This window comes from Hypanus sabinus, chromosome 17 (assembly GCF_030144855.1).
Source record: "Hypanus sabinus isolate sHypSab1 chromosome 17, sHypSab1.hap1, whole genome shotgun sequence".
NCBI lineage: Eukaryota > Metazoa > Chordata > Chondrichthyes > Myliobatiformes > Dasyatidae > Hypanus > Hypanus sabinus.
Window position 1 is genome coordinate 43,958,134 of NC_082722.1, and position 72,089 is coordinate 44,030,222.

The 72,089-nt window shown below is 40.3% G+C and overlaps 1 protein-coding gene and 1 non-coding gene across 2 annotated transcripts; both read right to left on the bottom strand.

The window, feature by feature from the left end:
• Positions 1-19,843: 19,843 nt before the first annotated feature.
• Positions 19,844-19,917, bottom strand: trnar-ccu (transfer RNA arginine (anticodon CCU)). The gene has a single exon. It is a non-coding gene; the product is annotated as a tRNA-Arg (tRNA).
• A 21,781-nt stretch (positions 19,918-41,698) lies between these two features.
• Positions 41,699-51,644, bottom strand: LOC132406863 (cytochrome b-c1 complex subunit Rieske, mitochondrial). Its single transcript, XM_059992940.1, has 2 exons — positions 51,358-51,644; positions 41,699-42,488 (listed from the first exon to the last, which is right to left on the bottom strand). Exons 1-2 carry the CDS (start codon positions 51,566-51,568, stop codon positions 41,878-41,880), a joined length of 822 nt encoding a protein of 273 aa, XP_059848923.1. The 5' UTR covers positions 51,569-51,644; the 3' UTR covers positions 41,699-41,877.
• Positions 51,645-72,089: the final 20,445 nt, after the last annotated feature.

Below are 72,089 nucleotides of genomic sequence, written 5' to 3' on the forward strand. Positions count from 1 at the left end.
ACTACAGGCTTGAGAGCTCAGGCAAGTAAAGAACACCACTAATCACTTGCTGTGAGCAAGACCCCCTCTTGTACGTCTAATAAACACAGTTCAAGTTCAACAATTCCCAGACCAGTGTATGTGAAAGGTGGAGAGGTACTTGGGCGCTCCTCGAGCAAGTCTGGCATCATTTGCCTTTACATTCATTCTGCAGCTTGTAGTGACATATTCGTGTAAAGTGCTACTTCTGTATCTCTTACCCCAATCAGCCATATACCAGGAGCTCTAATGGCTCCTTCTGTGAATGAGCGTCCTTGATGTTCATGTTAGTGGCTAACGAGTAACATCGAGACACGGTGCTTGCCAGGCAGTACAATGGGGTCCTGAGCTACTCAAATTCGTGTGCTTTGATCTTCCTCCATCTCGGAGCAGACAGTCCTGCCTGTGGGTCAATTTGGAGAATAATACAGGGAATAATCAAACTAAGAGCTCACTGGCTCAGGACTCGAATCCAGGACTTACTGATGAGCGCTGATTCAGATTAACCTTAAACAGAACATAAAGCACAGGAAACCTTTGAAGGTCAAAATCCAAAACTGATCTTTTAAGAACGAGAAGCGATAAAAAAGAAAACCGTGTTCACGTAACGAGTGACGTGGAAAACAGTGACAGCTTAATGATAAAAGTAGTTATTGAACCACTCCGGTAAACTCAAATGAATGACGTTCATGTGCATCGAGACCTGCCGCTACCCGACGCCCCTCGCTGCTCTGAAAGGTTCATGACATGAGCGGGTTGAAGAGGCTATTTATTGTTGACAAAACTCTGTGGTGTGGGAATAACTTGATACTGATAGACACCTTGAATGTAAATGTGGCATTTGTAGCTTCTCAACTGAGCGGGAATAGCTTCTCCACCCGGGTCATAGTCTTTGATGTCTTTTATATGGCGTTCTCGTGGGAATTCTCTCAAAACATCGGTGTTCTACGTGATCTTGTGAAGCTTCAGGTTAGACTCAGAAATAAAAAGCTTGTGTTCTCTTCAGCAGGCTACTTGCTTCTACCTTAAACGGCAGAGAAATGAGCCCATCATCCACACCATCACGTTCAGCAAAGTGTCTGCTATCTGGCCAATATTGTTTTTCCCATTTCATTGCAGCCCTTCTGAGATATTAGGTGGTCACTGAAGGTGAAGGACTGCTGCTAAATACATGAACATTTATCCTGTAGTCAACCATATCCTTCTCGAGGTCATTGTCTCCATACCAAAAAAAAACATCAGAAATCATGATGATCTTTCCTCACAGTGAAACAATGACACATGGGCTGAATATCAGCAGTAACTGCCACGTGCATTTTCCTACAACAGATCAGAACCTCTCAAAGGCAATTATTCAAGTGTGGTCCAGAGAACAGGATTTTATTCTGGACAAACCAGAAGACTGAGTTCAGGATTAATGGTCAGTTATTTAAGAGTGTGGGTGAACAAAGGGACCTTGGGGTTCAAATCCATACATCCCTCACAGGTTGATAGGGTGTTTAAGAAGGCCTATGGGATGCTATGCTTCATTAACAGGGGGATTGTGTTCAAGAGTAGAGAGGTCATGTTGCAACTCTACAAATTTCTGGTGAGACCACACTTAGAGTATTGTGTTCAGTTCTGGTCACCTCATTATAGGAAGGATGTGGAAGCTATGGAGAGGGTGCAGAGGAGATTTACCAGGGTGTTGCCTGGATTGGAGAACAAGTCATATGAAGCAAGGTTAGCAGAGCTGGGACTTTTCTCTTTGGAGTGTAGAAGGTTGAGAGGGAGCTTGATAGAGGTCTACAAGATTCTGAGAGGCATAGATAGGGTGGATAGTCAGTACCTGTTGCCCAGGGCACCAACAGCAAACGCCAGAGGGCATATGTACAAAATTAAGGGAGGGAAGTTTAGGGGAGACATCAGGGGTAAGATTTTTACACAGAGGGTTGTGACTGCCTGGAATGACTTGCCAGCGATGGTGGTGGAGGCTAAAACATTAGGGGTATTTAAGAGCCCCTTGGACAGGCACATGGATGAAAGAAAAATGAAGGGTTATGGGGTAGTGTGGGTTTAGTTTTTTTTTTAAGGATTATATGGGTCAGCACAACATGGAGGGCTGAAGGGCCTGTACTGTGCTGTAGTGTTCTATGGTTCTATGGTTCTATATTGAATTCTACACAGTTGAAAGCCACCTGTTACAAGGGGGCGTTGGGAGCTGACCCAAGTGCAGGACACAGACACAGAGGTAGTATAAACTGAACAGTGTTTATTGATAGTTACTAGGAAGGCCAGGGAGCAAGGACAAAAATGTCAACATGGATGTAAATGTTTGACAACAAATCGGTAAAACCTGGACTTGGACTTGGACTCGGAACTTGGTTCTTGACTCAGACTCGGAACTTAACTGGGACTCAACCTGAACTCGAAACCTGATTCAGAGCCTAGAATTGGAACAGGAAGCCTGGAACTGGAACACGGAGCCGGGAACTGGAACACGGCTTGAAGCCTGGAACTGGAATACGGCTTGGAGCCTGGACTTGGACATGGACCACAAGCCTGGACTTGGACATGGACCACAAGCCTGGACTTGGACATGGACCACAAACCTGGACTTGGACATGGACCACAAGCCTGGACTTGGACATGGACCACAAACCTGGACTTGGACATGGACCACAAGCCTGGACTTGAAGGACTTGAACAATGAAGAGACAGACTACCCAACTCAGAGTAGCGGCAAACGGCCAGACCTACTCAGCTGGAAGGTCTAGGACTAGGACTCGACCAAGGAACATTGGATGACAGGCTCTCAACTTGACCCAGAAATTGCGAATGGCAGGCTCCCAACTCGACCCAGTCTCAGCCGGCCATGAAAAAGACAGAATTTGTATCTTACTTAGAGTAACGGCAAAACGGCTAGCAACTGAGCTGGACATGAAAACGACTGAATTCACTGAAGCAACTAGAGTCCATGATTCTCAGCGACTCCAAGACAAGCATAGCCACCTTGCTGAGATTACTGGCTTCCGGTGACTGGTTATTGGTGTCGAACTTCTGATGACGGTCCAGCCCTGAGTAGCTGTAACCCACTGCCAGTTCAAAATGAAGATCAGATGCCTTAATCAAGGCACCAAATGGAACACAGGGAAAAGGAAATAATATGATATAGTTGGGATCACAGAGACATGGCTCCAGGGTGACAAAGGATGGGATCTCAACATCCAGGGATATTCAATATTCAGGAGGGATAGACAGGAAAGAAAAGAAGGTGGGGTAGCATTGCTGGTTAGAGAGGAGATTAACACAATAGAAAGAAAGGACATTAGCCTGGAGGATGTGGAATCAATATGGGTAGAGCTGCATAACACTAAGGGGCAGAAAACGCTGGTGGGAGTCGTGTACAGGCCACCTAACAGTAGTAGTGAGGTTGGGGATGGCATTAAACAGGAAATTAGAAATGGGTGCAATAAAGGAACAGTAGTTATAATGGGTGACTTCAATCTACATATGGATTGGGTGAACCAAATTGGTAAGGGTGCTGAGGAAGAGGATTTCTTGGAACGTATGCAGGATGGTTTTCTGAACCAACATGTTGAGGAACCAACTAGAGAGCAGGCCATTCTAGATTGGGTATTGAGCAATGAGAAAGGGTTAGTTAGCAATCTTGGCATGTGAGGCCCCTTGGGTAAGAGTGACCATAATATGGTGGAATTCTTCATTAAGATGGAGAATGACATAGTTAATTCAGAAACAAAGGTTCTGAACTTAAAGAAGGGTAACTTTGAAGGTATGAGACATGAATTAGCTAAGATAGACTGGCAAATGATACTTAAAGGGTTGACGGTGGATATGCAATGGCAAGCATTTAAAGATCACATGGATGAACTACAACAATTGTTCATCCCAGTTTGGCAAAAGAATAAACCAGGGAAGGTAGTGCACCCATGGCTGACAAGGGAAATTTGGGATAGTATCAAGTCCAAAGAAGAAACATATAAATTAGCAAAAAAAATGTGGCGCGCCTGAGGACTGGGAGAAATTCAGAGACCAGCAGAGGAGGACAAAGGGCTTAATTAGGAAAGGGAAAAAAGATCATGAGAGAAAGCTGGTAGGGAACATAAAAACTGACTGTAAAAGCTTTTATAGATATGTGAAAAGGAAAAGATTGGTCAAGACAAATGTAGGTCCCTTACAGTCAGAAACAGGTGATTTGATCATAGGGAACAAAGACATGGCAGACCAATTGAATAACTACTTTGGTTCTGTCTTCACTAAGGAGGACATAAATAATCTTCCAGAAATAGTAAGGGACCGAGGGTCCAGTGAGATGGAGGAACTGAGGGAAATACATGTTAACAGGGAAGTGGTGTTAGGTAAATTTAAGGGATTAAAGGCAGATAAATCCCCAGGGCCAGATGGTCTGCATCCCTGAGTGCTTAAGGAAGTAGCCCAAGAAATAATGGCTGCATTAGTGATAATTTTTCAAAACTCCTTAGATTCTGGATTAGTTCCTGAGGATTGGAGGGGGCTAATGTAACCCCACGTTTTAAAAAAGGAGGGAGAGAAAAACCGGGGAATTATAGACCAGTGAGTCTGACATCGGTGGTGGGGAAAATGCTAGAGCTGGTTATCAAAGGTGTGATAACAGCACATTTGGAAAGAGGTGAAATCATCGGACAAAGTCAGCATGGATTTGTGAAAGGAAAATCATGTCTGATGAATCTTATAGAATTTTTTGAAGATGTAACTAGTAGAGTGGATAGGGGAGAGCCAGTGGATGTGGTGTATTTAGATTTTCAAAAGGCTTTTGACAAAGTCCCACACAGGAGATTAGTGTGCAGACTTAAAGCACATGGTATTGGGGGTATGGTATTGATGTGGATAGAGAATTGGTTGGCAGACAGGAAGCAAAGAGTGGGAGTAAATGGGACCTTTTCAGAATGGCAGGCGGTGACTAGTGGGGTACTGCAAGGCTCAGTACTGGGACCCCAGTGGTTTACAATATATATTAATGATTTAGATGAGGGAATTAAATGCAGCATCTCCAAGTTTGCGGATGACACGGCACTGGGTTAGCTGTGAGGAGGATGCTAAGAGGATGCAGGGTGACTTGGATAGGTTAGGTGAGTGGGCAAATTCATGGCAGATGCAATTTAATGTGGATAAATGTGAGATTAGCCACTTTGGTTGCAAGAACAGGAAAACAGCTTATTATCTGAACGGCGGCCGATCAGAGAAAGGGGAGGTGTAACGAGACCTGAGTGTCATTGTACACCAGTCATTGAAGGTGGGCATGCAGGTACAGCAGGCGGTGAAAAAGGCAAATGGTATGTTGGCATTCATAGCAAAAGGATTTGAGTACAGGAGCAGGGAGGTTCTACTGCAGTTGTACAAGGCCTTGGTGAGACCGCACCTAGAATATTGTGTGCAGTTTTGGTCCCCTAATCTGAGGAAAGACATTCTTGCCATAGAGGGAGTACAAAGAAGGTTCACCAGATTGATTCCTGGGATGGCAAGACTTTCATATGAAAAAAGACTGGATCGACTAGGCTTATACTCACTGGAATTTAGAATATTGAGGGGGGGTCTTATTGAAACATATAAAATTCTAAAGGGATTGGACAGGCTAGATGCAGGAAGATTGTTTTCAATGTTGGGGAAGTCCAGAATGAGGGGTCACAGTTTAAGGATAAAGGGGAAGCCTTTTAGGACCGAGATGAGGAAAAACTTCTTCACACAGAGAGTGGTGAATCTGTGGAATTCTCTGCCACAGGAAACAGTTGAGGCCGGTTCATTATCTATATTTAAGAGGAAGTTAGATATGGCCCTTGTGGCTAAAGGGATCAGGGGGTGTGGAGAGAAAGCAGGTACAAGGTTCTGAGTTGGATGATCAGCCATGGTCATACTGAATGGCGGTGCAGGCTTGAAGGGCCGAATGGCCTACTGCTGCACCTATTTTCTATGTTTCTATGTTTCTATAACTGGAATGAGGAGTCCACAGACCACACCTTGACACTGCCCTGATTTGGTCTATCTTTCTGGGAAGTTAGACTCCAAATGTGCTCCAAATACCAACTTTCTTTTATCTTAATCAGTGGAGGGACTTTCACTGCACGGCCATTGTCAAAGACCTGCATGAAAGCAACAAACTGCTCTTTGATCTTCAGCTTTTGATCAAGCATGCATCGTAGAGAAGAGAAAAGAGTCAAGATTTGTTGTCTATTATTGAACAGAAATGGTCTGGAAGACTTAAAGGGTAGAGTTGCCATCCAGCTGGTGGACTCATTTTGGAAGACCTCTTTATCCATAATCTTAAGAAAGAGTTCATCTCTGAAAGAGAGTGCAAGCTATGTTCTTGCAACACACACAAAATGCTGGTGGAACGCGGCAGCTCAGACAGCATCTATAGGGAGAAGCGCTGTCGACGTTTTGGGCTGAAACCCTTCGCCTTCCTCAGTTCTTCTGAAGACTGTGAGCCCAAGGCAGTCTTCATCAGTTCTGCTGATAGTGACGCTTTGTGAGAGATCATGTTGTGGCTGTGAACTGGAGTTTACTTTTATTTAATGTTAACTTAGTTTGTGATCTGACACTGGGCTCCCAATGTTCGTGCACTTTAGAGGAATTTTCTCACTCCAAGGTGAGCTGCGGCTGGGAAGACTCAAGCTGGGATCATTTCTTTTTAGCGTCTCGCCAAACTTTGTCTGTTTTAATGGCAATCTCCCTCTCTGCAAATTTAGCATGTGCTCATGCAGCCTCTGCCTTCACTCTGGCCTGTGCTGCCATAACAGCAACCGATGATCCGAACCACGGTGAGCACTGTTACGAGCCGCTTGTTCTTGTGAACTTTGAATTTCCTGTGGTGCTGTGCGTTTTGAGTGTCTCTCATCCATAATGCTTGTTACTCACTGCCGTTGACTGTTCGCAATCTGCTTGGCCAGCTGCATTACCATCTTCTTACTGTACTGCTCATCTTGTATGTGAATTAGGAAGTACATAATTCAGCAGTAAGCGAAACTCCACTCAATTGAGCTTGGGAGTGAAGATGTAGCGTCCAACCTCCACGCGCTTCTTTGCACAGCACTCACTTATACTGCGCAACTAAATAAGAGCAAAACTGAGAGAGACACAGGAAAACACCATTAGTACTTAAAGCAGCAAACTTATGAATGTTAAACCACACATTCATAAGAAATTAGAAATAAATGCATTACATGAGTAAATTAAGTTTTAAAGCATGCAAGAAGATTCATATTGTGTAAGCATTCCTTAAATTACCAAGGATAGTCAGACAGGATACTGATAATCAGGATTAAACTTTTACATAATATTAACACAAAATATTGCTCAGATAGCATTCTCCTTTATGAACTAAAACAACACTTACAGAGCAAACACGAGGAAATCTGCAGATGCTGGAAATTCAAACAACACACACAAAATGCTGGTGGAACACAGCAGGCCAGGCAGCATCTATAGGGAGAAGCGCTGTCGACGTTTCGGGCTGAGACCGGATGATTTTGATGGAAATGAAAGAAAGATGGCACGGGATCGTGTATATGTGCTTCAGTCTGACTGAAAAACTCTATTAAAAACAAAAATATGGCCTTTCCTATTGGGTCCAAATAAAAATCAGCAGGGCTATTAGTTAACAAACAGAAGATTGAACAATGGCTGGGGGAAACCTTCAACTGAAGCAGAGAGAGGTTAAAATGTTAATAAATTCCCTAGTCAGCTGATCTATGCAGGATCTAAGGACACTGTCTGAAACACCATCTGGGCCAACTGTTTTCCAGAAGACTGATCTTATGTCCACAATGGTGACTGTGGGTTCATTTAGATGGGTGGTGACAGTTCAATCACCTTCTGTTCAAAATATGCATGTTATGCGTTAACTTAATCAGGAAGGGAAACACTGTTGCTGGTGTTAGTGCCTGAATTGGTCTTGTAGATCATTACAGCATATAGGCTCTACCAGCGCTGATAGCTGGTCTGAGACTGGTATTGTCTCATAGCATCCTTGATAGCTTTACAGAAGTCATATCGTGATTTCTTGTGAAGGTCATATTTGCCTTAGTTGAATGGCACAGTCCTAGACCTCAGTGGGGAGTGGATCACCCATTTTATCCATGCTTTCCAGTTTGGGTACAACCAGATTATCCCTCAGGTGCACAGTCTACAATGCTCTTTCTGATAAAAAGCCATGATGGTGTGACATACTCATTTAGGCTGAGAACTAAGACTCTGTGTATGGATCAGTCTCCTGACTGAAAGCAGTTGTGCAGAAGCTCATCCGTTACATCAGGAGAGCACTGTACAACTTTCCGTGCTGGATCCTCATGTTTTAAGTTGTTTGTAAGCAGGGAGAAGGAGCACAGCTTGATGGTCTGATTTACCAAAGTATGGGCAGGAGGATGGTTCAGAAGGCATCTTCGATTGTTGTTTACCAATGGCCAAGGGTGCTTGTGTCCCTGATGGGACATGAGATGAGCCGGTAGTATTTTGTAACACAGTCTTGAGGTCAGCCTCGTTGAAGTCACTGGCAAGGATGAAGAGTGCCTCATGGTACCCCGTTTCATGGCTGTTGACCAAGGAGTATAGTTAATTAAGTGCAGGCTTCATACCTGCCTGGGGTGGGATGTAGACGTCAGGAACTCTCATGGCAGGTAGCATGGGTGACACTCCCCCTTTAGATATTCCTGGCTGGATTAGTGGAAACTCGCCAGCATCGTCACACCTGAGCACCTCAATGTGGTGATTAGGAAGCAGACCCTTCCACAACTAACTTTGCTCAATGATGCCGTAGGGTCCAAACACTGAATGATATGGCACCAGTTGAATGGCAGTCAGATCAAGCTGATGTAAGCCAGAGTTCCATGATAGGTAGCACACGGCAGACCCCTGGTTCTATTTCGTAGCTCAGTTTCACTCTCAGTCATCAGCTTTGTTTCCAGTGGCCTGGAAAGTGCACTGGGGAGGCAGTCTTGAACATGTACTGTTTCTGTCCCAACTGCATTCCAGCCCTCTTATCATGCTTCTGAGGTAAATGGCTGCAAATGGTCAGTCCTTGAACAAGTTTTCAGAACTTGTTAAATATTAAGAAATGAGAAATTTGATTCACTGCCACAAAAAAAAAACTGTCTGCAAAAATCACCCTGTGAGGAATCTGCTTTTTGCTCCCGCTGTCTCCTATTATGAGGCCACACAGCTCCGCAAATATGGGACTGTAGAGTATGATCAAAGGAATACAATGGTCTCCTTCAAATATCAATTATGCTCCAAAAAGAATTGACTACGGAATTTGCAGTCCTTTTGGAAAAGAGCACGGAATTGGGACCAAGTTCATTCAGATACCCAGCATGAGCATGATTGTCAAATGGCCTCCTATTATACTTGAGCAAAAGGAAGAAATTATAGGCCAGTTAGTTTGACTTTAGAATCTGGTAAGAGTTTAGATTTCTTTATTAAGGATAAGGATTCATGGTCCTTGGAAGCATGCGATAAAATAGGCTGAAATCAGCATGGTTTCCTTGAAAGGAGATCTTGTCTGACAAATTTGTTGGAAAAATTTGCAGAAGGAGCAAGTAGGATAGACAAAGGAGAGTCAAACAAAGAACGTTGAATACTTGAATTTTCAAAAGGCTTTTGACAAGGCGCTGCACATAAAGTTGCTGAACAAAATAAAAGCCCATGATATTACAGGAAAGATTCTAGCATGGATAGAAGATTGACTGACAGGCAGAAGACAAAGAGTGGGAATAAAGTGTGCCTTTTCTGATTAACTTATGAGGTTCCTCAGGGTCAGCTATTTTTCACATGACCAGTTTATGATCTAGATGACAGAATTGATGTCTTTGTGGCCAAGTTTGCAGATAACACAAAGATAGGTGGAAGGACAGGTAGTATGAGGAAGCAGGGAGTCTGCAGAGGACTTGGACCAACAAGAATATTGGGCAAAGAAGTCACAGGTTCTATACAGCATAGGAAAGACTATGTCTATGCACTTTGGTAGAAGAAATAAAGATATGAGCTATTTTCTAAATGGGGAGAGAATTCTAACTGGAGAGGGAACTCCTCGGAAATCAGAGGTGCAAAATGTCTTCAGGATTTCCTGAAAGCTAACTGAAGGTTGAGTCGGTAGTAAGGTAGGCAAATAGGATTTTACTATTCAAGAGAACTGGAAAATAAAAGCCAATGCTGAGGCTGTTTTGGTTGGAGCACATTTGGAGTGCTGTGAACAGTTTTTGGGGCCCATTTCTAAGGAAGGATGTACTAACATTGGAGAGTGTCCAAAGGAGGTTTACAAGAATTATTCTGTCTATGGAAGTGTAAACACTGAGGGATGGTAGATACCTCCGAGCCTTTACTTGCTGGTGTTTAGAAAGATGAGAGGGAACCTCTTTGAAATCTACTGAATATTGAGAGGCCAGCATAGAGAGGATGAAGAGAGATTGCTTTCAGTGTTGGGAGAGTCTAGGACTAACAAATAGAAGGCTACCCCTTTAGAACAGAGAGGAGGAGAAATTACTTTAGGCAGATGATGGTGAATCTGTGGAATTTAACTCCAGAGATGGACATGCAGGTCAAGTCATTAGGTATATTTTAAGTGGAGCTTGATAGGTACGTGATTGGTAAGGGTGCAAAGATTACATGGAGAAGGCAGAGGAATGGCATTGAGAGGGAAAAGTAAATCAGCCATGATCAAATAGTGGAGGATGCTGGATGGGCAAAAAAGCCTGATTTTTCTCTATGATTGTCTTATGATTCCTTGTTGCTGTAGAATTAGTGTGTATTTGGGAAATACAGTAGCATGAAGGAAAAGCCTTTGTTGCAGTAGTAATTGCAAAACTTCATTAGGACAATGAATTTTGATTATTTTATGTGGAATATTATATCACTGAGTGGTTCCCTTGCCAATGCTAGGTGCACGACAGATAATAAAAATGAAGTGAGGTTGAAAGGAGGCACCACTTTACAGTCTTTATGGAACTCAATGATCTTACTTGTATTTCTTGGCCTACGTTGTCTTTACAGGCTTTACATTCCTCGGAATGGATGGAGGTAGGTCACCTTTTGAAGCCAGAAGAGCAGCAGTTTTGGTAGTAGTGACTATGACCAAAAGACCAGAAGGTATAGGAGCAAATTAGGCCATTTGGCCCATCAAGTCTGCTCTGTCATTTCTTCATGGCTGATCTATTTCCCTGTCAGCCCCAATCTCCTGCCTTCTTCCCGTAACCCTTCATGGCCTGTCTAATCAAGAGCCTATACCCTTTGACTTGGTCTCCACAGCCACCTGTGGCAATGAATTCCACAGATTCACCGCTCATTGGCTAAAGAATTCCTCCTCATCTCGGTTCTAAATGGACATCCCTCTATTCTGAGGGTATGCCCTCTGGTGCTAGACTCCCACACCATAGAAAACATCTCTTCAATCCACTCTAACAAGACCTTTTGACATCCAATAGGTTTCAATGAGATCACCCCCCCCCCCTTTTCTTCTGAACGCCAAAGAATAAAGGTCCAGAGCTATTAATCAGTCTTCATAAGGTAGCCCTTCATTCCCAGAATCATTCTCGTGAGCCTCCTCGGAACCCTCTCCAATGTCAGAACATCCTTTCTTTCATAAGGGGTGCTCTCAAAATGAATGCTAACATTGCATTTGCCTCCTTCACCACTGACTCAAACAGCAATTTAACCTTTATGGAATCCAACTTACTTTGCACTTTGGATTTTTGAATTTTCTTTCTATATAGAAAATAGTCCATGCTTTTATTTCTCCTACCATCGTGCGTAGCCATATACTTCCCGACACTGTATTCTACCTGTCATTTTGTCCGTTCTCCTAATCTGACTAGATCCTTCCACAGCCTCCCTGCTTTCTCAAATGAACATGGTCACTGCTTTGCTTTTTTTAAAATCAGATCTTCCAGCTTTAAGTTACTTTTTTTATCACATTTAGATGAAAGTTTAATATTGTATAGAAAGGCCACTGTTCTATTCGGGCAGGCTTTTCAGTATTTTGCAAAATACTCTGAAAAGAGGTATTGAATGTAGCACTTAATCCTGATGAGTAATCTCATTGCTTATTCACATTCATCTAGTTCAGGAAACCTATCATCTCAACATAATCATTAACCTGGATTCTCTCATCAAGCCTTTTACATTGTACTGGTTCACTGCACAAGCCGGCAAACTGAAAACACAGATGAAGATGGTTTATTGGTATTCAAGAGTATACAGTATACTATAGTCAAAGCAATAATCTCCACATTTGGAGAGCTGACCTTATAAATGTTTCATTATGATAGTTTTGAATGTTTATCAGAAGAATAGGCTACTTTAAAGTTTCAGTCTGGAAATGTTGACAAATCTAATGAATCCAAAAAGAGCATACAATCATTGTTGTGGCTTGGTATTTGGCATTCCATTAATTAAAACAGATCCCGAAGCTGATGGTGCATAGTTGGATTGAGTTCGTTAGTAACCCCAACTTCCCTGGACTGGAATTGGCAACACAGTCAGGAAAAGAATTAGTGTAAGAAACTGATCACCCCAAGAATCTCATCATACAGAAAAAGAGATCAGTAATGTTCAGAGCAGAATTGGATTTGTATAGAAACAAATAAAACTAAAGGCTGTGTATCCAACACAGTGGATCTAATTGGAAAGTTCTTCCAAAGACCTAGCAAAGAGACATGGCAATCTATTTGTTCATTTGTTTGTTTGTTTATTGATTGATTGATCGGGGTACAGCATGAAGTAGGTTCACGCTGTCCAGCAATAGTCCAGCAATAGCCCAATTTAATCCTAGCCTAATCATAGGATAATTTACAATGACCAATTAACCTACCAGCTGGAACATTTTGGATTGTGGGAGGAAACCAGAGCATCTAGAGTATCACATGATCATGGGAAGAACGTAGACAATCCTTACAGACAGCAGCAGGATACCATGTGTATATGTGCATGCACACATTGAAAACTGGCATTGCGCTAATGAGACAAGCCTCTTAATTTTACTCCCAGCTTACAATGTTAAAGCTAATTGCAAATGACCATGATTTAGATGTGTCAGTGAATTCTTAACTGGAATCCTCCATATGTAGCTTACATGATGAAGAATTTTTTTGAAGTAGTACACATAGTCTCCATTCACACAGTTCCCATTAAAGTGTGCACTACACTGGCCAAAGGTTAACAGTGCAGAGGTGAAGCAGCCCTGTAGCGCCATGACTGCAATCCCATCATGGCCTCAGTGTGTCAAAAGCTGACCACAAATGTCACTGAAATGCCCACTGTGAAATCACAGCATCCATTCATCCTTCTCAGTTGCTGACTATCTGACCAGCAGACTATCAGATTCGGCGAGAGACATACTACATAGTCATCAAACTGAAGAGTGGCTGAGCTATAAAAGAAAAGAGCTCTCTGGCATTAGACATTGCAGCACTGTTGTCCACCATCTGCACTTCAGTGACTGGGGGTGATCAAGAAGACCATTTGAACACATTCTCAGAAGACACAATTAAAATCAACAGTTCTAATTTTATGAATCCTCACCAACAACTTCATAAATTCTGTTCAGCAGGACATTAATCTGAATGCCAGCCATGAAAATGCAGAAGATCTCTTTAATGAGTGCTAAGAGCCACCTTAATTGGTCCTTGGAGATTTAAACTTCTTTGGGATATTCTTAACAACCAATTCAGCTCCTTTCCCAGAACATCACCTTACACTGAAAGTATTGTAGTTCACAACCCATTCTTGTAACTCCTGTACTTAGTAATTAAAGTGTCCAGTGAAAATAGCCCACATAATCACTCATTTTATCAACAGAAGGGACTTGCATTGACTCAGCTTCTATTGATGTAGAAAAATGATTACAGCAATCTTTATTTTACTGTGAATCTAAAAGTTATCAACAAAGCTGACATCTGGTGTCCTAATGTGCAGGTCTCAGAACATAGAAATTAGGAGCAGGAATATGCCATTCCACATTTCTAATCCAATCACTCTGTTAACTAACATCAATTGTACTTATGATGGAGTGCAGGGAAGATTCATTGCACTAGTCCCAGGGAAGGTAAATTCACCAAATGAAACTTCTTCCTCAAGAGTTTAGAACAAGAGAAAATCTCCTTGAAATAAACCAACTTCTTAAAAAGTTTGAAAGGCTGAAAGTAGAGAATTAACCTAAATGAGGAACCTAGCACAGTTTCAGACAAGGGATCAGTAGGATAGGCTGTTTGGGGCTGAATAAGCTTCCCTTAATTCCGAGGATGGTGAACCTTTGGAATTCATTAACCAAAAGACTGTGGAGGTTCAGCCTTTTATGTACATTTCAAACACTCATCAGTAGGTATTCTGGACATTAAGGGAATAAAGGAAAATGGCACTGAAGCAGAAGATCATCCATCATCTTAACAGATGGATGCCATGCAAATTTATAGGTATGGTATGTTGGCCATTGTTAGTCAGTGCAGAGTTCAAGACCTGCAAAGTAATGTTGTAGTTCTACAAAATTCTGGTTAGACCAACTTGGAGTTTTGTATTCAGTTCTACTTGTCTCATTGTAGGAAGAAAGTGGAAGCTTTAGAGTGAGTGCAGAGATTTACTGGGATTTGACTGGATTAGAGTACATGTCTTAATGAGGAAAGATTGAGCAAGCTAAGGCTTTTCTCTTTGGAGAGAAGGAAGATCAGAAAAGACTTGATAGAGGTGTATAAAATAGGAAAGCATAGATAGAGTGGACAGCCAGGTGCCGTTTTCCCAAGATGGCAATGGCTAATACAAGCGGACGTACTCTTGGAGGAAAGTATAGGGGGATGTCAAAGGTAGTTTTTTATTACTTAGCGAGTGGTAAGTGCATGGAACAGATTGCAAGGGGTGGTTGTAGAGACAGACATCTTAGGGACATTGAAGACTCTTAAATAGGCACACAGATGAAAAACGTGGAAGCCAATGTCTGAGGAAAGGGTTAGGTTGATCTTGGAGTAGGTTAAAAGGTCAGCACGACATTGTGGACAAAGGGCCTGAACTGTGCAGTATTGTTCTACGTTCTAATTAGTCAACACTTGTCTAATTTAAATTCCTTTTTGCCTTTGCTCTGCCCATATTTTCCAAATGTTCTAAGAATACTGAATACAACAGGACATTCCGTATCTACCTCCAACTATCACTACCTACAACTCACTACCTACAAGGGTATCATGTACAGGGATTCTAGGCTGCCTGGATGTTATTACTCCCTTCTCATCTTCCCAGTTTTGTCCAAAAGGATAGTACTGTGCAGAAGTCTTAAGTACATGTAAAAAAAATCTGTAACTTTTTTACAATGGGACAAAATTGACCCTCTGGAAGGTCAGAATGGTAATCCATGTGTGAAGCCAAAAGAGATGGGGAGAAAACTATTTTTGCACCTGTATTTACTCAGGAGATAGACACAAAGTCTATAGAAGTAAGGCAAAGCGACATCAACTTTGTGGACACTATACAGATTATAGAGGAGGAGGTGTTAGCAGTCTTGAGGCAAATTAAGGTTGATAAATCCCCAGGAGCAGACAAGGTGTTCCCTTGCACTTTGTGGGAAGCAAGTACAGAAATTTCTTGTGCCCTAATGGGGATATTTAAATCATCCTTAGCGACAGATGAGGTATCAGAAGGATGGAACCAGTTTTTCAGCTGTTCAAGAAAGGCTCTAAAAATAAATTAGGAAATTATAGGCCATTGAGTCTGACATCAGTAGTGGGAAAGTTATTGGTAGTTATTCTGTGGAATCGGATAAATAAGTATATGGATACACATATTGTGGATGTGGGTAGTCAGCATGGCTTTGTGCACGGTGAATCATGTCTAACAAATCTTAAGAAACTTTATGGAATACTTTCAAAGAGATTTTTCACAGTGCTCAACAAAAGTATATTCCAGTCAAAAGTAAGGACAGTAAGTGTGGGGAGAGCCAGCCTTGGATAACTAAGGAAATATAAGATAGTATCAAATTAAAAGCTCATGTGTACAAAGTTGCAAAGAGTAGTGGGACACTGGAGGATTGGGAAATCTTTAAAACACAACAAAGAACAACTAAACAAGAAATAAGGAAAGGGAAGATAGAGTATGAAAGTAAATTAGCACAAAATATAAAACAGATAGCAAAAGTTTTTATAAATATTATATGGTTATATGGTTAAATATATAAGTGGGTGGCTAAAGTCAATGTAGGTCCCTTGGAAGATGAGAAGGGGAAATTGATATTGGGTGATAAGGAAATGACTGAGGCATTGAACGACTATTTTGTGTTGGCCTTCACAGTGGAGGGCACGTCTAACATGCCAAAGAATAATATTATGGACAAAATGGGAGGTGAGGACCTCGATAAAATCACTGTCACTAAAGAGATAGTGATGAGAAAACTAGAGGGCCTGAAGATAGATAAGCCCCTGCTCCTGATGGGATGTATCCCAGGGTGCTGAGGGAATTGGCGGAGGTTATAGTAGACACGTTGGTAATCATTTACCAAAACTCTCTAGACTCTGGGCAGGTCCCGGAGGTTTGGATGACAGCAAATGTGACTCCACTTTTTAAAGAAGGATGTAAGCAAAAGACGGGCAACTATAGGCCAGTTAGCTTAACATCTGTAGTCAGGAAAATGCTTGAAGCTGTCATTAAGGAAGAAATAACAAAACATTTAGAAAGGAGTGGTTCTATTAGACAGACGCAGCATGGATTCAGAAAGGGAAGGTGCTGTTTGACAAACTTATTGGAGTTCTTTGAGGATATAATGAGTGCAGTGAAAAGAGGGAAACAGGTGGATGTCGTATACTTGGATTTCCAGAAGGTGTTCGATAAGGTGCCGCACAAGAGACTTATAAATTAGATATGGATACATGGAGTCGAAGGAAGTGTATTGGCATGGATAGTGGATTGGTTAGCCAATAGAAGACAGAGAATTGGTATAAATGGGTGTTTCTCTGGTTGGCAGTCAGTGGTGAGTGGGGTGCCGCAGGGGTCGGTGCTGTTTACCATTTACATTGATGATTTCAAGGAGGGGATTGAGTGTCACGTGGCAAAATTTGCTGATGACACTAAACTGAGTGGAAAAGCAAATTATACAGGGGATGTGGAGAGTCTGCAGAGGGATATGGATAGGTTAAGTGAGTGGGCCAAAGTTGTGCAGAGGGACTTGGGAGTGCTTGTTCATGAATCACAAAAAGTTGGCTTGCAGGTATAACAGGTTGTTAAGAAGGTAAATGGAATGTTGGCCTTCATTGCTAGAGGGATTGAATTCAAGAGCAGGGAGGTCATGCTGCAACTATACAGGGTACTGGTGAGGCCGCACCTGGAGTTCTGTGTGCAGATCTGGTCTCCATGATTTGAAGGCAGTGCACAGGAGGTTCACCAGGTTGATTCTAGAGATGAATGGGTTAATTTATGAGAAGAGATTTGGATCTTATAGAAACATACAACATTTTGAAAGGGTTATATAAGATAGTAGTAGTAAAGTTGTTTCCATTGGTAGGCGAGACTAGAACTAGGGGACATTGCCTGAAGATTTAGGGGAAGATTTAGGACGGAGATGAGGAGAAACTGTTTGTCCCAGAGAGTGGTGAATATCTGGTAATCTCTGCCCAGGGAAGCAGTTGAGGCTTCTTCACTAAATATATTTAAGATATGGTTAGATAGATTTTTACATAGTAGGGGAATTTATGGGGAAAAGGCAGGTAGATGGAGCTGAGTTTACGGACAGATCAGCCATGATCTTATTGAATGACGGGGCAGGCTCGATGGGCGGGATGGCCTACTCCTGCTCCTATTTCTTATGTTCTTATTTTGAGGAAATTACTAGGGTAGTTGATGAAGGCAAGGCAGTGGATGCTGTCTACATGGTCTTTAACAAGGGATTTGACAAAGTCGCACATGGGAGGTCTGTCAAGAAAGTTCAGACATTCAGCATTCAAGATGAGGTGGTGAATTGGACTGGACATTGATTTTATGGGAGAAGCCAAAGAGTGGTAGCAGTTAGTTGCCACTCTGACTGGTGGCCCGTGACTAGTGGAGTGCCACTGGAATCGGTGTTTTGTCATCTATATCAATGATCTGGATGACAATGTGGTTAACTGAATCAGGAAATTTGCAGATTACACCGAGATTGGGGGTGTAGTGGAAAGCAAGGAAGGCCATCATGTCTTGCAGGATCTGGACCAGATGGAAAAATGGACTGAAAAATGGCAAATGGAATTTAATGCAAGCAAGTGCAAGGTATTGCACTTCTCTAAGTCCAATCAGGGTAGGACATACCCAGTGAACAGTAGGGCACAAAAGAGTGTGGTAGAACAAGGGAATCTGGGAATACAGATCAATAATACATTGAAGGTGGCATCACAGGTAGATAAGGTCATAAAGAAGGCTTTTGGCACATTAGCCAAAATCATAGTATTGAATACAGGAGGTGAGATATTATGCTGAGGTCATATAAGACATTGTTGAGGCTTACTTTGGAGTATTGTGTGCAGTTTCCCTACAGGAAACATGTAAACAAGATTGACAGAGGACAAGGAAAATTTACAAAGATGTTGCCAGGTCTGGACAACCTGAGTTATAAGGAAAGATTGAATGTTAGGAATTTATTCCTTGGAATGTAGAAGATTGAGAGGAAGTTTGATAGAGATATACAAAATTATGAGGGGTATAGATAGGGTAAATGCAAGCAGGCTTTTTCCACTGTTGGGTGAGACTACAACCATAGGTCATGGGTTAAGGGTGAAAGGTGAAAAGTTTAAGGGGAACATGAGGGAAAACATCTTTACTCAGAGGGTCATGACAGTGTGCGTGGAATGAGCTGCCAACACAAGTGGTACATGCAAGCTCAATTTTGACATTGAAGAGATGCTTCAATAGTTATATGGATGGTGGGTATGGAGACCTATTGTCAATGCAAGTAGGCGCTTCAAATTGTCTCAGCATGGATTGGATGGGCCAGGAGGCTGGTTTCTGTGCTGTATTTTCTATGACTGTAAGCGAAGATACTTTCAAAAATAAAGAAATGAGAAGTTTCTAAATATCAAAAACTACTGCAAAGAGCAGTAAACAATAAAAAATGAAACCAAATCATTATCTGCTATGATCACCCTTTGCTTTTAAAACTGCATCAATTCTCTTAGGTACACTGTCATGCAGTTTTAGAAGAAAATCAGCCAGTAGCTTGTTCTTGGAGAACAGATCTTCGACAGACCATGGCTGTCTCATTTAGTTCTGTCTCTCCAGGTAATTGCAGACAATCCTGACGATGTTAAAATCAGAGTTCTGGAGAGAAAGCAGGTACAGGGTTCTGAGTTGGATGATCAGCCATGATCATACTGAATGGCGGTGCAGGCTCAAAGGGCCGAATGGCCTACTATTGCACATATTTTCTATGTTTCTGTGTCATCGTTTAAAATAGAGTGAAAATGTTATTTGTTTCTCCCCCATCCCAGAGTAGCATGGGTGTTTGCAACCCTCCTCCTCAAAAACAGATGGAAACAGAATCTTTCTGAATAACTTTAAGGAAAAGGTAGAAAGGTTCTTAACTGGTAAGTGGGGTGGGGGGGCGGTGGTGGGACTGGAAGTGCGGAGTTACCATGAGTAGATGGAAATGCTGACAGAGAGAACTTGCAGATGCTGGAAACCCAAACAAGACGCACAAAATGCTGGAGAAACTCAGCAGGCCAGGCAGAATCTATGGAAAAGAGCACAGTCGAAATTTCAGAATATAGATTATCTTAATTGGCATCAATAATGCTTACTGATGTGCTTAGACTCACATCAAAGGAACTCAGGACAAAGAAAAGCTGCATTTATAAAAATTCATCAACCCAGATGGGACTCGAACCCACAATCCCTGGCTTAGGAGGCCAGTGCCTTATCCATTAGGCCACTGGGGCCAAACATGTCATAATTTACACCATTAAGTGCTTTTTCTTGTTTGCTTTTTCCCCTTTTTAACATAGAAAAGTATTTTAAGTTATGGAATATCAATGTTCATGTAAATCCTCCCATAATTTTGAAATAATTTATTTAAAATGGAAAAGTTTGCTACAGAAAAGCAAAGATCTTAAAAAGTTGTGAATTAGGGGTAGCAGCTAATTAATTCAAGACAAACCACACACACACAACATGCTGGTGGAACTCAGCAGGCCAGATAGAATCTATGGTAAAGTGTAAACAGTCATCGTTTTGGGCCTGCTAAGTTCCTCCAGCATTTTGTGTGCGTAGCTTGGAAATGCAGAGTTCAGTTTGCAATTATCTAATTAAATGCTGGAACAGAGTTGAGAAACTATGTGGTCCATTCCTGATCCTAATTTATGTTATTTTTGAAAGCAGATATTCCCAGTTTTCAAAGACTTTCTCCAGTGAATCTCTAGATGTAAAAGAGCTTCTTTAAATGGTATGTGAACCCCCCTGTCTTGTGGTAAACTATGTATACCTGTCTGGACACGCACCCCCCCCCCCCCGCTGACTGCTCCTGTGGCTCCTCCCTCAGACCCTTGTATAAAGGCGATTGGGGGCATTGCTCCTCCCTCAGTCTCGACATGGTCGAGGTCCCTTTTTCTCTGTTAATAAAAGCCTATCATTCACTTCCAGTCTCCTAGAGTTATTGATGGTGCATCATGTCTGCCATCAGACAAATAGAGATGACCAACTTTACAGCTCAATCATGTCAAAAGTCAATGATGCAACACACAATTATTGTACTTGAGACAAAGGATAACTGAGTCAGGCTCCAATGGATTGGAACTTTGACTGCAAAGTTAGCTTTATCTATGCATCTTGATCCATGGAATCTTAGTTGAATAGAAGTAGAACAACAAAACTTACCCAACCAAACAGTAAATTAAGATGTTTGGAGGCCTGAATAGACAATACTGACTACTAAACAAATGCCACTCTTCAAATCTATAGCTCAGTGGAAGTTAACAAAGACATAGTATCTATCTTTTTGCTGCAACTGTCATCTGCTAGAACAAGGCTACAGAAGCAAGCTGGTATAAAAAAGTTTGAGCCAATCTAGAAAAAGTCAGCATTAAACGTGGTTCTTATTTGAAATCAGCCAGAACTAAAATCAATAATCAAAACTGAAGGAAAGGCAATACTTTTTCTCACAAATGTTGGAGCACATCAGAAATGAATAAAATGAATTGGATCAGCCTGAAAGACTCATGTATTTTTGTAATATCCCAAGTGAAAGCTTTTTTCCCCAAAAGACAGTGTTTAACAAAGTACACAACTGCTGAATAGATATATAATGCATTTATACTTGCTTTCTTTGATGCAACAGGATAAAACAATACTTTTCAGTTGACTGATTGGATATTCTTGAATGATGGTTTGATTAAACGGAGAACACTGCAACTTCACTAAATATAGTCAGCTAGTTCAAAATCAGTCTGTTTTTAGCTGTTTTTGTTCTATTGATTTCAACAGCAATTCAGAAAGGTTAATTTGGGTTATAAACCAATATGTGCAGAAGATGGATCTCAGAATATCAACAGCTGAAGCCAAATTTGTTCTCTTAAAGGAAACTTCAATATAAACACTAATGATATTGATTCAGATTCTTTGAAACCCCTTGTCTGAGAAGTATGGATTTGTTGTCTTTGTTATCCTTTCAACCAGACAGACAACAATAATTTAAATTGAAATCAATAGGCAAGGTAAAGATATAGACTGTTGTAACACACTCTCAAAACTTTAAGATCACTTGCAGAGGTTTTCAATCTTTCATTTGTTCTTTGAACATTGTGATTTAAGAGAGAAATAGCAGCCCAACTCTTTAATGGTTTTCAAAACATTGCTTAAACAGGAGCATTCTTTTAACCATAACACAAAATGAATCTGATTTGTTAGCGAACATCATCTTGGTTATTTATCCACCAGAAATTACCAGGGATCCACCCAGTATGGGAGTTTTACTCTGCTCTAATATAAAATAAAAAATGCTGAAAATACTCCACAGGTCAAGCAGCTTCTGTATACACAGAAAGAAAATTAAGTGTTTTAGATCAAGTACCTATATGGAAAAAGTTGCAGGTACATCATTTTGAGTTCCAGAGAAATGGGGAATGAGCAGTGAAAATAAAGAAAATGGCCTGTGAAAGAAAGAAACAGGAGAGGTTTGAGTGACAGATGGAGATGGTTCTAATCAGGGAGAAAAACAGTGATTCAGTCGCCTTTTAATTTTTACTCAGTTATGCTCAGCCAGAGTTGAGAGTATCAAGGAGTTAATTGTGGGCTTTCAGAAGGGGAAGACAACGGAGAACACATACCAGTCCTCACTGAGGGGTCAGCAGTTCAAGGATGAGCAGCTTCAAGTTCCTGAGTGACAACATCTCATAGGATCTTTCCTGCAACCAACACATTGACATAATCATGAATAACATCGATCATCTCTGGGAGGGAAGTAACAAGCTTCTTCATAAGCTATCATGAGGGGACCAGGATGGCAATGCTTGGTTGTTGGTAGGTAGGGTTAATACCTGACTTTCAAAAGCACTTGTGAGTTATGTTATGGCTGGACTTAGTCCTTAAGCTGCTGGAGAACAGTGCGGAAAGAACAGGTGCTGTTTTCTCCCGGTAGAGATTAGTTTATAGTTCCAAGTGCTCCTGTCATGTTTTGTCACCCTGCAACCTTATCCTTCAATCTCTCTGAATTATGGAGAACAGCGTGTGTATAAATGTCTCTCTCCAGCAGACTTCATCATGACTCCAGTATTTCTAGTATTTTTAAATGTTTCTTAATTGTACATATGGCTTTTTTATGTTCTATCGCTGAGCAGCAGTGAACCATCTGATTGGCCTATCAGAGTTCTCTTTAGGAACTAGTTGAACTTGACTTGCATTTCTGATCTGGCTATTGTTCACCATTGCACTTAATATAAATAAATAAATAAGGATTGGCAGAGGTTCTTATTCACTAGGCATTTGAAGAGGTTGTTATGTGTCACCAAAGTCTCTTGCAAATATGGACCTTCCAAGAAACAGGATCGCAAGAGGACGCAACTCAGTCTGTTTCATCATGGGCACAATTCCCACTACCATCGAGGACATCTTCAAGAGCAGGTGCCTCAAAAGGTCAACATAATCATTAAAGACCCTTACCATCCTGGACATTCCCTCTTTGTTTTATTTCCTTCAGGGAGTAAGTACAGGAACCTGAAGACCCATTGCTTCTTCCCCCTTCATCAGATTTCTGAAGGGACTATGAACAATACCTTGTTATTCATCTTTTGCTCTATTGATTTATTTTTGTAGCTTACAGTAATTTTTAACTGCACTGCTACCACAAAACAGCACATTTCATTATATACATCAGTGATAATAAATTGGAATCTGATTCTGAATTCTGCTCTCCATTGGAAAGTCTCTGTAAGTGCCATGCCCATTAAGTGTTAGGGAATCAAATCAAAGTTGGATCTGAAATCTCACCAAGAATTTCCTTAATATTTTAAATACATCAAAAACTAATGTTTGCCCATTATCTTTGCTCAGAATATACAAGTGATAACTCACTCTCTCCTCAAGTGGCAAAACTGCCTGTAGAGAGAATTTTCTTTGCATTCCCACTATCACAAATATATCCCTTTCTAGGTATTGTATTCCATATGGAAATAAGCACACATATTACACTGATGCTACCTTACTGTTTTGACATTTCCCTTTAAAACTGGTTTAATTAAAAAGATGAGTGAAATATTTGGAGAAAACAAGATGGATAGATCAGTTTGTGAAATAGTTTATTCTTACAACATACACAGCGTCATAGCTGACTATTTTCCAATATGGAAACCTGCTTTTATTTTTGTTTATATTTTATTAGTTTCACTTTGACATTGTTGATAATGTATCAGAGGTTACTAGGTATCTCAAGAATTTTTTACATTTAGGAAGTAAACAATTGCATCAAGGTTGCTTGCTGATTTAGAATAATTGAATAAGTCCAACTACTTTTTTAGCAATTGGTATTAAAAAAAAAGAATGAGAGCCGGAATAGGAGTAGACCAATTGACTCTTTGAGCTGGCTGCACCTGTCATTAAGATCATCAAAAATACAAAATAATTATCAAAGTACATAAATGTCACCAAACACTACCCTGAGATTCATTTTCTTGTAGGCATTCATAGTAAGTACAAAGAAACACAATGGAATCATTACAAAACTGTATACAACAAAGATGGACAAGCAGCCAATGTGCAAAAGACAACAGATTGTGCAAATACAAAAAAAGAAAAAAATAGATAATAAACAAGCTCCTAAACCTGGGCTTCTGCATCTCCTTCTCTAACTCCTCTCTAGCTACTCTAACTCTCCTTCTCTCCTTCTCCTTGACTTCCTCATTGAGAGAATACATACGGTGAGGATCAGAAATAACATCTCCACCTCACTAACAATCAGCATAGGGACACCTCAAGGATGTGTGCTTAGCCCACTGCTTTACTCTCTCTACGCCAACATTTTGTGTGGTTACGCACAGCTCAAACACCATTTATAAATTTGCCAATGAGACAACTATTGTTGGCAGAATTTCAGATGGTGATGAGCAGGCATGCAGAAGCGAGATAAATCAGCTGGTTGAGAGGTGTCACAACAACTTTACAGTCAATGTCAGTAAGACCATGGAATTGATTGTGGACCTCAGGAAAGTGAAGTTAAGGAAACACACATCAGTCTTCATTGAGAGATCAGCAGTGGAAAGGGTGAGCAGTTTCTAGTTCCTGGGTGACAATATCCCTGAAGATCTATCCTGGACACAACATATTGATACAATTACAAAGAAGACATGTCAATGGCTATATTTCATTGGGAGTTTGAGGAGACTTGGTATGTCACCAAAGACTCTCACAAATTTCGACAGATGAAATGTAGAGAACATTCTAACTTGTTGTATCACCATCTGATATGGAGAGACCACTGCATAGGATCAGAAAAAGCTGCAGAAAGTTGTAAATTCAACAGCTCTATTATAGACACTCCTCCCCAGCATCAAAGACACTTTCAAAAGGCGACATTTATCATTAAGGAGCACCCAAACACCCAGGACGTGCTCTCTTCTCATTGCTACCATCGGGGAGATGGTACCAGCGGTACACACACTCAGTGTTTCAGAAACAGGTTCTTCTGCCATCAGATTTCTGAATTATCAATAAACCCATGTACAGAACCTCACTAATATTTTTTCCTTTTTTTTGCTCTCTTTTTGCACTACTTAATTAATTTAATTTATATATAGTACATTTCTTATTGTCATTTATATTTGATATATCATTACCAAATGCATTGCAATAAGCTGCCACTGCAAAACAACAGACTTCACGACATGCGCCAGCAATATCAAACCTGATTCTGAAGTAAGTATTGAGAACACAAGTTGTTGGGTCTTTGAAAGTGAGAATTGGTTGTGGAATCAGTCCAGTGTTGGAGTGAGTGAAACTATTCCTTCTGAATAAACTCTTCTCGGGCTTCCAGCCAGGTACAGGTACTGAGTATAACCAATGTTTTGATGACAAGCTCTGCCATCTCCTTCAGGGATGATGCTTGGGTCTCTCTAGGCTGATGGTATTTATACCCCCGTAGTCTGTCACCCCGATTGGTTAGTCCTCATCTAATCAGGTTTCTACTTTCCCACCTTGTTTCCAATCGAATTCATTCTTATTTAGAGTGAGACCTTCATCTTTGTTAAACTTCTTTTCCTCTAGTTTTATTTCAATGGCTTCCTTTACCAGGCGGTTGCAAAAGCTATTGGCATAGTCCTATGGGCATTGCAAATGCAGTGTTCTGCTTCCACCGATTTCTCTGGGTAACACAAACGGATACATCTCCTGTGCTTCTTGATGCAGAACACTGCATTCGCAATGGTCGTAGGATTGACTTTGACTAAACCTAGAATAAAAGAATTTTAACAATGATGAAGGTCTCACTGTAAGAATTTGATTGAGCAGATGGGTACTTCAGTCTGCCAAAATGAGAAGTTAAAAATATCAATGAATCAATCAACCAGTTGATTAGCACAGGGTTTCAGTACTTGGCCTGGTGCGTTCTGTGGGTTCACCCTCCTGAAGGACGCTCTCACCTTGGCCTCAGAGAATGAAATTACTGAGTCCTCAGGGGTTGTGGAAAAGATGTGTTCGTGCTTTGCCAAAGCAAGCATAAAGCAATCACTGAGCTCCTTTGTGAGTGAAACCTTGTTGTCATATATGTCAATTGGTCATCGCACATTTTCTACTTCAGTGCTATTTTTCTGTATTGCCTCCATGTCTTTCCTTCTCACAAACTCCAGAAATCCATTCACTGTTTTCAATGACGTGAATGATGGAGCTTCCAGACCCATACACCACTCTTCCTTTTCCCTGCCCTCTGGAAAGAATTCCAAAGAACCTCAATTGTTTGTGTAAAGGAATTTCTCTTTCAGCTCAGTTCTAAATGACCTACTCCTTATTCTGAGACTAGAATAGTTGTGACTTTTGTGGAGACTAGCAAGATCTCTCCTCACTCTTCTAAACTCAACAGACACTCTTTGTTTCCTCACATGGTAACATTGGCTGGTCTTAGTACAGACAAGTCCTCACTGCACTCTCTCTGTGGCAAATATATCCAGCTTTAAGCAAGGATACATAAATTGTAAATAGTCTGGATTGATTTACCTACCTCAATCCTCATAATCCAACATATCAATTATTTTCTTGGACTTATTAGACCCCTTTGAACTTCAACATTTTCTATATCTCACTGCTTCAAAGATTATTCTGCTTTTCTATTTGTGTACTAAAAAGAATAACTTCATTTTTTTCTACTTTATATTAACTCTAAGACTCATTTGTGACCATTGAGCTTGCTCTTCTTTTTAATAAAATCATGGCTGATCTGGCTGTGGGCTCTGCTCCCCCAAGTTGTCTTTTCCCCATTAACCTTAATTCCCCTGCTATGCAAAAAAAATCTAACTGTATCTTAAATATGTGTAATTAAGTAGTCTCTACCATTGCCCTGGGTAGAGAATTTCAGAGATTCATTAATTTCTGGGAAAAGCAGTTTCTTCTCATCTTCAGTCTATCCTTCCAAACCTTGAGGCTATGTCTCCTGGTTCTAGTTGAAACAACTTTCCTGCCTCTATCATATCTAGCCAGATGTCGTGGTCCATGTAGGGGCCAATGACATGGGTAGAAAGAGTGAGGAGGTCCTGAAAGGTGAGTTTAGGGAGCCATGTGCCAAGTTAAAGGACAGGACCTCAAGGATAGCAATCTCAGGATTGCTACCAGTGCCATATGCAGGTGGGTTTAGAAATAGTAAGATAGTGCAGATCAACACGTGGCTGAAGACATGGTTCAGGAGGGAGCGCTTCAGATTTATAGATAATTAGGCAGTTTTCCAGGGGTGGGACCTATTCTGGTGGGACAATTTACATCTGAACTAGCGGGGGACAAATATTCTTGTAGGTAGGTTTGCTAGAGAGGTTCCAGGGGATTTAAACTAGATATGAGGGGGGAGGGGAACCAAAGTGTAGGAACAGATGTATGGGAGAAGGAAGAAACAGAAAACAGTAAAGTTCTTTGTACTGTTAGAGATAAACAGAGAGGAAGAGGTGGAGAATTTCCTAAGTGCATTTATTTTAATGCTAGGAGCATTGTAAGAAAGCTGGCTGAGCTTAGAGCATGGATTGATACCTGGAAATGTGTTGTTGTAGCTATTAGTGAAACATGGTTGCAGCAGGGGTGTGATTGGCAACTAAATATTCCTGGATTTTGTTGCTTCAGGTGTGATAGAATCGGAGGGACAAAAAGGGGAGGTGTTGCTTTGCTTGTCAGAGAAAATATTACAGTGGTGCTCTGGCAGGATAGATTAAAGGGTTCATCTAGGGAGACTATTTGGGTGAAATTGAGGAATGGGAAAGGAGTAGTAACACTTATAGGGGTGTATTATAGACCACCTAATGGGGAGAGAGAATTGGAGGAGCAAATTTGCAAGGAGATAGCAGGTATTTGTAGTAAGCACAGGGTTGTGATTGTGGGAGATTTTAATTTTCTATGCATAGACTGGGAAGCCCATACTGTAAAAGGGATGGACGGTTTGGAGTTTGTGAAGTGTGTGCAGGATAGTTTTTTGCAGCAATACATAGAGGTACTGACTAGAGAAGGGGCAGTGTTGGATCTTCTGTTAGGGAATGAAATAGGTCGGGTGACGAAGGTATGTGTTGGGGAGCACTTCGGGTCCAGTGATCACAATGCCATTAGTTTCAATATAATTATGGAGAAGGATAGGACTGGATCCAGGGTTGAAATTTTTGATTGGAGAAAGGCTAACTTAGAGGAGATGCAAAGGGATTTGGAAGGAATGGATTGGGACGATTTGTTTTATGGGAAGGATGTAATAGAGAAATGGAGGTCATTTAAAGGTGAAATTTTGAGGGTACAGAATCTTTATGTTCCTGATAGGTTGAAAGGAAAGGTTAGAAGTTTGAGAGAGCCATGGTGTTCAAGGGATATTGGAAACTTAGTTAGGAAAAAGAGAGATATTTACAATAAGTATAGGCAGCATGGAGTAAATGAGGTGCTCGAGGAATATAAAGAATGTAAGAAGAATCTTAAGAAAGAAATTAGAAAAGCAAAAAGAAGATATGAGGTTGCTTTGGCAAGTAAGGTGAAAATAAATACAAAGGGTTTCTACAGTTATATTAATAGCAAAATGATAGTGAGGGATAAAATTGGTCCCTTAGAGAATCAGAGTGGACTGCTATGTGTGGAGCCAAAAGAGATGGGGGAGATTTTGAACAATTTCTTTTCTTCAGTATTCACTGAGGAGAAGGATACTGAATTGTGTAAGGTAAGGGAAACCAGTAGGGAAATTATGGAAGCTATGTCGATTAAAGAGGAGGAAGTACTGGCGCTTTTAAGGAATAGAAAAGTGGATAAATCTCCAGGTCCTGACAGGATATTCCCTCGGACCTTGAGGGAAGTTAGTGTGGAAATAGCAGGGGCTCTGACAGAAATATTTCAAATGTCATTAGAAAAGGGGATGGAGCCGGAGGATTGGCGAATTGCTCATGTGGTTCCATTGTTTAAAAAGGGTTCTAAGAGTAAACCTAGCAATTACAGGCCTGTCAGTTTGACGTCAGTGGTGGGTAATTAATGAAAAGTATTCTTAGAGATAGTATATATAATTATCTGTATAGACATGGTCCGATTAGGAACAGTCAACATGGATTTGTGCATGGAAGGTCATGTTTGACAAATCTTAATGAATTTTTTGAAGAGGTTATGAGGAAAGTTGACGAGGGTAAAGCAGTGGATGTTGTCCATATGGACTTCAGTAAGGCATTTGGCAAGGTTCCGCATGGAAGATTAGTTAGGAAGGTTCAGTCGTTAGGTGTTAATGTTGAAGTAGTAAAATGGATTAATGGTGGCTGGATGGGAGATGCCAGAGAGTAGTGGTAGATAACTGTTTGTCAGGTTGGAGGCCGGTGACTAGTGGTGTGCCTCAGGGATCTGTACTGGGTCCAATGTTGTTTGTCATATACATTAATGATCTGGATGATGGGGTGGTAAATTGGATTAGTAAGTATGCAGATAGGTAGGTTGCGTTGTGGATAATAAAGTAGGTTTTCAAAGCTTGCAGAGAGATTTAGGCCAGTTAGAAGAGTAGGCTGAACGATGGCAGATGGAGTTTAAAGCTGATAAGTGTGAGGTGCTACATTTTGGTAGGAATAATCCAAATAGCACATACATGGTAAATGGTAGGGCATTGAAGAATGCAGTAGAACAGAGTGATCTAGGAATAATGGTGCTTAGTTCCCTGAAGATGGACTCTCATGTGGATAGGGTGGTGAAGAAAGCTTTTGGTATGCTGGCCTTTCTAAATCAGAGCATTGAGTATAAGAGTTGGGATGTAATGTTAAAATTGTACAAGGCATTGATAAAGCCAAATTTGGAGTATTGTGTACAGTTCTGGTCACCGAATTATAGGAAAGATGTCAACAAAATAGAGACAGTATAGAGAAGATTTACTAGAATGTTACCTGGGTTTCAGCACCTAAGTTACAGGGAAAGATTGAACAAGCTAGGTCTTTATTCTTTGGAGCATAGGTTGAGGGGGGACTTGATAGAGGTATTTAAAATTATGAGGGTGATAGATAGAGTTGACGTGGATAGGCTTTTTCCATTGAGAGTAGGGGAGATTCAAACAAGAGGACATGAGTTGAGAGTTAGGGGGCTAAAGTTTAAGGGTAACATGAAGGGTAATTTCTTTACTCAGAGAGTGGTAGCTGTGTGGAATGAGCTTCTAGTAGAAGTTGTAGAGGCGGGTTTGATATTGACATTTAACGTAAAATTGGATAGGTATATGGACAGGAAAGGAATGGAGGGTTATGGGCTGAGTGTGGGTCAGTGGGACTAGGTGAGAGTAAGTGATTGGCATGGACTAGAAGGGCTGAGATGGCCTGTTTCCGTGCTGTAATTGTTATATGGTTATAGCCCTTCCATAATTTTATGTTTCAATAAGATCCCCTCTCATTCTTCTGAATTCTAGCAAATATAATCCAGGCAACTCAATCTCACCTCAGAGGCTAGCGGCTAGCCTCTCATGTCCAAAATCAGCCAGGGAGATTCCCCTTTCATTACAATGAAGGGTCTCAGCCCAAACATCAACTCTTTCTTCCTGACTTGCTGAATTCCTCCAGCATTTTGTGTGTGTTACTCTACATATCCTATGTAGCTGATTTTACGTGCTCTCCAACAGGCAATTATTAAAATTTTGTTTATCACCTTCACAAAAATACTACTCCCAATGGAAATGAAGAAACATTTGCCCAGTAGCAGAAATGGAATCACAGCTGGATATGCATATAAATTCTGCTTTGAACTGTTTTTTTTTCCCATGAATTACAACTTTTTGGGGGAGATGCAAAACTTAAGTTTGTTCACTAACAGTTCTATTATCATGTTTATTGTACTGAAGTGCTTTACTTCACTGGTGGGAAGAAGATCATTGCAAATAAAGCAATATAATAAAGAGATATTTGTTTCTGTGCTCATTTATTAGCCTTTACTGATAAAATAATTTAAAGTGTTAATTTTTCTACTGCCCACCTTGTTGATTGCTGTTCCATAACTTTAAAACATGTTCTGGCATGAGTGTTAATCACTGTTTAAATAGTTTATGCCTTTTACTAAAAATTGTAATTAAATCTTTGGTGCAACATATTATTGTAATCTTTATTGTTGAAGTCAATATGTTATACAACAGAGAATCATATCCAATTAAACAATTTCTATCCAAAGAAAATGGAAAACTAGTTTCCTGTTGCAATTGCAACAGCACTATCTGTATTTAAAATTTTTACCATTTTATGTTCTGCAAAAGGTAGACAAAATGATCAAACAAATATCCTCTTCCAATATTTCTACCAACTATATGCTTTAGTATTCTAATTTTGTCAATGGCAGCTAAATGTCTGCATTTATAAAAACTGCCCAAATATCAAAAGGGGAAGAAAAGGTCACCAACCCAAAACGTTATTTAAACTCTTTTTCTCCACAGGTGTGACCTGACCTGCCAAATACCTTCAGCCTTTTATGTTTAGTTCAGATTACCAGCCTCTGAAGTTTTCTTTCATTATTTTTCAAAGAAAAATGTACTAACTTTTTCTGTTATCTAACCTGGAATGCAAAATTAAAAGAGAATGTCAAATGGGAAGAGTTAATGATACTAATTACATTTGCCTACTGTAAATTTTGTGTGCATCAACAAGTGGATTACAATGCTGCTGAGATTTTGATACATATATTCATTTTGATAAATTCATTGCCTTGGTACAGAATATTGTAAACATCAATCTGTGAACTGGTCCATTGGGGTATAGAAATACTGAATTAGAGTCTATGTACCAACTTAAAAAATATGCTACCCTACTAGTACTAGTATGAAAACCTACAACATTTATGGGCTTTCTATCTGGTTTTGTGTTTTGCATTGAATGTCTTGGAAATTATGTAGATTATTTCATATTTAAATCTCTTTTCATGTTATTATAGTCAAATCCATTAAATATCAATACTGAAATTATTAAAAGCAATTTCTGTTATGGAAGAATGTAATTTTCTTCCCAATGATACCTGTAATAAGACATAGCAAAATGCCATTTAAGCAATAATCATTTTCATACTCAACTATTTCCAGATTTGACATCCATATGATTTTGGATTGGTTACTAAGTCTGTTTGAATTGATGGCTTGAATTTAGCTTTGTCACAGGTATGAACCAATTCTAAATTCAACCCTCCTATTGTTCCTATTGTTCTTTTCAAACAGAATAATGATCAAGAATGTTAAATATTTTTTGGTGAATTTGCTTTCCAGCCCTCTTTTCTCCCCACCTACACATTAATATCAACGATGGGATAGTTAACAAATATCCAGGCAACAAATCTAACATGTTATTTAAAAGAATGGTGTTTTTAGGGAAGTACTGGAGCAATGATTTAAAACAAAATTCTTCCTTCAAAATGATTGTAAAGAAATTGAATACAGAACCCAACTGACAAGTGGACATAATCACAAACCTGCTGAAAAATTGTCACTTATTAAAGACCATTAAGCTTTTATGGAAGAAGTGAATCAATGTAACAGATGCCATAGGAAGACTATGGTAGGATTAAATCAGATATTGCACTGGCATAGAAATCACTTTTACACAACTTCTAGACTATGTACTGTAGCCACTGCAAAAAGTTGATCAAGGTCTTTTTTTCAATAAACTATTTTGTAAATTCAATTCATGCAAATAGGTGTTAAATTTAATGGTACCTTGATTGATAATTATTAAATTCTTGAATCTTTTGAAAAAATTCATAAAATTGCAAATACTGGACATGATTAAACAAAACATAAAATTGCAACTACTTTGGAACTGCAAAAGAGTATTTAACCTGAAATACTCACCCTCTCTGACCCCTTCCAGAAATGTTGCCTGCCCTGTTGAGCTTTTAATTTGTTTAATTTCAACTGGAGATATTTAAGCACCTAATATTCAACTTGATATATTCATTCGTTAAATTTGTAAGTGATGTCACTAATGCAAACTTTACCTTGCACTTTGCTATTACATGTAAAATTAAAAGGAAAAAAATAAGCTATACAGAGGAAATATTCTGATTCCTGTATCTCATACACATCACAAATACTTTGGTAAAGGACAAGAAACTCGAATTTTAAGTCATTAAAAGTAACCTTTACCACATTCATGTAGCTCACTTTACTCTTTCTGGGTCCTCTATAATTTGAGAGGGAATTTTGAATCTGATGTAATTATCCTCTTGGTTTATTGAAAAAGCCTTGACAAAAATTAGTCATTGTAACTGTGTTGTTAGTGTCAATGGGTACACATTAATTTGCAACCTTAATCAGAGACCCAGAAGCGTGTTAATTTGGGGAAAATTATCTGTATATTGGATATTCTGCTGAATGTACTTAGTAGGTAAAAGTGCTTGACTGATTTGGGAGAATTTAATACTAAGAACATCCAGAATAGACAAGGTGCAATGCTGTAGCTGTACTCAGTTGTAGAAAGATCTAAGAATTAAGTTACAAGTCAAACATCGAATATCAGACGTACACATGCAGCCAACAAGCCCCATGATCAGGGGACTGCATTGGTTATGATAAACTAAACCTCAAACATACAAAAACAGTTCCACTGTTGCCAGGTTCAATCTGTTTAGCTCATTCAGTGACAAGAAACTTTGGGTTGAAGAAATCTCCTCCCACTTGGATGCACATCCAAATCAGAGGTTTATTACCATTGAATCAAATATCATGAATATCAGAATCAAAGAGGTGCCAAAGGGCAACTTCTCCCAGTGAAATTCTTCCTCTTCTAATGCCTCCATTTTGCATTTCCAGATAGTTGGGGTCTGTCGGAATCTGTGATCTACAGTGGCACTCAAACTGTAGTTCTTCACAGTGGCGTGTTCCCGTTCTGGGAGCTCGTCAATTGACTGCATTTTCAATATGTCCAGGTGCGGCCTGAAGTCAGGTATCTTCAGGGTGCTGCCTTGTGTGGCCCCGTGGACACAAATTCTCACCAGTATGATGAACTGAAGCATCGTGGGGAAGCTGTACACCAGGAGAGCAAACGAGGCTGTCAGACACTTCTGCACATGGATGATCACTTTCTCTCTCTTGTGATGCTGAGTGAGAGTTTGCTGCCAATTCTCGAGTTGAGGAACTCAAAATAAAAAGTGACCCTCCAGACTGTGACTGTAACATTCAAACTGTGACTGTTTGCCTCCCCTCTCACTGTGGTAGGAATGATATTTGCCTTTCCCTGAGCCTGAGGGACTTCGAATAGTAGGAAAGAACAATTAGTTTTTTTGATGTACTGTAGACCATGGTCTCTCTTTGGGGCTTTGCTGTTGCTTGCATGGTGGGTAGTGGGAATGCTCATGCTTTATCTAGAATAAATGGAGGGTTGACTCTGCTTGCTGTTGCTTGTGTGTGGGAAGGGGCAGGAGGCTTTGAGGATCTTACCTTTTTCTATCATTCATTCCTTGGCTTTTTCTTCTGTTTCGAGGATGGCTGCAGAAAGTAAGAATTTCAGATTGTATTTTGTATACATTCTCTGATATTAAATGGAACCACTAAATCAATTTGGGGCAATAGAATGCAAAAATAAAAATTACTATAAATTACACAATAAATAATACAAAAAAAAGCGTAACAAAGTAGCTATCATATGTCTTTTAGAAAACTGATAGTGGAGGGGAAGATGCCTTTCCAATATTGTTAAGTGTGAGTCTTAAGGTACTTGTATTACTTGCCCAATGGTAATAACAAGAAGAGGACATGTCCAGGAAGGTAGGGGTCCTTAGTGATGGCTCTGCCTTCGTAAAGCACTGTCTCTTGAAGATGACCTTGATAGTGGGGAGGAGCATGCTCATGATGGAGCGGGCAGAGTCTACAACTCTCAGCAGCCTCTGTTGGAGGCTTCACACCAGGATGTGATGCAACCGATCCGAACCGTCTCCACCAAATATCTATAAAAATTTCCAGGAGTCTTTGATGACATACCAAACCTCCTTAAACTGCTAATGTAGGAGAGCCACTGGATTGCCTTAGTTGTGGATGCATCAGAGATTCAGGCTGAGGATCAATTCCCCGAGATGTTGATGTAGGAGAAATTGAAGCTGCTCACCCTTTCCACTGCTGACTTCTGCAGTAACGGTGAGGCAAAAGGATAACGTAATACCCTATGTTCCTGTCTCCTTTCAGTTCCTGCTTTTATCTCATTCCTGCTCCCTATTTTTGAGCTGAAAACACTGGCATTTATGAAAAATATTGAAGTCTAAGGGCAATAATGAAATGAAATATGGCAATGGATAGAAGACATAAGTTAATTTTATACAGTAACTAATTTGAACTTAACTCATTAAACTGATCTACAATTCAATGGAGATCAGTGACCATTGGTGTGCCTCAGGGATCTGTTCTGGGGCCTCTGCTCTTCGTGATTTTTACAAATGACCTGGATGAGGAAGTGGAGGGTTGGGTTAGTAAATTTGCTGATGACACAAAGGTTGAAGGTGTTGTGGAGAGTGTGGAGGGCTGTCAGATGTTACAGACATTGACAGGATGCAAAACTGGGCTGAGAAGTGGCAGATGGAGTTCAACCCAGATAATGTGAGATGGTTCATTTTGGTAGGTCAAATATGATGTCTGAATTTAGCATTAATGGTAAAACTCTTGGCAGTGTGGAGGATCAGAGAGATCTTGGGGTCTGAGTCCATAGAACATTCAAAGCAGCTGCACAGATTGACACTGTGGTTAAGGCGGCATATGGTGGATTGGCTTAATCAACCATGCAATTGAGTTTAAGAGCCGAGAGGCAATGTTGCAACTATATAGGACACTGGTTAGACCCCACTTGGAGTACTGTGCTCAATTCTGGTCGCCTCACTACAGGAAGGACGTGGAAATCATAGAAAGAGTGCAGAGGAGATTTACAAGGATGCCTCGATTGGGGAGTATGCCTTATGAGAATAAGTTGAGTGAACTCGACCTTTTCTCCTTCGAATGACAGAGGATGAGGGGTGACCTGAAAGAGGTGGACAAGATAATGAGAGGTATTGATCACGTGGATCGTCAGAGGCTTTTTCCCAGGATTGAAATGGCTTGCATGAGAGGGCATGGTTTTAAGGTGCTTGGAAGCAGATACAGAGGAGATGTCAGTGGTAAGTTTTTATTTAACACAGAGAGTGGCGAGTGCGTGGAATGGGCTGCCGGCAGCAGTGGTGGAGGCAAATACAATAAGGTCTATTAAGAGACTCCTGGATAGGTACATGGACCTTAGAAAAATAGAGGGCTATGGGTAAGTCTGGGTAATTCTATGGTAAGGACACGTTCAGCACAGCTTTGTGGGTTGATGGGCCTGTATGGTACTGTAGGTTTTCTATGTTTACCATAGAAATTATTGGCTCAACCACCAGATGGCACTCTTGCAGTTGAGAGGATGAAATTACCAATGAAAATCAGATATTGCAGAAATTTAAAACAAAAACAATAAAAAATCATACTCAGTCAGGGTGCATCAGTGTGTAGAGAAATGCACAGGTCAAAGGCACTAGCTTAGGAATCTTATGAGATCAAAATGCAGATACAGGAAGTGGAAAATAGAATTGAGTCCTTGCAGGGTGGGACAAATTGTAATTGAGACAGCAATGGGTGTTGATAGGCTTGTGGCCTCTTTTATTGTTATAATGATACCCAATGCAAGCTTGAGGAACAAAGATCCTTGATCCGAACTGGGAAGGAGAGAAAAGCTAACTCTACAAGGATGGTTGTGGTTGGGAGGGGGGGGGGGGGAAATATCTCTGATAGGGTTACTTAGGGGTTAAGACAGCCAATAATTGATTGAGCAGTTATAGAGTGAGAACAAGTGTAGATAAAACGCCATCGACAAAAGACTGCAGGAGTTAAGAAATACGGAAAATGAAATCTTGCCAGCAAATGGAGCTGAACATGTTCACCAATTCCAGAGCCAATAGAGGGGAAAGAAGAAGCTAAGCCAAGATTTTAGAGGTATGATTAATGCAGACAATGAAATCAAGTTGTAGGACTCAAAATTTAGTTCAGAAGTTTGCAATGTGCCCAGACTCAAAATGAGTTGATCATCAAGCTTGCACTGGGTATCATTACAACAGTGCAAGAGGCCACAAACCAATGGGTCAAAGTTGGAGATAAAACAATTATTAACATCCATGACAAGCCAATCGACTCCCATTGCTATCTCAACTACTTTGTACCACCCTGCAAGGACTCAATTGTGTTCTCCACTCCCTGTGTATGCTAAGTTTGCTCTCATAAGATTCCTAAAATGGTGCCTCTGAAATACATTTTTCTTCTTCCTAAACCATGGCGTCCCTTCTATCATTGTTAACAGAATCCCCTGAAATAATCCCAGTTATCTCCTGCACCTCTGCTCTCACCTCCAGGACAGGACAAGGATAGAGTCCCCTGGTCCTCATTATTCAGCTCAATATCCACTACATTCAACAGATCATTCTCCATAACTTCTGCAAACTTCAGTGACTGTACCACCTGGACTCCATAGTCTTCTTTTCTATTGCCACCAATTCCTACTCCTTACAGCACTTTCTTTTATTATCACAAGTAATTGAAACTAACCCCTTATTCTCTTCTTTTCCCAAAATTCAGGAACCCAGTCTTTCCAAGTGAAGCAGTTATTCATATGTACTGAGTGTTCACAATGTGCTTGCTTCTGCAATAAAGAAACCAAATTGATTGGGAAACTGTTCAGTTGGGCACCTGCATTCAGTCTTTAAGATAAACCGTGTTACTCCATCCTTCCCCAACCTACCAGTTTGTTACAATGAGGTTAAATGCAAACTTGAGCAGCACCACTTCTTCCATATGATACTCGGGATCTGGCCTCAAAATTGAATTCTACATTTTCAGATTACTTGATTTCAATGTTTGTATCAGTTGTTCATTTGTAACCATTAGTTCAGCTTATTTCCATCCTACTTGTCTTGCTGGAAGTAGAGGACCAACTTCTACCTTTTCTTCTGTCTACCTTCACTCATTTGCAGATATCTGCCATCCCTACAGCTTACACTTCTTTTCTTTCCTTTTCAGAGTTTTTGACCTGAAATATTAACTGTTTTTCCTCCCGCAGAAGCAAACTCCCCTAAGCATTCCAGCATTTTCTTTTATTTTTATTACCCATGATCCTGCTCTGCTGCACAACAGTTCCAGCAGAACCTTAATAATGGCCATGATTCATCAAAATACCCAACAGTACGAAGCAGTTTGTGCATATATGTTACAGTGCTTATAAAAATTATTCACCCCCTTGGAAGTTTTATTGTTTTACAACATTGAAGCACAGTGGATTTAATTTGACTGTTTTTTTGACACTAATCAAGAGAAAAAGACTCTATGGTGTCAAAGTGAAAAGAGATCTCTACAACTTGATCTGAATTAATTACAAATATAAAACACAAAATAATCGATTGCATAAGTATTCACCCCTGCAAGTCAATATTTTGTAGATGCACCTTTGGCAGCAATTACAGCCTTGAGTCTGTGTGGATAGACCTCTATTAGCTTTGCACATCTGGACTCTGCAATTTTTCCCAATCATTCTTTACAATACTGCTCAAGCTCTATCTGATCACATGGGGATCATCATGACTGAACAGCCCTTGTCATGTCCAGACACAAATTCTCAATCGGATTGGGTCTGAACTGGGACACTCCAGGACATTAACTGTTGTTTTCAATCCATTCCCGTGTAGCTTTAGCTTTATGCTTCTGGTCATTCTCTTGCTGGAAAACAAATCTTCTCCCAAGTCAGTTCTCTTGCAGACTGCATCACATTTTCCTCGACTTCTCTGTATTTTTCTTTTTACCCTCTACCTTCACAAACCTTCCAGGGCCTGCTGCAATGAAAACATCCCTGCTGCATGATTCAGCTTCCATCATGCTTCACAGCAGGGATGGTGTGTATTTGATCATGTGCAGTGTTAGGTTCACACCAAACAGCATTTCATCTGATGGCCAAAAAGCTCAATTTTTGTTTCATCAAACCATAGAAACTTCATCTTGCTGATTTCAGTCTCCCACATGCCTTCTTGCAAACTCTAGCCGAGATTTCATGCGAATTCAGCAGTGGTTTCTCTTTAACCACTCTCCCATATACCTGCAACTGGTGAAGCACCTGGCAACAGTTGTATGTGCAGTCTCTCCCATCTCAGCCACTGCAGCTTGTAACTCCCTGAGTTGTCTTAGCTCTCTTGGTGGACTCCATCACCAGCCCCCTTCTTGCATGGCCATTCAGTTTTTGAGGACGGCCTGGCAGATTTACAGCTGTGCCATGTTCTTTCTATTTCTTGATGATTGACTCACCTGTACTTGAAGGGCTATTAAGTGACTTGGAAATTTTCTTGTATCCATCTCCTGACTTGAGCTTTTCAATAACCTTTTCACAGAGTTGTTTGGAGTGTTGTCTTCATGGTGTAGTTTTTGCCAGGATAGTGACTCACCAGCAGTTGGACCTTCCAGATACAGGTGTATTTTTAATACAATCAATTGTAATACCTTGACTGCATACAGATCTCTAAAAACAGATCTCCATTTAATTAATTATGTGACTTCTAAGTCTAAATGGGTGCACCAGTGATAGATTGTTTTTTTATATTGGGGGGGGGTGAACACTTACACAATTAATTTTGTTTAATCATTGTAATAAATTTAATCAATTTGTGGATTTGTTTTTACTTTTGACATGAAAGAAATAGTTCTGTTGATCAGTATCAAAGAAGCCAAATTAAATCTACTGTGATTCAATGCTGTGAACAATAAAACATGAACACTTTGGGGGGGGGGGGGGGGGGAAGAGAGAGAGATTGCTTTTTATAGCCTCTGTATATTCTTTATAACTAAGCTACTGTCAGATTCATTTTAAAATATATTCCTCGCCTTGTGTTCTGCATACAAGTCAAAAGAGATCTAATTATCTCGGCCAGCATCAACAGTATATTAAATTTAATAAAACAGCAAGGGCAGAAAAAGATTATTTTCATCAAATGTATAGATGCAATTATATTGTTCAAAATCTCTATTAAATTTAATACTATAACAAGAGTACAAATCGTTTGTCAAATAGGCACCATGCTAGCAGAGCGGCTAGCTTGACGCTATTACAGCTCGGCACTGTTTGTAAGGAGTCTTACGTTTTCCTTGTGTGCTCTGGCATCCTCCCACAGTTCAAAGATGTACCAGGTAGGTTAATTGGTCATTGTAAATTGTCCTGTGATTAGGTTAGGGTTAATTGTGGTTTAGGGGCTCCTGGGGCGGCATGGTTCGAAGGACCAGGAGGGCCTACTCCATGCTGTATTGCTAAATATTTATTTAAATTAGATTAAAATAATGAAGTCACCATCAAATAAAAGCTATATAGGAATACTTTACTGGGTGGAGACTGAGAGACATGATGGTGGTGTCTGCCAAGAAAGGGTGAAGGTGTATTGATCACAGATGATGCAGCTGGAAATACAAGTGACAAATGAAGATAAAAAATAAGATGACACAAGTTTTACCACCTTCAGTAGGATTCTATATCTTCCTTTCTCTTCTCAGCAGAGTCCATTTCCAATACATTGCTCTGCTTCACTCTTGTACTTCTGAGCAGCTTTTCTTGTAACTGCAGGAGATGCAATGTGTATTTTTTCCTCCTTCCTTCCTGCCAACGCTGGACTGAAACTCCTAATTGAAGCAGCTATTTGGTTGCAATGTTTTTAATTTAGAGCTTCCAGAAATGAAACAGAGTGGTGGCATTTTACAGAACACTTCCAGGCAATTCACAACAATTTTCAAGTTCCCCATCATTTTAAATTCACGTTCCCACTTAGCTCTTTGCCTTTGCCCTCTTATATCTGTTCATGCATCCTAAGTTTACACCTCCTCTGGACAGATCAGCAGTAATCAACAATCCTTTGCCATCTTTTCTCAGCTAACATTTTTTTGGTTCCCTTTTTATCACAGGCATTCCCTTTGATCCAACTTTCCTTGCCCCCATACAGGTTCCAGTATGTGAAGATATTTTTTGATTTTCAAGAGATATCACATAAATTTGACATTTACGTACTTAGATTTCTTGAGAAACTGCTTGTTTAAACTCTACAGAACAGATTTTGGCTACATCTTAGGATAAACTGTACAGGGATACAGCCATGCTGGATACAATACTTTTTAAAACCACACAGCAGATAAATAAAGACACTTATTATTTGTATTTAAGCTCCATATTTTGCTTGACTTTTAAAGTACAGTGAAATATAGTACATCAGATATTATAATTAGTCCTCATCTACATTCTCATTTAGAAGTCATCAATACCAGTTGTTTGCAAGGTGCAACTTTAAGAAGCTGTAAACACATCTATAGTAAAGATAATGAGCAGAAGCCCATAAGGATAGATTAGTTTACAGTACTGTAAGGTTTATTTTGTTTAGGCTGGAAATATGAATATTACATGGGTGTAGAATTAACTACAGGGTGAAAGTTCATGAATCCAATAAGTTTGTTGTGACCTAATCCTAGGATTTTCCTAGTTCAGATAGTAAATCAAAATCAAAGATACATTTCTCAAGAATAGAACCACAATTGTTGGCCAAGGTAAAATGGTTTATTGAAGACAAGCATGGCTTACACCATACTACCCCCATTCCAAAAGTAAATCACAAGAATTACCATAACAGGTTGGTGCTATGAATGTTCAATTTGCCATAGTATCGATAACACAGCAGTAAAACAGGAAGGTCCTCAATTTAAAGTTATCAAATTTAACCTACAATGACAACTTCTTCGTTAAGGAATTCATATGGAGGAACTTCCAGATTAAGAGGCGCAGGGCCTTTCCTGATTCTCCCTGATGCATCATAGTGAGATCCATGGCAGGGGCAGTAGTAGCCACCATATTCACCCGCATTGGCTATTGGCACACAGCCCAGGTGAGTGCAGACACCAATGACAATCATCCACTGCGGATCTTTTACTCTATCAGAATCTAACTGTGGGTCACGTAACTCAGATAGGTTCACTGCCTGCTCAGTCTCAACTTCCTTGGATGAACGGTGGCGGATGAAAAGAGGTTTGCCTCTCCATTTGAAGGTCACGTTCTTGCCTTCTGGAATATCACCCAACTTAACTTCGATCTTAGACAATGCCAGCACATCAGCAGAGGCACTCATGCTTGTGACGAACTGGGTGACAACATTCTTTGCAGCATAGGCACCCAAAACAGCTGTAGTCCCAGTTAGCAAGTAGGAGAACCCTTTCCTGCTATCACTGCTGCTCTGTGAGGATTTTTTGGAATCTTGAACATCCTGCCGTCGGTAGTCAGAGAAATCTGGAATGCTGACATCACTGTGTGCATATCGAATTGTAGACAAAACTGCAAAAATAAAATGATAAAAAAATTTCAAACTGGTACACTTAGACAGCTGATCTAGATTACATCCAGCTTGAACAGTTTTAAGATTAAGGTATTTTTCCTCCCCTGGCTAGTACTACCAAAGAAAAACAAGTTTTGCTTCATTTCACTGTTGGCATCATCTAGATAATAGTGGCCATTTGGAAAAAGTTTTTTTTTCATTGTTACCAATGCACAAATATTGAAATATTGCTATAAATTATATTTTTATTATATTATTATATTTTAGTTTTCTATGTTTCTATGATGCCAAATTAAACTCCTGGATGGATACATGGAGCTTAGAAAAATAGAGGGTATGGGTAAGCCTAGGTAGTTCTAAGGTAGGGACATGTTTGGCACAGCTTTGTGGGCTGAAGGGCTTTATTGTGCTGTAGGTTTTCTATGTTTCTATCTAGCACCTCATATGTTCTTTGGTGCCGTGGTGTGATTAAGTATACTTCTATAACGCAGATTACCTTCCAAATTTAAAATGAGGACCTGTGATTTTCTTTTTTATAGCAATTTATGGAGAATATAAAGCAATATTATTAATATTAATGCATATTAATAATATGGAGTTGCAAAATAAGAAATTTTATTCCATTTTCTGTAAAGGCACTTATTATTCCAGTTAGAACTGAAAAATAATTTTAAACACATTTGACATTGATCTGTAGCCATTTGGAGCCTTGAGGAAACCAGATATCAAGCGTCTCACCTACTTTTGTTCAGAAGAAACAAAATTCTTTAAGATAAAAAGCAGAAAGGGGCATATACTTTATCAAATAGAAACAGATCCAAGCAAAACTTGACAAGGAATTATGAATGTTTAAGCAGAATATGTGATAACACTGGATTTGCATAGGTCATTCTGCCCTTTTCATCTACTCTGCCATATGCTTAGGTAGGTCTGATTGCACATTTTATAATTAACTGTCATGGCTTTATTGCTGATTAATACAATAGGCTAAACATTTCAAAAACAAAATCCTCAAATTTAAAGTGATTTATTTGAGAGGATGACACACCAATCCCTGTGTGGGATGGTGCTTCTTAACTTTTCTCCCAAATGGCCTAAATCAGATTTTAGTCATTGTGGCAAAAAAAACTGTTTCAAAGTTGTAAATACAATCTAAATCATTATTCATTTTATTTATTCCAGGAAGTTCAGAACTATTTTATGCTATATCTCTCAGCAGGATATCTGGCAACATTCCTGGTGAATCTATATTGTATTTCTTACAAAATCAAAACATTGTATGCAATGCTCAGAACAACAGAAAGAACTTTAGACAAAAGAAATAAAATGTCACCTAACATGCTACCTTCCTTTTATATTCTATATATGGCTCTGGTCATCTTGTTGATGTATACATAAGCAATTAAATTGCTTTGGACTTGCATGGTGCCTGGTTCTTTCCATTTTCAATTTTTCATATGTTTTTGTATATAAATATCTTTAGCTGTCAGCATGTTAAAATTGAACTGCAGAACAACACACACAAAAACTCAGCAGGTCAGGCAGCTTTAAAAGAAAAAGAGTAAAGTCGATGTTTTGCGCTGCTCTGCTCTGCTCAGTTCCTCCAGCTTTTTGTGTGTTGCTTTCGTGTTCCAGCAACTGCAGATTTTTTTTGTGTTGAACTGCAGAAATTGTGTTTACTAATATACCTTTAAGGAGTTTATGTGCAACACTTCGCTGTCTTACTGTCCCTAGATTTATAATGTCAGTCTAAAATGCATATCACCTATTTTTTGACAAAGATCTTACTCAATTAAAAGAAAAGCCACTAAATGGTTCCAATAGTCAAGCTTTAATGAAAGAAAAACTTGCAGTAGACTGATTTATGGGGTACCAGCACTAATAGTTAGGGAATATTAGGCTGGTAAAGCAGTTATTCACTGGAACATGGTAGAATGAGAGAAGAGCGAATAAAAATAAAACGATAATATTCAAATAAGGCATCCCAAATCCAGTGAGGATAGCTTGAGGGTCCACAATCTGGGGTCACATCCTCAAGATAAATATATCATTTAGAAATAAGATCGGATCAAATTTCTTCATCCAGAGGATGGTGAAGTTTTGTAATTTTCTATCAAAGAAAACAGTGGAAGCCAGATAACTAAATGTATTCAAGATATTTCTTAACACCAAAGAAATTAAGTGATGTGTAGAGAAAGTGGGTAAATGGTCTCAAAGCAAACTAATCAGATAATTAGTCCAGATCACGTAAAATAGTGGAACAGGCTCAAAGGACAGTAATGTTCCTGCTTTCAATCTGTCTACGACACCTTGAAATGACCATCCCAATATACTTTGTAGCAGTATTTTAGAAGTGTAATTGTTGTTATAAGAGAGAAATCAAAGAAAGTGATAAGGTGACCACAAACAGGGTTCAATTCTGCCACTGTCCATAAAGAACTTGAACATTCTCCCTGTGATCATGTGGGTTTCCTCCGGGTGTTCCATTTCTTCCACATAACAGAAAAAAAATGCACAAGTTAGTACATTAATCAGTCACATGGATGTAATTGGGCAGAACAGGCTCATTGGGCCACAGGGCCTGTTGCCATGTTGCAACTCTAAATGAAACAAATTAATTAAGACTAATCTTAAAATTGTATTCCATATTATTCAGTTGCAAATATGCAGTCTGAGAAAGTTGCCGTGAAACCATGCAAATGAACAATTTTCCAATTAGTTAAATAAGGCAGCAGAAATAATATAGCTAAAACAATAGTGTTTGGAAACAATATCAGTGGTGCTGTATGGGGGAGAGACAGGAAAGAAGTAAAATGTGTAAATTAATTCCGGATTTTGCATCCAGCCATAACCAGCATGAATAATTCAGGATCTAATAATTCATCCGAGTACACAGTATTGAGGTATACTTTGAGAAGTGAAAAGTTCTTATGAATTACTTTCTTAGTGATCTTAGACATTCTGTAGATAGTTTAAGGTGCAACATGTTGAAAAGCTTTGCATGAAAGCACCTTAAAGCAAACTATTTATTCTATATAAAGTGTAGAGGAGTGCAATCTTCAAGATTTTACATAAGAGAATTTAATGAAAGCTCATGTGTTTTAAAAAATTGTAAAATGGAATTTTGAGGAGCGACCTTTAATACTTCAAAATTTAATTTGTTAAACCACAGATAGAGAAATGGCTTACTTTAACTACACGAGGTGAATTGTTACACCTCTAAGTCCTATTAACAAGATAGTATGAAACTAATAATCTTCTCAAACACTAACCACTGATACAACTTCAAACAAATGGCTTAATTAATAACACAAATTCTGACGATGCTGGAAATTCAAAAGCAACACACAAAGTGCTGATGGAACTCAGCAGGTCAGGCAGCATCCATGGAAATGAATAAACAGTCGACGTTTTGGGCTGAGACCCTTCTTTAGGACTGTTCCATTTCCATGGTTGCTGCCTGACCTGCTGAGTTCCTCCAGCATTTTGTATGTGTAACTTAATTAAATCTGGGTGCTCATCCATGATAGACCTATATTCACTTGCTGCTCAAAGCCCGTCCCACTTTACAGGTAATGACAAGCCACACCAACCATTCATTGTACCTAAGCAACAAACAAAACATCTGTAACAAGAGACAGCTCTGGGGCTGTTGCAATTGTTGTGATAGGAAGTCCCATGTACCTTGTGAACCTAAATGAGGCTAAAGCATCTTTCATGATACCCAAGACATATCAGCAAACTGGAATCAAAACCGGCATGGTGATGGGAGGCAGAGTACTGATGACCGGAAGTCTGTAACAAGTGGTGTACTGCAGAAATCAGTTCTGGGACATGGCTGGGTGAAATAAACAGTATATAAATAACTTGAATGGGAATGTACTACATTAATGGAGCCATAGAGAGTGAAGAACATTGTCCAATGATAGAGAAGGACATAGATCAGACTTAGTAGGTGGAACTTAATCCAGGCAAGTATGAGGTAATCACTTGCAAAATATAGGGCTGGGATCTTAGGAGCAATGATACATGGACCATGGGGTACAAGTGCATAGCTGAGTGAAAGTAGAATCTGAGGTGGATAGTGTAGTGAGATGGCATTTAGTATGTTTGCCTTCATCAGTTGAGCCATTGAATGGACGAGTTGGGATGTCATGTCATCAATGTACAAAATATTTGGTAGACCATATATGAAAATTTATGACCTATTCTGGTACCGTGTTATATGGCAGATGTTGCAGCTATTGAGAACACTTAGAAGAGATTCACCAGGATGTTATATGGAATGGAGGAATGCTATTATAAGAAGAGATTGCATAGGTTGGATTTATTCTCACTGATACATAGGAAGTGAGGGGGTTAGGAAATAGAGGGGTAAAGATAGGATATATAAGAGTCTTTTTCTGGAAGGGGAGTCTAGTACCTATGGCTGAGAAAGCACGCAGATGTCTCCACTTCATCAGAAGTTTACATGTTCCCAAAGACCCTCACAAATTTTTACTGATTCACCAAATGATCCTACTTGGATGTATCACACCTTGTTGTAGCAACTGCTCTTCCCAGTACCACAAGAAATTATAAATAGTTGTGAACACAGCCCAGTCCATCACAAAAAAAAAGCCTCCCTTCCATCTTCATTTCCCGCTGCCTCAGAAAAGCAGCCAACATAATCAAAGACCCCACTCAGCTCAATCATACTTTCTTTTTCTGCCTCCCCACCCCACCCCTAAACGGCACTGGAAAACATGCGGCACCAGGTTGAAGGAAAGATTCTACTGTGCTGTTATAAGACTCTTGAATGAACCTCTTGTACAATAAAGATAACTCTTGATCTTTCAACCTATCCCTTTGTGGTCTTTGCAATTTATTTTCTATCTACACTTTTGCTGTAACATTGGTTTTCTTTTAGTATTATCTTGATGTTCTCATGTTTGGAATGATCTGGATGACATGGAAAACAAAAGTTTTTCCACTCTACCTTGGTACATTGTGGCAACAAAATCCAATTAAAGGGTACAAGTTTAAGATAAGAAGGGTGAAATTTAGAGAAGGTCTGAGTATTTTTCCACAGACTGATTATCTGGAACAAGTTATCAGAAGAGGAGATGGAGGTAAATACGATGAAAACATTTAAAAATTCAAAGTTCTATGTAAATTTATTATAAAATTATGTATGTTATCATGTAGTACCTCGAGATCCACTTCTTACAGGCATTTCCAAGTAATATGAAGTACAACAGAATTTTACAAAAATCTATACATAAACAAGACAGACAAACAACTAATGTGCAAAAGACGACAACATATGCAATTAAAAACAATGCTGATAACAAGTTGCAAAGAGTCCTAAAAAGGAATCTGTAAGCAGAGCAGTGGTGAACGAAGTTATCCACAGCAGATCATTTGGACAGATCTTAGATGGGAAAGGCAAAGAGTGATATGGGCCTAATTCAGGCTACACAGTCAGTATGGACAGGTTGTCTGGGGGGCGGGGAGGGGAGAAGGGGGCATGGGGGCATTTCCGCGCTGTACAAAAATGTAATTCTGTAAAGTGCAAATCAAAAATTACAATATTAGTAATTCAATTTAAAATCAAAATGAAATAATGTTCAAGAAATTTACTAATAATTATTAATCTACAGTATGTAAAAGAATTCATATTTGCTAGTTACCATTCAGTGTTAAGAGTGCACATAGTGATTAAAACCTCCAGGATGCAAACCCTGATGTCTTCCTGGTGCACTTGTTAGACTTATGTGACAAATTCAACCTTGCAGAGTCACTTGTGGCCTTTGTACATAATTTGTCTACCTGTACTAAACTTCCTCTGTAACTGCAACACAGCATTCTGCATTGCTGTTGCTTTTCCCTTGTACTAACTTGATGTACTGATGTGCCAGAATTACCTGTACCTCAGTAGCTGTGTGAATAGTAAATGAATTTACCAAACTAAAACCAAAACATATGGTGAAGAATCTAGAGAAGCAGGATTTTTGAAAAGCAGTTTCCAAATTTGCCAATTTAAATCTGCATCTACCATCATAGAAAGTAACTTTTCCAAGTTTCTGATCGGTGGTGAACCCAGATTCCCATGGTGTGAGATTTGACAATGATAATGTTATCAGCAATAATCACATTCTCCTACTGCAGATGCATTTATCTGCCATTTGCATGACACAGATGTTACTTACTATTTATACCAAAGGCTGAATGTTACTGAACTGGTTCTAATTTCCTTAAATTAAGGAATTCTGAATAAAATTTAGCACAAACCAGTCACAAACATTCAATTTCCACTTCTCACTTTATAATGAAGGCAATATCATACAGCTGAAGATGTTGTCCTAAGAAACACCAACAGCAGTATCTTCCTGTTGCTGTTTTGAGGCTGACCATCCACGGGTTCAGGATCAATGTAATCTTCTAGGAAGGGTACTAAAGCCTTTGTGGTTTAGTTTGTACTCAAATGACCTTGGGATAGAATTAGGAAGCTTAAGTTTACCCTGTTGAAACAATGACCATCTCCAACAATTTATCTACACTTGGTATTTCACTGTATTTCTTCACTAGAAGGACTGCAATGGTTCAAAGCAACAACTCATTTACCATCTTAAGGCCATTTAGGGATGAGCAATAAACATTAGCCTGTCAACCAATACACAGATTATAAAAGTAAATTTCAGAAACAAATATGGTGAGGCAAAATAGACCAGATCAATTGCTTTCTTCCTTGAACCATAAAGGAAATCTTACTGGTGAAAAAATGATCAAATATAAAAGGAGGTAAATTAGCATTGCTCATCAATTAATGTTCAAGAGTGTTCTAAAAGATGAAAATCAAAGGTGACCATGTACGTGGGCAGTTCAGGGCTGCATCTGTGATTGAAAACTGGTCAGATCATGTATTATTTACCATTGACACATTTTGGTGATAAACATGGATCCTACACTAAGTGACCTTTCTCTTGACTTGCCAAATACGTTGCCGGGTGCAAGTCAGGAATGTGGCAGAATACTCTCACCTTTCCTATATGTATGTCGCTCCAAGAACATTCAAGAAAATAATCAAATACAAAGCAGTTTGCTCAAATGGCAACGCAAGAGGGATACACACATTAGAATGCTGTTCCTGGACTACAGTTCAGCATTCAACATCATAATTCCCTTCAGACTTGACAGGAAGCTCAGAGACTTCAGTCTACACCCCTCCTTGTACAGCTGGATCCTATCGGATTGGCAACAGGTGGTAAGGATGGTCTCCCTCATCTCTGCCCCTCAACACAGGTGCCCCCAGGGTTGTGTCCTAAGTCCTATCCTCTACTCCCTTTACACCCACGACTGTGTTGCCACACACAGCTCCAATTTGCTGATTGGATTTACAGATGACACAACACTGATTGGCCTTATTTCTAGTGATGATGAGACAGCCTACAGGAGGAACAGAGACAGGCTCATCCCAATCATTATCAATGCGACTGTAGTTGAGAGGGTATTGAGTGTCAAGTTCCTCAGTATACACATCACTGAAGATCTCACCTGGACAGTGTGGCAAAAAAATACACAACAGCACCTCTTCCACTTCTAGTTCAGCATGAGCCCCCAAATCCTCAAGACCTTCTACGGGGGCACTTCAAGAGCATCCTGACTGGCTTTATCACGCCTGGTACAGGAACTGCACCATTGATTGGCAAAAGGGATAAAAGGTTGGAGAAGGGGGAGTATCGAAGGATGGAAGGCCTTGGAAGAAAGAAAGGGGGAGGGGAGCACCAGAGGAAGATGGAGAACAGGCAAGGAGTTATTATGAGAGGGAAAGAGAGAAAAGGAAAAAAAAAATTAATGATCGCTAGGCACTGCAGAGAGTGGTACAGGCAGCCCAGTACATCCGTGGATGTGAACTCTCTTCCACTGAGGACATTTACAGCAGTAGACGAATAAAGGAGGCCTGGAAGATCATCGAGGACACCAGTCACCCCAACCATAAACTGTTTCAGCTGCTTGTCTGGTAAACTGTATACCACAGCATGAAAGCCAGGATCAACAGGCTACAGGGCAACTTCTTTCCACAAACCATTAGACTTTTAAATTCACATGTCTGTACATTGCAACAGAGTCATAACGCAAAGATTTTTTACTCCCTCACGTTGTGGGATAGATGCAAGATTTAAATAAATTCAGATTCTTTCCCTAATGTAACTAAAGTATATTTTAGTTACAACACTAACAATTTATAGGCCTCTTCAATAGCAAATTCACCATCACAATTCCAACTTAGGGGCAATGTGGGAGTACCTTCAACAGTACTGCTGCCCTTCAAGACGTCACCAATTGCCCACTAAACTGAACTTTAAATCCGGCCTCTGGCAGCATCACAGCCACATCCTGAATTTAAAAATCCTTAACAACAACAATCAAGGTGCGCACAAGCACTAAGCAGAGCTTAACTAGAAATTAATAAAAAAAATTAAACCAAGACAAGTCTTGATAGCCTGTTTTAAATAAGCCATGTTTTTTGTCCAAACTGCTTAAGTTGTAAGTAGGATGGATAGCGACTTAAGGCTTCAACTAGGGCCCTGGTCGAAGTAGCCAGGCAGATCAATAAGGATAATTGCATACGATAACTTGAATCAGCTACGCAAATTGTCTTTTTAGGCCCCGTGATTTAACATTGCATGTTACTGGGTGACTGATATTTTTTATAAGAGTCTCGCAGAATTAGTTATCACAAGGTCACCTAAAACCTCAGTTCAAACTTAGGCCAGTTGCAACTTCCTAAACCCAAACCACGCAACCGGATGCATTGAGAGGGCAATCCGAGGACTTCCACCAGGGTCCAGACCCTCACAGCCAGGTCCGAGCCTCCAGACTCACCGTTGAGGCCGGCGGTGGCGGCAGCACCGCTCCGGGGCGCCTGGCCCATCAACGACTCCCTGCACAGAAACGGCCGCTTCAGGTCCAGCAACACCGCGTCAGCCTTGGAAACCAAGCCGGGTACCAGGGGCTTCAGCTGCGACGCCACCGTGTTTGAGGTGGCGGACAAGTACGGGGCAAATGCCCCGGAGCGGAGGGTAAACGACAGCATAGGGAAAGCGCCGGCCGGCAGGACTCGGGTAGGCCTCAGCAACGACCTCCTACCGCCCAAAGGACGAGTGGCGTCAGAGAGCGCAAGCGCAGAGGGGCCAACGTAGCCGAGGCCGACTACTTGCGAATGCGCAAGCGCAAGGAGGCCGGCTGGATGCGAATGCGCAAGCGCAAGGAGGCCGGCTGGATGCGAATGCGCAAGCGCAGATCTGGGCTCGCTCAGGTCGGAGTCTTTGCAGCATTGTTTGTTTGTTTGCCGGTGTTCGACATACGTCAATGAACTGGAAACAAAGATTAGAGAACTTAATCCAGAACAAAAGAAACGAATCGCATTATTTGCACCAAAGGTAGATACAGCCACGCACACAAAATGTTGGAGGAGCTGTGCAGTTCAGGCAGCAGGGAAATAGTTCACGTTTCAGGTAGACACTCTTCATCAGGACTGACACAGTCTGCCTTTGCCTTGGGTTATGCGAAGCCTTGAGGGTGCACAGCCAGTAAGACTATGTGCTTGCCTAAACCCAGGGGCTGACCTTTGGGTGGCCAAATTACTGAGTGTGAAATTGAAGAGAGGACCTTTCAAGTAATGGAATAGGAATTTCACCTTTCACCTTTCTATATGTGAAAAGAGACACGACGTTGTTTTGTAATTCCTTTCAATCAAGACTGCATTTTACCGGCAATAAGTGCAGCCACAGATGTACTGCAGGAAAAACAGCCAGTTTGCACACACCATCCTTCTGCAACATGTAATATGGCAAAGGCCAAGTTAATTGGTTTAAATTATACATTTCAGCTTTGGATATTGTAACTGTTGTGTATTTAATATTTGAGTCATCTTGTAAATATATTGTTTGATTAAGCATTCTTTGTTTATATTATTCATTATGGTTATATGTAAAAATGTGAATTGCATATACCATCATGTGTGTGTCTCACTGAAAGTAGATAAAAAATTTCAGACTTTCGTGTCTTCCTTTCAATGAGTTTAATGTGTTGAAGTTACAAAACTTAACATTGGCGACAAGGTATTTTTCAATGCAAACACGAGAAAATCTGCAGATGCTGGAAATTCAAGCAACACACACAAAATGCTGGTGGAACGCAGCAGGCCAGGCAGCATCTATAGGAAGAAGTACAGTCGACGTTTCAGGCCGAGACCTTTCATCAGGACTAACGGAAAAAAGAGATAGTAAGACATTTGAAAGGGGGTGGGGGAGGGGGAGACCCGAAATGATAGAAGAAGACAGGGGGGGAGGGATGAAGCTAAGAGCTGGAAAGTTGATTGGCAAAAGGGATAAAAGTTTGGAGAAGGGGGAGTATCATAGGACGGAAGGACTTGGAAGAAAGAAAGGGGGAGGGGAGCACCAGAGGAAGATGGAGAACAGGCAAGGAGTTATTATGAGCGGGAAAGAGAGAAAAGAAAAGAAAATATTTAAAAATTAGGGATGGGTTAAGAAGGGAATGAGGGGCAATAATGGAAGTTAGAGAAATCAATGTTCATGTCATCAGGTTGGAGGCTACCCAGACAGAATATAAGGTGTTGTTCCTCCAACCTGAGTGTGGCTTCAACTCGACAGTAGAGAAGGCTATGGATTGAGATATGGGAATGGAACTTGGAATTAAAATGTGTGGCCACTGGGAGATCCTGCTTTCTCTGGCAGACAGAGCGTAGGTGTTCATTCATGCCATCAGGTTGGAGGCTATGCTCAGTCCGCCAGAGGAAGCAGGCTCTCCCAGTGGCCACACATTTTAATTCCACATCCCATTCCCATTCTGACATGTCAATCCATGGCCTCCTCTACTGTTGAGATGAAGTCACACTAAGGTTGGAGGAACAACACCTGATATTCTGTCTGGGTAGCCTCCAACCTGATGGCATGAACATTGATTTCTCTAACTTCTGTTAATGCCCCTCCTCCCCTTCTTACCCCATCCTAATTTTTAATTAAAATTTTATTTTTCCTTTTCTCTCTCTTCCTCTCATAATAGCTCCTTGCCTGTTCTCCATCTTCTTCCTCTGGTGCTCCCCTCCCCCTTTCTTCCAAGGCCGTCCATTCTACAATGCTCCCCCTTCTCCTGCCTTGTATCCCTTTTGCCAATCAACTTCCCAGCTCTCAGCTTCACCCCTGCCCCTCCTGTCTTCTATCATTTTGGGTCTCCCCACTCCCCTACCACTTTTAAATCTCTTACCATCTCTTTTTTCCATTCGTCTTGACCCGAAATGTCGACTACTTCTTCCAAGAGATGCTGCCTGGCCTGTTGTGTTCCACCAGCATTTTGTGTGTGTTGCTTGAAGGTATTTTTCAAGACAGCTATCGACCTGTTGAGGTGCAGTAAGGAACATTCAGTAGAAAAACAGCACAGCATGTGCAGAAACTATTGAGTTTTTAAAAAGGCAGAAAACAAAAGAATTCAGGGTTCAGTACCATGTGATAATAATCATTTTAAAAAGAACAGAAATGGCTGGTGACTGCAGAAAGATTGACTGATATGGTTACATAAGAGATAACTGGATTTTATATACTGAGCAAATTGAACAGTAATTTGAAGCAAATGAAATAGCCAATGAGAAACGAGCCAATTTTGCTGAGTACATTGGATTTAAAGGCATACAGCTTACTTCAAAGTTTAACTGCCCCAACCAAACCATCCGAAATTAGCTTTGCTGATATTGTCAAAGTGATGCAGGATCATCTGGAACCATAATCATTGTTGATTGCACAACACTTTAGGTTTCAGAAGTAGAATCAAAAAGAAAGGGAGTCGTTTTCAGCATATGTGGCTGAAATCAAGAGATTGTCCAGACATTATCAGTTCAATGATGGGATTAATGATGCATTGAGAGATCAGTTAGTTTGTGGAATCTTACAAAAAAAATCAAAAATGGTTCCTAACTGAAGCACAACTTACATTTAAAAGAGCAGTTGAAATCACTATTTCAATGAAGACTGCAGACAGACACAATTGAATTGCAGTCAGTAATGAAAGTGAGTGTGAACAAAATTGCAGTGTCTAAACAGAAACCAGCCTGGGCAAACAAATTGTGTTACTGTTGTGGCAGAGTCTCACAGACACCAAGAAAATGCAGATTTAAAGGCAAAACTTCTGAAAATGCAACAAAGTAGGATACGTACAAAGAGCGTTTCAGGCAAAAGAGATAAATGGATAGCACAGGGAAGAGAAAAAGCTAAAAAGTCAAGTTTCAAAAAGAGCATTAATCTGCATGCTGTTGATGAAAATTCCTATAATGTTGAGAGTGACACTATGTAGCATGAAATGCACAATGTGAAAACTAACAACAGACAGGCAATAAGGCATATGCCAGAGGTGAATGGCAAATTAATTAAAATGTTGGTCACCTGTTCAGATGTTTTAGTCTTTCCATAAAATGACTTTGAATGGGATTTCAAAGATACCAAACTGAAACCTGCAGATATCCAACTGAGAATTGATACTGGAGAAAAGATAACTTTGGTGGGAATGGCATAGGTAATAGGGAAATACAACAACCAATAAGCCACATTAAGCTTGCATGTGGTAAAAATAGGAGGGCCAGCATTCTGGGGGCATGGATTGGCTGAGGCAACTACAACTTGTTGGAGATCCATTCACTACAATAGTATGCCACGTCCCCTACAGTAAAGTCTGCTGAAAGTAAATTAAGAAAGGTACTGGATGATGCCACAACTGTCTTTATGCTGAACACCATGAACCATTGCCCAACAGAGGACAAACAGGTGTGGGTGCCAGCCTCTGTGCCTCTGGTTGGAAAACATATTGGACCAAGGAAGGACCATATTGCTCAGAGGAACTGTGAAAGTGTCAAAAGCAGTGGTCTGACTTCAGCAGGTTTTGTAGGTTACAGACCTGAGTAAGATTCTGATATGTTATTCAGGCAGTTACATGCGAAATGTGGCTTGCTTTTAAGCAGGAAGAGAGTTCAAGGAGCTTTAGGAAAGTTGCAAATATTTGGCTTTTGTGAGTATAAAGAACCAGAATCTACTCTGCGTGCATTAAAGTTATTACAGGAACTTAAAGCGGGAGACAAAAATCTGCTTGTAAGTCAATGCAAAGACCAAGGCCGAGCTGGATGAATGGAAGGCCAGAAAGAAAGGAGTCAATGCATATATGAAAAGAAGATTCATCAGATGGTGCTGTAGATGAGGAAACTAACAGGAGAGATCAAGTCATAAAGGGAGCAATAGAAGTATTAAAAGAGACTGTTGGATGAGACCTCTGTAAGGAGATGCCAACATATCTGCACCCATTTCAAAAGTCAGATTTGGATATTCAATAGCTATATTTTTTACAGGTTACAAAAGTATTTTCACTATAAAATTGAATACAGAAACAATCAGAAAACTATGTCACATAATACAAACTAGGACTACCAGCTTCTATGTGGGTGACAAGAAGTTGGTATTGTACCTAAACTTTGGTAGATAAATCACACTACACCAACAGATTTTTGCTTTTGTGGAAAAAAAAAGAAATCAAGCTACAAATCAATTTTGACACAAAACAGAATGAGATATTGAGACAGTTCTCTCTGGAGCAATAAAGGCTGAGGAATGATTTTATAGGGGTTTATAAAATGGGATGTCTGTCCGCTTTCTCAGGGTAAAGATATCTCAATTTAAGAGTATAGGTTTAGGGTGAGAACAGAATAATTTAGAGGTAATTCGAGAGGCAAGTTTTTCACATGCAAGATGGTGGGTACATGGAGTGAGCTGCCAGAAAAGGCAGGTACAATTGCAATGTTTAAAAGACATTTGGACAAACAAATGGATTGGAAACTGTTGACCATAAATTATACACATCTTTACAAGAAAGAAGCCAATTAGAATAAAAAGTACCCAACTAAAATGTAGTGCAAAGTATTCAAAGTGGCTATAATGTGGTGGAACTCTGGTGATTAGTGTTATGCTGGCTTGTGCTAGAACTGAATGGTTGAAGGGAAGGAACTATACTTGAACCTGATGGTGGGGGACTTCAGGCTTCTGTATCTCCTGCCCGATGGTGTGAGAAGGTTGAATGTTGTCCTCTTGATGTAACTCCTTTAGATACTAACAACAGTGGGAAGTGATGTGAACATGATGTATTAGGCTTACACCACTATTCACTGCAGAGTCTTGTGTATATGAGTTGCCATATCAGCCCATGTTCCAACCAGTGAGGATTCTTTCAACAGTAGATCTGAGAAAATTTGCTAGAGATTTTGTGACAAGCCAAATCTCCTCAACCTCCTAAAGGAGTAAAGAAGCAGGCACACCCTCTGATGCACCATCAATAACTCTCGGAGACTGGAAGTGAACGATAGGCTTTTATTAGCAGCAAAATGGGAGCACGACATCTCGGAGACTGAAGGAGGAGCTGTGCTCCAATCGCCTTTATACAGGGGTCTGTAGGAGGAGCCACAGGAGCAGTCAGCAGAGGGGCGCGTCCAGACAGGTATACATAGTTTACCACACCCTACTTACGATTGCACTAGGAGAGACATCTGAAATGTTAACACAGAAACTTAAAGCTGCTGACTCTCCCTACTGCCAGTCCCCCAGTGTAGACTTGCTCATGTTCACCTTTCTTCCCTTTCCTGAAGTCAGGAATAAGCTCTTTAGTTTACTGATATTGCGTGAGAGGTTGTTGCCACGGCAACCAGGTGTCCTACCTTCACTGTATGCTAACTTATCACTATCTCTACTTATCCAACAACAGTGGTGTCATTGGTGAATTTGTAATGGCATTAGAGTTAAACTTAGCCACACAGTCATGAAGTTCATAGACAGAGAAGCAACTGTTGATAAAAGTGTTTTTTAAATTTATTTCATAATTAATTAGCATTTTTCTGGAGAAAGTATTACTTCTTTGGCACAGGTTTTATGTGTCACCAGTGCAGTAACTTGAAACAGTAAAGACAAGTTAAAGATGAAAAAAAAAGTTAATTAGTTGGCATGATATGTTTCATCTGATTTGCAACCACATGTTAAAAGAAATCTTGCACATTCATCTTTCACTCTTCACTGTATAAGAAGCAAGTCATCTTCAAAGCTGAGGAAGTGCCAGAGTTGACATTTGATCAGGATACCTTCTATTCAACACAATAAACACAACAAAGATTAAATATCCAATTTGAATGACTCATTCATCAGAACTGGTGTTACTGTGAATTCATATATCACTCATTCTTGAAAGCACAATTTTAATGGAAAATATGCTGAAAAGGTCAATACTTTATTTTAAAAAATCATCAAATGATTAAAAACTTGAGCATCTGAGTGAAAAGGCTCCTGACATGGAAGTTACTAGGGAAATGAATATCTCAAATATTCATAGTCCTGAAAAAAAACATTTTATAAAAAGCTCTGTAATAAAGAGTTTCTTAAACATGCTACAGAAAATGTATCTAATATACACTCAATGGCCACTTTATTAGTTAAACCTGTACACCTGCTCGTTAATGCAGAAACCTAATCATCTGGCGGCAACTCAATGCATAAAAGCGTGTAGACATGGCCAAGTGGTTCAGTTCTTGTTCAGACCAAACATCAGAATAGAAAGAGACGTGATATAAATTGGTTTGACTTTGGAATGATAGTTGCTCCCAGACGGGGTAGTTTAAGTATCTCAGAAACTGCTGATTTCCTAGGGTTTTCATGCACACCAGTCTCTATAGTGTACAGAAAATGATGGGAAAAACATCCTACGAGCATCAATTCTGTTGATGAAAATGCCTTGTTAATGAGATATGACAGAGGAGAATGGCAGACTTGTTCAAGCTGACAGGAAGGCGATATTAAGTCAATAACCTTGCATTACAACAGTGTTGTACAGAAGGGCATCTCTCAATGCACAGCATGTTGAACCTTGAAGTGGATGGGCTACAGCAGCAGCAAACCATGAACATACACTCAATGGACACTTTATTAGATACAGGAGGTACATAAGAAATTGGCCACTAAGTGTAATTTTAGGTTCTATATAGCTAAAGAGTCCACAGCAGGTCCTGTAAACTTGTCTTTCCCCAAAGCTCTTTGTATTTATTGCATTGACTGGCCACAGGATAATAATCAGAATTTGGGAATAATAAAACATTTCAGAAATCCAAGGAAGACCTGTAGAAATGAGATTGTAGCAATTGTTACGTATCCCGTAACTGGGTGTCTAACCAGCAGAGAAAGAAGAATTTGTTGGAGTCTGGTGGTACTATATCAAAGGTGTTTATTAATAAAAAAATAAGCAAAACCATATCAATAATGCAAATATACATATAAAACAAGTTAGCAGTAATAAAACTAAAAGTGTAGGAATAATAATAATCAATAATAAACAAGCTCTATCGATGTCTAGGGGTAAATAAATTGACATAGAAAAGTATAAAGTTCAGTTCAGTTCATGAGTGCTGATGTAGTTATAGTTGTTGTATTGTAATCGTTGGAGAGAGAGAGAGAGAGAGAGCGAGCGAGATGTAACAGCTACAGTTGGGCAAACCTTCCTTTGTTTTCTTAATCCGTCGTATCGGGGTGGTCATTCAGTTATGACCTCTCCGTCCTTCTGCTAGACCGTTCTTCCGTGGTGGACTCGTCACTCTGGCATAAGTGGACACACACACAAGTCCCCACCAGTCCTGCGTTAACACTGATTGCCTTAATGACCAACCACCTGGTTCGGTCTTTAAAGCCCCCACCTTTCTTGTGGGTTCCAACACTCAATCAGTGTCCACTGGTGTGTCTGGAGGGTGTCTCTCCAAGCCTGTCTTTTATCCCTACTCACGGGGACTCAGCTATCCATCACTCCTGAATGACTGTGTCCATCAAATAAGGCCACTCCTTCAGTCCACTGAGGAATATTTATGAGCAAACTATTGTCCTTGCAGTGAAACAGTAAATAATTCAAAAAGGAATCACAATACGGTTAATCAGCAATTTCCCCCTCTCTCTTATCTGTTGCCGATGTTCTTACTTGTTTTTCCGTCTCTCTTTCTCATGGTCAGCATAGCAACAGCAATAGTTTGTGTTTCTCAGGAGGGGAATAGTTAACTCTGTACCCCATTGTCCATCAGGTCTATTCATCACTCATAACACAATAAACAAGATCAAATAGATTGTAATGAAGGAGACACAACAGACTGATAAAGCTGGAACCTAGAATAACAAAATTCAGTGGGTCAAGCAGTATCAGTGGAGGTAAAAGGACGATCAAGGTTTTGGGCTGAGACCCTTCATGGGGTTGTAAAGAATATTGTGAACAATGGTCAGTGAAGTAGATTAATGACATGGACCAAAAAGAGGAGCTGGAAAGTAAGAGTTACACATGCAAAATAAGTATGCTCAGCCTTTGGTTAAAAGGAAATTTTAGAAAGTTAATGAAGGTTTGTCAATAGAATATAAGCTAGAATGCTAATGATGAGTGATTGGACGCAATAGATGGCTGAATGTGGGAGAAGCTACACTAGATGATGTGAAAAAAATTGAAGGCACTGAGTTACAATACATGAAGGAGCACAGGAATATTCTAACCTAGCCAAATAGTTCGACTCAGCATTGTAAGAATTGCTCAGAACAAAGGCCTGGACATGTGCAATTATAGCTGTGGTCAAGTTAGAGCATCAAAAACCCTAAATACTAAATTCACACTTTGTTAAGCTTGGTCAAAAGGAGTAGAAGACTGGGTAGGGGCTCCAGTCTTGCCAATACTGAGTTGTATGAAGTTATAACAAATACATGATCTTATATCAGCTGAACAGCAACAATATGCATTTACATGTGGGCAAAGTCCCAGTGCACTTCTCTTGATCATAAAAATGACTAAACATGACAACAACCCAGGTATATTAAGAAGACCTGACAAAGTGATGCATACTAAGGAAGCTGTCAATAGATGTGGAAAAGGTTTAGAGAAAAAAAATTCAAAAAGAGGGACCCACACAACTGAAGACAGTGACAATGTTTAAGGACAAGCAGTTTGGTGCCCCATGTTCCCTAAAGCCAAAGTTGGAAGGACCCAGGATTCCTTGAGAGATGTATTGCTGAAGGATAATCAGCAATCAGGACACATTACGGGGCAAAGATGTAGAATGGTTTAGGTGCACCTATAAAGTTACAAAAGGGGGAAAAAAAGCATAGCTGAGGAAAATACTGAGATGCAAACCTGGAAATATCCATATGATCCATTTATTTGGCTAATTGTCATCTTGCATTTATCTGTTTCTTAAGCTTCCAAAATGTCAATCTCAGATCATACTAACAGGACAAAATATAAACGCTACACAAAAATCTTGAAATACTAAAACAATATAACTATCAAATGAATGTCCTTTTCTGTTGCAAGAAACATAATCATAAGATGGTTATAGTAGGTGATTTCAACTTTCCACGTATTGGTAGGGACTTCCATACGTTAAAGGATTAAACGGGATAGAGTTTGTCAAGTGTGTTCAGAAAGGTTTCCTTAATCAGTAAGTAGAAGTCCCAGTGAGAGAGAGTGTGATACTTGTTCTGCTATTAGGGAATGAGACAGGGCAGATGAAAGAAGTTTGTGCAGGGGAACACTTTGCATCTAGTGATCAAAGTGTCATTAGTTTCAAAGTAAATATTGAAAAAGATAGGCCTGGTCCATGGGCTGAGATTCTAAATTGGAGAAAGGCTAGCTTTGATGGTATCAGAAATTATCTGGCAGATGTGGATTGGGACAGGCTGTTTTCTGGCAAAGGTATACTTGGTAAGTTGGAAGCCTTCAGAAGTGAAATTTAGGAGCGCAAAGCTTGTATGTGCCTGTCAGAATTCCGAAAATAACTGGTGTAGCAAAACTTGGTTTTCAAGAGAATTTGACGCCCTGGTTAAGAAAAAGAAAGGAGAAGCATAGCAGGTAAAGGCAGGTAGGAACAAATGAGATATTTATGGAGTATAAGAAATGCAAGAGAATACTTAAGAAAGAAATCAGGAGGGCTAAAAGAAGGCATTAAGTTGCCCTAGCAGATAAGGTGAAGGAAAATCCTAAGGGATTCTATAGGTATGTTAAGAGCAAAAGGACTACAAGGGACAAAATTGGTCCTCAGTAAAATCAGAATGGTAATCCGTGTGTGGAGCCAAAAGAGATGGGTAAGACCTTAAATAATTTTTTTTGTCTCTGTATTTACACAGGAGATGGACACAGTGTCTATTGAAATGAGGCAAAGTAGCATCAACTTCGTGGATACTATAGAGATTTTAGAGGAAGAGGTGTTTGCTGTCCTAACACAGATCAGGGTGGATAAATCCCAAGGCCTGACAAGGTATTCCCTTGGACCTTACAGGAGGCAAATGAAGAAACTGCTGGTGCCCGATCAGATATTTAAATCATCCTTAGCAACAGGACAGGTACAGGTAATTGGAGGATAGCTAGTGTTGTTTTGCTGTTTAAGAAAGGCTCTAAACATAGAAGAGGAAATTATAGGCTGGTGAGTCCGACATCAGTTGTGGGCAAGTTATTGGAAAGTATTCTAAGGGTCCAGGTATATAAATATTTGGATAGACACGGATTGATTCAGAAAGGTCAGCGGGACTTCATGCATGATAAGTCACTTTTAACCAATCTTATAGAGTGAATGAAGGCAATAGATGTTGTCTACATGGACTTTAGCAAGGCATTTGACAAGGTCCTACATGGAAGACTGGTCAAGAAGGTTCAGTTACTTGTCATTCAAGATGAAGTGGTAAATTGGATTAGACATTGGCTTTGTGGGAGAAGCCAAAAAGTGGTAGTAGATGGTTGCCTGATTGGAGGCCTGTGACTAGTGGAGTGCTGCAGGGATTGGTGCTGGGTGCATAGTTGTTAGTCATTTATATCAATGATCCGGACGATGATGTAGTTAACTGGATCAGCAAGTTTGCAGATGACACCAAGGTTTGGGGTGTAGTGGACAGTGAGGAAGGCTATCATGGCTTGTAGAGAGATTTGGATCAGTTGGAAAATTGGGCTGAAAACAGCAGATGGAATTTAATGCAAATAAGTGTGAGGTGTTGCACTTAGGTAGCCCCAGTCAGGATGGGTCTTACACAGTGAACAGTAGGGCACTGAGAAGTGTGGCAGTGCAAAGCAATCCAGATATACAGGCCCATAATTTGTTGACAGTGGCGTCACAAGTAGATAGAGTTGTAAAGAAGGTTTTTAGCACATTGGCCTTCATAAATCAAATTATTGAGTACAGGAGATGGGATGTTATGTTGAAGTTAGATAAGACATTACTGAGGCCTAATTTGGAGTTTTATGTGCAGTTTTGGTCACCTACTTACAGGAAAGATGTAAATAGAGTTGACAGACTACAGAGAATTTGCAAGGATGTTGCCAGGTTTGGAGGACCTGAGTTATAAGGAAAGATTGAATTGCTTAGGACTTCATTCCTTAGAATGTAAAAGGTTGAAAGGAGTTTTGATAAAGGGATACATAATTACGAGGGGTATAGATAAGGTAAATGCAAACAGGCTTTTTCCACTGATGTTGGGTGGGACTACAACTAAATGTCATGGGTTAAGGGAGAAAGGTGAAAAATTTAAGGAGGGGAACATGAGGGGAAACTTCTTCACTCAGCATGTTGTGAGAGTGTGGAACAAGCTGCCAACACAAGTGGTTCATGCAAGCCCAACTTCAATGTTTAAGTGAAGTTTGGGTAGGTACATGGATGGCAGAGTTAAAGAGGGCTAAGGCCCCATGCAGACTGATGGGAGGAGGCATTTTGAATGGTTTGGCGTAGACTAGATAGGCTGAATGCCCTGTTTCTGTGGTGTACTTTACTATTGTATGTTTTTGTAAGTAAAATGAACTGAGGCATTTTATGTTTAATAAAACTCGGAAGACATTTTATTGAACCCCAAAAGCTAAACACAAAAGCGCATTAAAAACCCTTACGCAACAACGTCATCAGATCAGACCAGCCTCTTAAATGTTGGTGTTTATGAATTACTGTATGTACGTTTCTCCCAATTAGGTTACCCTACACAGGCTCCCTCCCCCACCCCAGAATTCACTAAAACTGGTATTGTGAGTCTGTCTGACGCTCGGACAAGCTGCTCGGCTCAGATCCTGTCCTCCATAGGCGGAGGAACTACAGTTGCCTCTGGCTTATCCAGAGGTGTGACATGCTCAATATCCTGTTGAGAAGCCAGGGGCATGGGCAGTGGAATATTCTAGATCTTGGAGTGCCGGTTTAAGGTGATCTACTGCAATACATTTAGGTTTAGCCCTCTTATCTATGATAAATGCCTTTTATCCCCATTCCACAATGTGCTATGGGTCATAGTAGGGAGGCCTAAGGGCCTGTTGGTGTGTGTCATGACAGGCAAAAGCAGACTCTAGGTCAACAGGAACACATGCATACAGTACAACCATGATGGGAGGTAGTAATAGGGGAAAAGGAATTGAATTTACTGAGGAGGGTGGAACACTGTTGAGGGACGGCCCAGACAGTCATGGCATCAGGAATGAAATCACCAGGAACTTGTAACAGCTACGCATGTACCAACTCAGCCATGGATGACTGCTGGTCCTCTTTTGGAGAAGCTCTGAGCTCCAGCAGGACTCATGGGGGATTATCGTTGCAACACTCATTCATCGGGAAAGCCCTCAGAGCACCTTTTAAGGAGCAGTGAAACCACTCGCAGAGGCCATTGCACTGTGGGTAATATGCTGTTGTGTGATGGATCCTAATGCTGAGATTCTGGGCCAATGCATCCCAGATCTGAAATGAATTAAGGACTATGGTCAAAGGAAATATCAGATGGGGTGGCAAACTGAGAAACCCAGGTGCTGATGAATGCCCAAACCACATTTGTGGCTGATGTCAATGCTGGAGGGATGATCTCTGGTCATCTGGTAGCATGGTCCACCATGTTAAGGTGCGAAAAAGCACGGAAGGAGGTAAGAGGTCCACATTGATATGGTCAAATCGTCACTCAGTGTTCTCAAAAAGTGCCTATGGCTTCTGGACATGACGGTTAAGTTTTTGCCCACTGGCACTCCAGACAAGCTACAGTCCAATCATGGATTAGGCCGTGCCAGACAAACTTGAGTACAACGAGGCATTTCAGCCCGGATGTGAGAAGCCATGTATGGAGTTGAAAGACATCCATCTCCAGCTTGCGGGCATGATAGAGCAAGGGCAACAGGTTGAGGCATTGCACAGGAGAGAAAGCCCAGCTTCTTTGAACTTAACGTCAGCCAAGTGCAGGCCTGTGACTGCTGTTTGGTATGCCTACATCTCTGGGTTAGTTAACTGGTGGGCTGCCATGCCAGCATAGTCAACCACTATATGTATGGCCTCAATGGTTGGCCATGAGAGTCAATTGGGCATGGCATTATTTTTCCCCTTGATGTATTGTATACCTGTTGTGAACTCTAATGTGTAGGCCAGCTGGCAGTGCTGCTGTGCAGATCAAGGGTCTGATATTTTGACCATCGCATGCACAAGGGGCTTATTATCAATGAATGTTGTGAAATGGTGACCCTTTAGAAGAAAATAAAAATTTCAGACAGCAGATAGAAAACTAGAAGCTTACAGTTAGACATGCTATACTTCCTATCGGGGGAAGTGGGGGGATGCGGATGGAGCGAGTGAAGAAGGCGAGTAGCTGCCATATGCCCCTGATCAGCTGTTTGTGCATAGCACTCACAGCATAGTCCGAGGCGTCAGTAGTAACGGCTATAAGTGCACTGGGGAGCGTTTGCACCAGTAGGGTCACATTAGAAAGAACTCACTTGGTATCATCTAATACCATGGTCACGTTCGCTGACCAGTCAAGCACTCGATTAGGGATATTGCCTTTAAGTGCACTATACAGGGGGAGCATAAGTTTAGCAGCTCGATGAGTGAAGTGGTGACAGAAGTTCAGCTTGCCTAAAAACTCCTGTAATTTTTTAGTAGTTGGGGGCAGTGGGAAATACATAATAGCAACTACTTTTGATGGGAGAAGTTGCGCACCTTCTGCAGATTTGGGATGACCGAGAAAGGCAATGGTTGACAACCCAAACTGGCATTTAGCTGGGTTAATAATCAACCCGTGTTGGCTTAAATACTGAAAGAGTGTGTAGAGATGAGATATGTGTTCAGATTTGGATGCACTGGCAACAATCTGCGGAGTAGACTCGATGGGCTGAATGGCCTACTTCTGCTCCTTTGTCTTGTCTTGTGAATTATGTCACCCAAGTAAATAGAAAGAAAATATAAGTCTTTTACATAGTGTCTATCAGCCATTGGAAAGAGTGTGCTGCATCTTTCAGTCCAAACGGCATGCACAGAAACTCAAAAAGACGAAATAGGGTTACCGTAGCTGTTTTGGGAACGTCCTCCGAGCATACAGGAGGATGGTAGCACCTAACTTGATCAACTTTGGAAAAGATTAACTTCCCAGCTAAATGTGCTGGAAAGACTTGGATGTGTGGGATCGGGTAATGAACGGGGCTGGTGACCTCGCTAAGGAGTTGGTGGTTAACACATGGGCAGCAACTACAATGGGGCTTGGGGCCATATGGAGGGGTGAAGTCAGGGGGCTTTTTGACTGGGGTACAACATCTTTCCATGTTGGCACAGTCAGCATTCACGGTTGCCAGCTTTTCTGGGTCCAGCCTATATGTGCAGGCATAGACTGGCAGGCCATTTGTGGGAATGTGCTGTTCAACCCCACGTTTTGTGAATCCAGTGGAGAATGTGGGCTTTAGTGAGGTTTGGAAATTTGCACAGCAGTCTGATAAACTCACAAGTGGTGTTCATGCGCTTAATAGAGTCATTGTGGGGAACTTACTGGGGGAGCTGGCTAACAACTCAGAGTCCTTGACATCCACAAACTGGCAGTTCTTAATAGTGACCAACAGCCCTTGGATACACAGGAAATCTGCACTGAGCAGAGGTCCAGCCACTTTAGCTGGGACTATGTGTAATGTCGCCCACTGAAGCAGACCGTCACGTGTTGTGTCCCATAATTCTGAATCTTGCTGCTGTTGACTGCCTCCAGTGAGATTTTGTTGCTCTTTGCCTTCTCATCAATAGGTGATGCTGGCAGCACACTCACTTGAGTACCCATGTCACACAGGATCGTCACCCTGAAAGGGTGTCCGTAATGATTAGTAAACATCCCTGGCAGTTGGAATCCATCGTGTTCACAGACCTCTGATGTCCTGCTGCGCTGGCATTGTTGAAGCTGTAAGGTGGTCAGCATTTCCTAGCCTTTGCACCAAAGTGTGTGTGGTAAAACACATCTGTTTCACAGCTGCGGGCATCCTTGTGTTGAGGGCCTTGCTAAATGAGCTTATTGAGGCAGAGAAAGGAGGCACAATGATGCACTACTGCCTAGCTTAGGGTAGACTATCAGCCATTTTAGCAAGCTCCATATAGTTGTTCACAGGTGTATTAGAGAGGGCTATGTGAACTTGATCAGGCACTTGCTGCATGAAGAGTTCTTTAAAAGTAAACCAAGGAAGGTGATTTTCCAGGAGAGACAGCATGTGGTCCATTAGCTTCGAAGGCCTAGCATTGCTGAGACAGGGTAAGGACAGCAATTGTTCAATACACTCAGACTGATAGTCCAAAAGTCTGTAAAAGGTGAGCTTTCAGTGATCGGAATTCACCATGTTTAAGCATCCTCTTGCAGCTGTGGAACTGCTGAGCGACTCTACCACATAGTAGAATTGGGTGTCATCAACAGTGATCTCTTGCAGTGCGAACTGGCCCTTGGCTTGTACAAACCATGCATCTGCATTTTGCTCCTAAAACTCTGGTAATTTCAAAGCAGCTGCACTGGCTGACATGATCAATAACACTTGGAGTACTGTGCTCAGTTCTGGTCACCTTACTACAGGAAGGACGTGGAAACCATAGAAATGGTGCAGAAGATATTTACAAGGAAGTTGCCTGGATTGGAGAGCATGCCTTATGAGAATAGGTTGAGTGAACTTGGCCTTTTCTCCTTGGAGTGACTGAGAATGAGAGGTGACCTGATGGAGGTGTACAAGATAATGAGAGGTATTGATCGTGTGGATAGTCAGAGGCTTTTTCCCAGTGCTGAAATCACTAGCACGAGAGGGCATAGTTTTAAGGTGCTTGGAAGCAGGTACAGAGGAGATGTCAAGGGTAAGTTTTTTACATAGAGAATGATGAGTGTGTGGAATGGGCTGCCGGTGGCAGCAGTGGAGGTGGAAACAATAGAGAATTTTAAGAGACTCCTGTATGGCTACATGGAGCTTAGAAAAATAGAGAGCTATGGGTAAAGCCTAGTTCTAAGGTAGGGACATGTTCAGAACAGCTTTGTGGGCCGAAGGGCCTGTATTGTGCTGTAGGTTTTCTATGTTTCTATGAATCGTCCTAGAGCATTGGGGTCACCAATGTAGGTTTTTGCAAATAAATGAAGTGAGGCATTTCATGTTTAATGAAACCCATAACACATTATATTGAACTCCAAAACTTTAACACAAAAATGTGCTAAAATCTTTTATGTAGTAACGTCGTCACATCAGACCAGCTTCTTAAAGGGAAACCCTAATTTACTGTTGATGGCTGTGAATAATATTCATTCCTCCCAATTACATTTCCCTGCACTTTGATTCTGTGTGTCTGTTACTTATAGCAGTTGTATTAATTGCTTGATTGCAGGACAAAATGCTCAAGTAGATCCTGCACCTATTATCTGCCCAATAAGGATGCCGGCAAATCTTAGTACAAAGCAAATAAACTCCCAAATTTCATGAATAAGTAAGATGTGAGAAGTTTGAGTAAAAGGATAAATTTCAGGGAATTAATTCTAGGTCAATCAGCCTTTATACAAAGAAGAGGCAAATAATAATTTCCAGTGTAAAATCCACCATCATTATAAAATAAAAAATAATCATCATCAATTCTACAATATTAAAATCTTCAAAAGTAAGTAGACAACAGGCTCTTTAGCCATAGAATTAAATCAAATGGGTAGGATGAACTGCAAAGTACCAAATAGAGACTTGAAAGTGTTGTGAAGTGTTTATATAAAAGAAGCTACAAATAGCGAACATGGTAAAAAAAATATTAAATGTATGTGGATATAATTAAGAAATAGAAATGGAAAAGCCAATGATATAATTTGAAGTGTGGATTACAAGACAATCAGCAACAATTCAATACAAAGTTTTTTTTCCATACTATTCCGAGAAATATGTAGAAATGTCACTGTGTATTTATTTATTTACATAATTAAGACAAAAGAAGAAAGATAATGCAAATTCCCAAATTAGAAGACACATTGAGAATGAGTCTTTTCTCATTTTAACACGTTTCTAGTCAAAGAGACTATATATACTTGACTAAGTTCTCAGAAATTAAACAGAGCAAATAACTGGGTTAGAACTGGGGCAAACAGAAAGTGTTGATCACAGTGTAGGTTCACTGAAGGGAAAGAAAAGGATAGCAAAATAAAAACATAAGAGTTTTAATGTGGAAGTAAAATTCCAAATTTCACAACTAGAGGGATCTAGCTCTAAGTAGACTGGACAAACTACGAAATGCATTAGCAGGTGAAAATATTCTGTTTTAGATGGTACACAAAGTAAATGTATTCTATAAAGGTAAAAAATAAGAGTTGTATGTATAAAAAGAGAAATTAAAGCTAAATCCAAATATAAACCAAAGCCAATCAAAGCAAAATGCATCTATGAGTCCTCTATTCTTGATGTTCTCTACTGTTCCAACAAGGCTCAACGTAAACTCACTAAACAAAGCCAGGTCCCCTGCCTACAAACATTACTACTTTGCAACATGGAATTCAACAATTCCAGAAAATCATATTTTCAATATTCACTTTACTCTGTTCTGATAATTTCAGTTAGCTCGCTTTCCATTTCGGTTGATAACTTTATTACAGCAAAGTCTTACAATACCTTTAGAAATACCACAGTTGAAGAAGATCTTAGCACAGACTTGCAAAGGATATGACTGACCAGATAAAATGAGCTCAGTAAATGCAGTTTTTAGAAGGTATTTCAACAGAGACATGCTAAAGCACACATTTATGTTGTACTGTATGAGGAGAGCTAGATCTATCACAGCAGCCAAGAATTTAAATTCAATAATTATATGAATATGAACTTCAAAAAGTATCAAGAAATGGTGGCCAGAAAGCTTACAGACAGCAGCAAAAACCAATCCTATTCATTTGAGTCCTTCAGGGAAAGAAATATCCCATCTTTACACAGAGTGCTCTACATTTGACTCCAGACCTGCCATTGTGACCCACTAACCTACTCAGTCAAAAGGACACTAAAGGTTTGAATTCAATGCCTGCAGCACATAGGTTTCTTGAATCATTAAGATGAAAAAAGGGAGAATGTACTTGTGTAAATAGAAATGTGATTTGCTGTTAGGGTAGCTTACTAGTGATTAGAGTGAATACTCGCAAGCAGTATGAAGTTTATAAACTATATTGAAATTTAGCCAAAATGATCACATGATGTAAAGAAGTAATGATGATACAGGCAAGCTATATTTTATATAATTTTGTCATTTGGATAAGCAAGGCAGCACTATGAGGATCATGGTTTTTCATTTTTCTAGTGCCTTCAACACCATGCAGCCCTCATTGCTGGGGGAAAATCTCTGTTCAATGCATGTTGGCACTCCATTGTATCTTGGGTAATAGACTATATGACCGGCAGACCACAGCTTGTGTGGCTTCACAGCTGTGTGTCAGACATGACTATAAGAGTCACTAGGGCCCCATAGGGGACCGTATTGGCTCCCTTCCTGTCTACCTTGTAAACCTCAGACTGACAACACAACACTGCAGAAATTCTCTGATGATTCAGCAATAGTTGGGTGTATAAAGAGAGGATGGAGGATGAATACTGGGCCCTGGTGGAGGACTTTGTCGAATGGTACAAGCTGAATCATCTGCAGCTCAACATCAGTAAGATAACGGAGATGTTGATGGACTTTAGGAAGGCTAAGCTACATTGCTCCCTATTACTATTGATGGTGAGGATGTGGAGGTGGTGAGGACCTACAAGTACTTGGGGGTACACATGGATGGCAGACTTGAGTGAAGCACTAACACAGAGGCTGTGTACAAGAAGAGCCAGAGTCGCCTCTGCTTCCTGAGGAGACTGAGGTCCTTTGGATTATGCAGGCCTCTCCTTCACATGTTCTACCAGCCTGTGGTCACTAGTACAATCTTCTATGCGGTGGTGTGCTGTGGCAATGGCATCAACAGAGGTGATGCTGTCAGGCTCAATAAACTGATTGGAAAGGCTGGCTCTGTTATAGGAGTCAAACTGGACACACGGGAGGCTGCAGTAGAACAAAGGACCCTACTTAAAATCCTGGCAATTCTGGACAATGTTTGTCACCCTCTGCATGCCACCTTGGCTGAACAGAGGAGCACTTCTAGTAATCGATTTAGACAACTGTGCTGCTCCAAAGAGCGCTACATGGGGTCAATCTTACCCTCGGCCACTTGGCTCAGTAATGAATCAACCTATAGCCAGGGAAGTGATGACCACCCACCCCCCCACCTCCAGTTAGACAGTTTGTGGTAACTTATTTTTTATTCTTTCTTACTTCTCTTCTAATATTTGTGTATTTGTATATCTGTGTACTTGTAATGCAACTGAGTCACTGTAATTTCCTTTGGGATCAATAAAGTATCTATCTGGTGCAAATCAACAGGCCATTTTACATCTGACTCCAATGGATATATAAATCAAGATTGCAAAAAGGACTGCTGATTTACTATAAACCATTTTAACATAAAATCATGGAGAAAAAGCAAAACTGTGCTCCAAATGTTCATTTGCTAACTGAGAAATAATGAGGCTTGATGATTCATTACAAACCTTGTTTTTTTCTGGAGAATAAGAATCCATTAATCGAAAATTAGAGAGGCACACAAGAATAAACTGCTACTTACTGTGAACCTTAAAGATACGATTTTGTTGCTTAGCCTATTTTCAACAAACCACATCTTCTATGGTACGCATTTTCTCCAAAATGCAAAGGATTCAGAATCCATTTACTGAAATGACATGAACTACCAAACTCAATAGGCTATGTATGCAAAATGCAAATTTGCAGCACTGGGATTAAAAGGATTAATGCAATATGAAGTCAAGTCAAGTCAAGTCACTTTTATTGTCATTTCGACCATAACTGCTGGTACAGTGCATAGTAACAAACTGAGACAACGTTTTTCGGGAACATGGTGTTGCGTGACACAGTACAGAAACTGGACTGAGCTACGTAAAAAAAAAACACAGAGAAAGCTACACTAGACTACAGGCGTACACAGGACTGTGTAAAGTGCACAAAAACAGTGCAGGCATTACAATAAATAATAAACAGGAGAATAAGGCAAGGTGTCAGTCCAGACTCTGGGTATTGAGGAGTCTGATAGCTTGGGGGAAGAAACTGTTACACAGTCTGGTCGTGAGAGCCCAAATGCTTCGAAGCCTTTTCCCAGATGGCAGGAGGGAGAAGAGATTGCATGAGGGGTGCATGGGGTTCTTCATAATGCTGTTTCCTTTGTGGATGCAGC

Bases quoted from the DNA above. Each gene is read 5' to 3' on its own strand.
- LOC132406863 (XM_059992940.1), bottom strand. From the start codon at position 51,568: ATGCTGTCGTTTACCCTCCGCTCCGGGGCATTTGCCCCGTACTTGTCC. The intron at 42,489-51,357 runs GTGAGTCTGGAG...TTATTTTTGCAG, and splicing joins CGCCACCGCCGGCCTCAACG to TTTTGTCTACAATTCGATAT.